Source organism: Sapajus apella, unplaced genomic scaffold, assembly GCF_009761245.1.
Source record: "Sapajus apella isolate SASKATOON/1434 unplaced genomic scaffold, GSC_monkey_1.0 scaffold1, whole genome shotgun sequence".
Lineage (NCBI taxonomy): Eukaryota > Metazoa > Chordata > Mammalia > Primates > Cebidae > Sapajus > Sapajus apella.
In genome coordinates, this window is record NW_022436941.1 from 25910388 (window position 1) to 25981394 (window position 71007).

Sequence of the window (71007 nt, forward strand, 5' to 3'; positions counted from 1 at the left end):
AATTGCAGTTTTATAAGGTGAGGAAGAGAGGCATATATGCCCTTGTGCTATGGTTCAGATTAATGTTTTAGTTTTTAACTGTGTGAATATCACAGTTGGAATGATTGAAGATTGTTCTGTTTTTTTATCATTCTTGCTTAGGATCATTGGTTTAGTTTCATCCTGGTAACTGTCAGAACAGTTCTTATGAAAGCTACTTTTGAAATCCTTGTGATTTGTTGGTTAGTCAATGTTTGAAAGGAAGGGAGAGAAGTAGAAAAAAAAGAGGGAGGAAAGGACGACAACAACAAAAGAAGCAAGGGTTTAGGGCAAAGAATGTAGAGTCTTGCTATCATGTTAAAAAATATCCATTTATGGGCCGGGCGCGGTGGCTCACGCCTATAATCCCAGCACTTTGGGAGGCCGAGGCGGGTGGATCACGAGGTCAAGAGATCGAGACCATCCTGGTCAACATGGTGAAACCTCGTCTCTACTAAAAATACAAAAAAATCAGCTGGGCATGGTGGCGCGTGCCTGTAATCCCAGCTACTCAGGAGGCTGAGGCAGGAGAATTGCCTGAACCCAGGAGGCGGAGGTTGCAGTGAGCCGAGATCACGCCATTGCACTCCAGCGTGGGCAACAAGAGCAAAACTCCGTCTCAAAAAAAAAAAAAAAAAATCCATTTATAAAGATAATATTCACCCCACAAAGTTTCCTCATTGTGATCCCTGCACGTGACCATCACTGATCCATTTCTGTCATTATAGATTAATTTGCATGTTCTAGATTTTTATGTACATGGAATGCTACAGTATGAACTCTTTTTTTCTGACTTTTTTCATCAGCATAATTATTCTGAGACTTATCCATGTTGTGTGTGTCAATAGTTCATTTATTCTCTTGTATGGTTATACTGCAGTTTGCTTGTCCATTCACCTCTTGACAGACTTTTGTGTATTTGTAGTTTTTGGCTATTACAAATGAAACTATAACTATAAATATTTATGTACAAGTCTTCATATGGACATGCACTTTTTTCATTTTTCATGGGTAAATACATAGTGGTAAATGAGAAGATCATATGATAGCTGTATGTTTAACTGCTAAGAAATTGTCAAACTGTTGTTGAAAGTAACTGCATCATTTAACATCCCCACTAGCAGTGTATGAGAGTTCACTCACCAGCACTTGGTATGGTCGGTCTTTTTAATTTTAGAAATTCTAATATGTATATTGTGATACCAAATTGTAGCTTGAATTCACATTTTTCTAATTACTAATTATGTCAAGTTTATTCTCAGGTGATTATTTTTCATCTGTATATTTTATTTGGTGGTATGTTTGTTTAAATTAATTGTTCATTTAAAAATTAGGTTATTTGTATTCTTAATGAGTTTTGTTTTTTTTTTTTGTATTTTGAATACAAATACTTTATCAGATATGTAATTTTCCAATATTTTCTCAGTTTATAACTTGCCTTTTTATTCTCTTTATAGTGTTATTCAAAGAGCAAAGTTCTTAATTTGATGGAGTTCAGTTTGCCATTTTTATTTAAAATAGAATTGTTACTCATTATGATATTGGCTGTGGGTTTGTAATAAATAGCTCTTATTATTTTGAGATACGTTTATCAATACCCAGTTTATTGAGAATTTTTAGCATAAAGGGCTGTTGAATTTTGTTGAAGGCCTTTTCTGAATCTTTTGAGATGATCATGTGGTTTTTGTTTTTGGTTCTGTTTATGTGATGGATTACATTTATTGATTTGTGTATGTTGAACCAGTTGGCAAGGCTCCTTTTTTTTTACCAAGACTGGCAAATACACACAAGTTAACTGTAGCTGCCATTCCTGGTTTCCAGAACTCTCATCCCTTTTGCTCCTGAAATTTTCTTATTTTCTTTCAAGCTCACTCTGCATTTCAATTGGTGCCAATTATATTTTATTCAGCATTACTGTGCATTTTGCTTTTGTGTTGTTTTGTATCACTTTTTATGATATTCAGCATATGTTATATATTGAACAAATTAAGGATCAATTAGTATTTTTCCTATATAGTATCCAAATTGACACTGGAATGCTTACCAGTTTCATATATCAGATGGCCAAATGTCATATAATCATAAAGTATTGCAAGGAATAAGTGGGAGTTTACATGGTGTGGGGAGGATTTGACAAGGGCGTTACCATTTAATATGTTGCTTTTGGTGCATTGTGGAGTATGGAGGTTTATGTGCATGCAGTTATATACACTTGTGGTTTATATTATCTGGTTTAAGTTAACCCCCATAAAATGGATAGATGTAAAACATTCCTGAAATTAAACTATGGAGCGAGACGATATGTAAGCTCATAAAAGCAGCAAGAGAATGGAAGAGATGATGTTCCTGCATTTAGAGTGAGAGCTTCATCAGTTTTCTTTTTCATCACTACGAGAAGTTAAGGTTGTTTTTCATTTTCTGTTTTGTTTTCTGAAAAGTATGGACTAGTATAACTGTGAGGTCTCTGAAATTATTTTCTATGTGGCTTTCCCATTTTCTTTCATCAGCAGTGGTGTAGTGTAACAGACACAGAGCACATGTTGGTCAGACTTGTAGGTTTGAATTCTGGTGCCACGTTTTTCTAACTCGAAGACGTTAGTAAGTTCCTTAACTCCAATGTGCCTCAGTTTTAATCACCTTTACTAAGATCCATTTCATAGGCTTCTTATGAGAATAAACTAATATCTATAGAGAGCTTAAAAAGGGCATACTTTGTCTTCCCATCACAGAAGAGTTATAAAGGTAAAGATGAGAAATTTTATGCAGAGTTGCATTGTAAAAGGAAATGCAATCTTAAAAAAGATTTTGAGGGTAATTCTTTAGGCCAGGTGACTTTCTCTGGAGGATATAAAAATGATAGAGGAGAAACTTGGTTACAAGCTTAGAGAATTTGTTTCTAGAAAATGCTCAAAACTTTTGCCCAATTGAACATCTCTAGACATTTTTGAAAAAGATATAAACAAACTTCTGAAAGTAGTTCCTGAACTTCACACAGAATTAAGACTTTCTCAGTTAGCCAATCAAAAATAAATTCTAAGTGTGGTAAAATACACAGAACATAAAATTTACCATTGTAACCTTTTTTTAAAGTGTACAGTTCAATAGTGTTAAATATATTCACATTGTCATGCTGTCACCAACCTCCAGAACTTCATCTTGCAAAATGGAAAATCTATATTCCTTAAACTCCCCATTTCTCCCTCTTTCCACCCCTGGAGACCAGCATTTTATTTTCTATTACTATGGTCTTTCAGCTCCACCCCCCCTTTTTTTTTAACTTCATAATGTCTTTGAGTAGACTCAGCGCCTAGGAAGGAAAGTGGCTTTCTGATGCATTGACTTTATAATTGTGTGGAATCACCCTGTGGGACTTCTTGGTTGTCATCAGGGATCTCAAAGGTATGGCAAGCACATTGATTTCGAGCCAAAGACAGGACTTGCATTTTCCTTTAGGATTAAATCAGCTCTTAGATAATTGTTAAAATGTTGGAATTCTCCTCTTCTGTGTTTTGTTAGTTGAGGACACTGCCAGTTGACCTCCCTTTGTAATTCTTGATGGCTACCAGCTGCTGCAGTCAAAATTCAAAACCTTTGAAGAGTGTTTTAGGTTCTTCATTTTCTCTGATAGCCATGACTGTGAGATTCTTTCTCATCTCAAAGCCAAGTTACATTACCACTGGAAATCAGTGCTAGCCATTTGGAGCTCCATAGAAATTGTAAAATTTTTAGATTCTTCAATTGTACAATTTAAGAGTAACTTTGAAGACATTTCAATTTCAAGAAATTTCAGAGCCAAGTGAGGGTAGTTTGTATCCATTCCATTTTCTGGTACATGCTTAAATACTCAGTGATTCTTTATTATGAGTAATTAAATGACAATAAGTGGGTTAATAAAACTATTTGTTTTTTTTAAAGATATTCACAAAATAGCCAAGATGGCCACTAGAAGAATCATCTGATCATAAAATAAACAACAATTTGTAATATTAATTACTAGGTAATTATTAGGCTTACCTCATGAATTAGCACCTTTAAATATATTATTCACATGGCAATCCATAGAGGGAATTTAAATATTTAATTTAATGTTTAATTTTTATACAAGCATAAAATATAGAGTTGGTGTTTGTATTATTAGAATGGAGTCTATGTCACAATCTTGTATTTTCTATTGTTAACTCACAGAAGTGAAATAGGTGGCAAGCTTCACCTTGTTATTTTCCAAACATTCCAATATTCTGGGAGCCAGAGGCACATACATTTTTATTGTCTTCCTGATACTGACTGTTATGTGGGCTTGGGACAAACATCATACTGCTTGTATGCTTCCTTTTTCTCATACATAGAAAGAAAGATCACTATATCTTTCCTGAGTGTGCCTTAGAGAAAAGAGTGAACATTTGTTTCAAATTTCGGCTTAAGGACAAACATTCTTTCTCTCTGTGGCAGTTGCCAGAATCATGCATATCATCTGAGCTTGTCTCTTTATAAAGAGGCAGGCCTTCTATGTGGTGCATTTAGCCATGCTGTGATAAAGGCCTTTTTGTACCAAGTCTTCTGCCAAGGTTAGTTACCTTCAGCTATTCATCTGATTTTTTTGCCTATTCAAGGCAAGCCCCTGAGCTCCACCTTTTTCTCTGGTGGAACTCCTCTGCCTTGCACTCAGATCAAAGAGACAAGACATTCCCTTGATCGCACACTGTACTTTGTCTGCAACTTGGGTTCTACAATCCCAGCTTTCAGGCTGATGGCAGACACACAGCTGGCTCCTTCTAAGTGTCTTTCTTTTGTATCTACCATCTATGATACAATGAAGAAAGAAACAAAAAAAAAGAGGCAAGGGAACTTTCAAATTATGTGGCTTTATTCCCAAACCCAGATTGTACCCATAAACCCAAAGAAAAATACTTGACAAAAATAAGGCCATATCATCTTTAAATATTTATTTGTCTGACTTCTGTTTTGCTTAGTGGTTAACTGTCTTTACCTTCTGAGTAGATGGTGAGGATGATTTGTGGGAAAAGGAAAGTCTCAGGCTTAGTTCTCTTTCTTTTTTGGTTGGGTCTCCTCCCTGCTCAGAAGATGCTCAGTGAGTCTCCAGTATGCAGCATGTAAATGACAATGATGGTATGGTGATGATGATGTTGTTGTTAGGGGATTATTATAGGGAACATCGCTACAAAGATGACAGTTATGCCTGTGAGGTCTGTATGAGACACCTAAATAAGCAGGTGTGTGACAGATAGGTGTTCAGCCCCATCCTGTCCTCCTATCAATGGCTTGAGGAAAATACAATGACTGCTTTCACTTCAGAGATGATAAAAGTGATGATTGGAAAGTTAAATAGTTTACTTGATTGTAGAGAGCCAGAGAAGCCCACCCACTCTGGGGGATCAGCAGCCAGGCTACTGTGAACTTTGGGTGAACTCCAGAGAAGTGAAACCATAATAGGAGAATGTGTATGTCTCGGAGAACAGCAGAAGGACCTAGAGAGATAACCAGCTTTCACTGACCCTGCTGCAAGATAATTGTTAGCTGAGGTATGTTAACTGAAGTGTGAGAATTATAACCACAGGCTGTTCTAAGTAACTGCACCCTCCCTCTGCTATGTGCTTTGTAAACATACAAAATAAAGTACTCTGAGACAGGTCGGGGCCGAAGAGACTGACACCATCAGCTCTTTGGACCGCCTGGCCAAGCTCTCTCTATGTTGTGTCTTTGTGTCTTTCTTTACTCCTCGCCATTCCCTCTTAGGTCTTTGACCAGGCCTGATGTCACACAACTGACTGCCAAGCCCCAGCAACTCTGCCAAGAGGAGAAAGAACCTTGTTCCTCCCTTCTTCTCCTGTACTGCCGGCCCATACCAGGCCTGTGATTGTTCTGGATGACTTGAAGCCAATGAGTCACCTCATAAAGCCTGATTTCTCCAATGGCCCCATGACAATAGGGCAGAAAGGAAACAAGAATGACACAAAGCATTCTCAGAGCTTTGAAAGTCAGGTGTCAGTACTGAGCTGTGTAGATGGTAACCTGCCCCTAGAACGAAATACATCTAGAATCTGTCTTCTTCACTTTCTTCATTTCGGAATTTTGTTTTCTAGGTTTAGTAAGAGTCACTGGCCTTTTGTAGGAATGTTTGAATCTTAAAATACTGAGGCAGAAGTTTTAGAAATGTGTGGTCCGGGTTTGGAGATTTGAAATTTGTGTTACAGTTTTGGTTAAAACCATTTCAAATATTGTTTGAAAAAACACTGAGTTTGTGGTGTATATACCAGTGAACAGGTTCTTCTGAAAGATATTTCGTTTTTGAAAAGTAAAACAAAATATATCTTTGTCATTTAAAAGCTGCTACTTTGGGCTGAGTGTGTAACATTTTTCACATAGTTTGCTCTATTTAATTTTTAAGACACTTCTATAAGGCTGGTATTGTCATCCCCAAATGCAAGTTCCTAGGAATACTCTTACTGCATGTGACTTGTCTTTCATTCCCCAGTGTCTTGCCTGGTACCTAGCCTGTGGTGGTACTCTATTAATTTAATGAACACATGAGTGAATTATTCCTGTTTTACAAATTAGCAAATGAAGATTCTGTCAGGAGAAATATTTTTTCTAATGCTAGGGAGCCTCTCTATTAATAAAATATCAATCAATAGAAAATGCAGATGTTTTGTAAGAGGCCCTAGAATGTCTACATAGGAGGAATTTGAAGGAGGGATTCCAGTTGAAAGGGAGGATTTTGGCTGGGTGTGGTGGCTCACGCCTGTAATCCCTGCACTTTGGGAGGCCAAGGTGGGTAGATCACAAGGTCACGAGTTCAAGACCAGCCTGGTCAAGAGGGCGAAACCCCATCTCTACTAAAAATACAAAAATTAGCTGGGCATGGTGCTAGGTGCCTGCAATCCCAGCCACCCGGGAGGCTGAGGCAGAGAATTGCTTGAACCTGGGAGGCAGACGTCGCAGTGAGCTAAGATCGCACCGCTGCACTCCAGCCTGGGCAACAGAATAAGACTCTGTCTCAAAAAAAAGGAAAGAAAAGAAAGGGAGGGTTTCAGGACAGATCTTAAAATTCTCCAGGGAAAACAAGAACATTGTTTTTGCTTTTATTGTGTGTTTATCTGGGGAGACTTTGGTGGTACTGATGGAGATAATGAGGAGAGGTGATAAAGTTCTTCATACTGCTCTTTGGTACCATGATTATATATAAGCTTCTGGAGAAGTACCTTTAGAGGCAGGTAGATCTGATGTGGAAATGCATTTAATTTGACTGCTGTAACCAACCATGCATGAGTCAGCAGCAAGTGGAAAAGACAAACCAGTCATCAAAAGCAGCATTATAGCAGAGAGCCTGCAAAAGGGATGAGTTATTCCCTGCTCCTTGACTGGGTTGGTTAATGAGAGTTAAGCTTCTTTTGGTCAAGAAGTTAAAGGTTCTGTCTATGGCAACAGAAGGACTGACTGTTGAATAACTGTTGACAGCAGAATGACTGTTGACCTTTGGCAAAAAGGACTTCTGAGCTGCAAGTTGAGAGGACTATCAGTGACAATAAGAGTAGGTATATAAAGTAGCTATAAGAACTTTCTAAACAATGTCTCATTTAATTCTATTAACAACGTATTGTTATTAACTCTATAAATGGGAAACTGAGACTGATACATATTATATCACTTCTCAAGAGTTGCAAAGCAATAATCATGAAGCCAGGATTTGATGGGGGCCTGTCGAGCTTTTGGATCGCCACATCAAAAAGGAGCAGGTTCCTTAGGGGATGGAACTAGAGGCTGGATTGTGTACAAGATTGAGAGCAAGTCCAGAGGATTTTGTTTTTCACATTTTGATATGTTCTCTTGGACTATCTGTTTTATTTTTCTACTTTTTAAAATTAGAAGATAGATCTTTAAAAGGGCAACCAAAGGAAAGCTAATATGAGCCTCAGATAACCATATCAGTGACGGAATATAAAGTTTGAATAAGTGGTTCCAAAACTTTAAAGTGCAAAAAAAAAATCCTTTGGAGCCACGTCAAAAATGCAGATTCTCATTTTCTTCCTCCAGAGATTAAGATTCAGTAGGTATGTAGGCGCAGGACTCAGCATTTTTAGCAAGATTTTCCCCAGTTGATTCTGATACCTGTGAACCATACTTTAAGAGTCTTAAAAACACCACCTACTGGCAGTGTCCTCTAATTGCAGGCTGGAGGAAATTGCCTAGAGAAATTAAATGACTTCCTAAATGCAGAACTGACAATCCTGACTTCCAAAAGGATAACAATGTCTCAGCAACAAACTAATGAGTTTTGGGGATGAGTATGATATAACGTCTCTTCTGAACTCATGATTCTACAAGCCAGACAGAATGATTTTTGATTACTAAGTTTTCGCCTAGGTTTTTAAAAAAATTAAAGTGCCCAAAGATAGATTTCTTTTTGCCTCTCAGCCAAAAATACAGATACAAATAAAAATTCTTCTAAATAACCTGAGATTGCTTTGCTTAGTGTGATGAATATCAGGATATGCTCAAGTGTTCTGTCTCCAGCTATGTAAGGTTTGAATTAACTGAAGTGACTTTCCAGTCTTCTAGAAGGCTACCTCTTAAAATAAAAGTAGACTACTCTAAAGGTAGCACAACATTATGAATGCAAGAAATTTCAAAAAATAGACTCTGGCTCCAGATGACTTTTAAAAAAATTTTTGAAGTTTGCATTACAATAAAAATCTTCCTACCGCATAGGATGAGCATGCCAGCTGCCAGTTGACTGACCTGATCATTTATTTATCTTTAATGTCTGAAAGAGAAGTGTCACTGGCTTAGTGATGTGGCCCCTTGGCAAAGAACTGAGCAGAGCCCAAGGGAACACTGTCAGTAGCTGCTATTACTAATTTATCTTGATGTCTTGCCTTATATTTAAAGATCACTGCCACTCAGCAAAGTGATCTGGTATTATAAAACCCTCAGAAGGGAGGGGAGCCACTCACAGGGATGCTACAACAATTGAAGCTTTCTGTAATATTGTATTACAAGGATACAATAAATTCCTCTAGCATTTGAAAGTAGGATACAGCATAATTACATGCAATTAACTGAGAACTTCTTGGACAGCAACCCAAAGTGAGACTTTATCTGACAGAGCTACAGAGAAGGAGAGAAAAAAGGGAAGAGATCTTATTTTAGCTGTGTTAGAGAACAAAGTTTCAAAGGTCGAAGCTGATTGAAGGAGATTATGTATAATGAGAAATGAAAAGCAGTTCAAAAATGCAATGCAAGAGTCTCCACTTCTTTCACTTGAACTGTCCATATTAAGTAATCATTTTACATCTATTTTTTTCAATGCTATTAGCTCAAACAGTATTTTTTTTCCTTTTCCAGTGTTCTGTTAGAGAGCTGAAGAGAATATTAAAGGAAAAGAAGAATAAGAACTGAGTTGGGGCAAATTCCCACCAAGCAACTTTAAGGTGAAAATCCACTTTTCTTTGTAGAACAAAAAGAGACAATTTTAGACAATGATTTGGTAAAATATTTGTATGAGAGAAGTAGTTGCTAAATGTGGAAATAATTCCTAGATATGAAATCATGGATTAATGCCTTTCTAGAACTCTTTTCTTTCTAGTTCATAGTGAACATGGTCTTTATAAAAATATCAACACTTATATTTGTTACCTATGTCAATTCTAGATAAAATGCAAAAATTCATCTGAAAATCTATGATGTATTTTTCCATGTGTTTGCCTTAGATTGATCAGACTGGGTTTTGCATGACAACAGAAATATACTGTGGGTTAGGAGAAAGCATTTCTCAAGAAGACAGAATACTGATCTTTCTATAACTTTAAGGACTGAGATGTTTTTGTGTAGAATGACATCTGTTAACCATGGTAGGATTATTACAGAAAAAAAAATCTTTCAAAGAAAGACAAAAGATAGAATTACAAGGAAAGAATTACATAGGAATGAGAAAAATTACGTAGCCCCTTGGAAGACTGAGATATTAGCTGGGACATAAGAAAACTGACAGATACTTTTCTCATTATGCTTTCTAATTTTCTAAGTTGAACAATATTATGTAACTCTTGAAAATTATTTAAAGGCTAGTAGGCCAGTAATTTTTCTGGTTTCATTATGGACACATTATTTGACTTTTAAGAGGCTACTACTTCTAATCACTCCATTTTCAGGGGGCTGAGAACTATATATTTGTACCCTTTATTCCATCAAAATAAATTGAATTAATATTTCTTGATCTTCTATTTTGTGCAAAAAAGTTTATGAATGCTCAATGAAAATACTTTCCATTAGCAAGTATTACAGGAAATAGTCCTATAAGAAGTTCTGATTAAAAAAAAATTCTTCACATAAATACCAAGACACTAAGGGATCATTCTAAAAATCTGGGACATAAATGACTTTGCTGCACTACACAAGGTTTTAGATAGTGATATGATTTGGCTCTGTGTCCCCACCCGAATCTCATGTTGAATTGTAATTCCCAATTTTGGGAGAGGGACCTGGTGGGAGGTGATTGGATTCTGGAGGCAGATTTCCCACTTGCTGTTCTCATGATAGTGAATGAGTTCTCACAAGATTTGGTTGTTTAAAAGTAGGTAGCACTTTCACCTTAGTGCTCATGCTCCCTCTCTCTCTCTCTCTCTCTCTCCCTCCTCCTCCCTCTCTATTCGCCCTCCACTAGGTCAAGCAAAGAAGGTGCTTGCTTCCCCTTCACCCTTCTACCAGATTGTGAATTTCCTGAGGCTTCCTCAGTCATGTCTCTTGTACAGCAGGCAGAACTGTGAGTCAATTAAACCTCTTTTTTCTTAAATTACGCACTCTCAAGTAGTTCTTTATAGCAGTGTGGAATGGACTAATACAGATACTGTTCACTGTTATTTTATTTTTAACCAGTATATGCCACTTTCATGCATTCCTAGACTATTGAAAAATTATCTTTGAGTCAAGCCAATCGCAGGCATAAAGTTCCATCTCTGTCTTTTTTAACCATAAAGAACAGTGTTTTCCAATTGCTTAATGAAATTTGGAACTCGGGCCTATGGCTCTGCTCATGTATGTTTCTCCTCTGCTCCTCACCCTCTGAGCTGAGGTAAGACTTTTTGATCACTACAACAGTCAACATCTACTTTTGTAAATCACTGGACTCTGCAGTATTTGCCCTCTGACCCATTCTTTGCTGAAAAGGTGCTAAATGAAATTATTTAAGTATTAGGGCTTTCATCTTCCCTTTTTCCTTCCTCCCCTCTTTTCTTCCCTCCCTCCCTCCCTCCCTCCCTTCCTTCCTTCCTTCCTTCCTTCCCTCCTTCTTCTCTTCCTTCCTTCCTTCTTTTCTTCTTTCCTCCCTCCCTCCTGCCTCCCTTTCTTCCTTTCCGTTGCCTCCCTCCCTCCCTCTCCTTCCTTCCTTCCTATTGTTTCTTTTTTGAAATAGGAAGAAACACCAACTATTTAGCTTTTATTATTATAGGTCAAAATTTGTTATGGTAATACATTCCCTAAGTACAAATTCTTAGCCTAGCAGAAAGGACTACTTTCTGAGGAAATATTATTTGTATTGGATATTGCTCAAAATTAGTTCAAACACCAAGTTTTCAGTGGCAGAAAGAGGAGCTGTGCAGCAGACATCAAGCCGGGCTGGGAGCCTGGTGATGGGGCTGGTTCTCAGCTGTCCTTCTGTGGAGAGCCTCTACGTGAGCCTGGAACAAGTCACACTGCCCTTCAGAGCCTGAGCTTTCTGATCTATGACATGAGAACTCTGGATTTAAAAGAACTCCATATTCTCTCCCATTCATAATGTTCTCAGACAAAGAGGATCGAGCTGCTATTTCTCGCCACCCAGCAAGGAGATGCAGGCGAACTGGGGAGGAAGAGAGTTTTTATTTCTGTAACTGGTTACAGGAGAAGGCCTGGAAATTATCATGAGATCAACTCAAAATTACAAAGTTTTTCAGAGCTTAGATACTTTCCTAGCTATATGTCTATCCCTCCTCCTTCTCTCTATTCCTCCTTTTCTTCCTTTTCTCCAGGCATCCATCTTTATCTGCATTATATTTCTCCACTTCTTAGACACCATTATTTTACAGTAGGGAGAGAGAGGATCAGAGGATTAGGTATTTTCCTAAGGTTGCAAAATTAGTAGCTTAGTAAGAGCAAATGCGTATTTAAGATTGTGCTCTGTTACATCACGCATTTACAAATTTTCCCTTGCTTTGTCCTGGGATTATTTTTCTAGATAGTTAAAGCCCTCCAAAACAAAAGCTAAGTACTAATTAAGTACATCAGACTGTACTTTTATTCCGGACATAGGAAGGTGGCAAGGGAAGGACTGACAGTGAGAATTGGGCTGTAGGCCCTTCACCCTGGGAAACAGGGAAGGATTGGGCTTGAGCAACTTAAGAGCATGCTGGAAACACCTGCTCCCATAAGATATAGGAGTGTGTGTGAAGTGTTTTCATACTTAGAATGTAATGGGTAAAGGCAATCACCATTACTGAGAAACAGCAACAACCTCTGTCACCCAAACCTACATTTTAATCTCTCCTCCCGACATTAGCTGGGTGACTTTCAGCAAAGGACTTCACCAAGATTTTTGGGCCCAAGTTGCTTATAAGATAATGATCTGTTAAATATCAATAATAATAATAACAGTAACCATAATACAGAATCTGCCTTAAGGCAAGGAGACTGGATCTTTGAGGCTTCTCTGGGCTTTATGTTCTAAGATTTGATCTTATTAGTGAAAAGTAACCCTGGGCAGACATTGTCAAAACTGTGAAAAAGCCTGAAGCATTATATAACCCACCCAAGAATTAACAAAACAGCTGGCTGAAAACAGGATTTCATCACTCTGAGCTGAAAAATGGTAACATACTTTTGTACTCAAGAGGCAATTTCTCCTCCTCCTTTTATTGCTGTATATTTCATTGCATGGTATAATGAGAAGTGAACTAAAATAGTTTTTTAAAAAAATACACTTCTTATTGGTTTTTGCTTGAAACATATTAATGCAGAGCTGCAGTCAGTTTCTCATGGATCATGGTTTGTGTCTCCTCTCACTACGTCTGCCTGCTGCTGGATACGGCCACCTTCACCAGGCAGGAACTGTCTACTGGGCGCCCCTCCCTCGTAGATGGGAGTTGCTCTTTGAGAGGTGCTACAGCCCTTGTGGGCATTGCTGCTGTCCTTCTACACTCTCTGGTCGCGACACCATCCCCCACCCTATGACAATAAACAGCAGAATTCTTCTCTCTTTCTAATGTTACACTTCCAGAGAACCCCTAAATGATGCTGCTTGTACCTTGACAATGAAACAGTGCGCTTAATTTTTCTTCATTGTTTTCATTGTTCCCAAATAGATTCTGACTTTGTGTGTTGGGGAGAGAGTGAGGTGGCTGGGCCAGGAGATGATAAAACTGAGTTAGAAACACCTATACTCAGACCATGTTGAGGCTTTGTTACCTCGTCAAGCAGGTTAGACCCAAAGGAACAATCAACTTTCTTGTGTCTCCTGGGACTGAGAAGAGCCCAAGAATGAGAAACTTAGTGCTAAAAGCTGGCAGTCCCAGGCAAATCAGGACAGTTGGTAATCCTAACAGCTCTCTTGGACTGAGTTTCCTCCCAGTGGGTTTACTAGAGATGTGGGTGCTTAGTAAGAGCAAATTGAGCAGTTGGAACAGTTTCTGAGCACCAGCAGTACATACTGCAGAGACTCAGATTAGGACTGCTACTTTCCATGTGCATTGATTCTAGGATAAAGTAAATAAAATCTGAATTTCTTGATTTTTCCATATCGAAGGAGAATCACTATACCTGGTAGTACAAAAAGAAGCAGCCTGCTCCTGGGTACATCAGTTAGAGGTCATGGCAAAGTACTGAGAGCTAAGCAACATCAACAAATATTTATTAAATGTCTGTCAGAACTCTGTGCAGATCTGGGGCTTCTCAGAATGCCTAAGCTATCTTCTTCTAAACAGAGCAGGAAGATCCTTCACCATTTTCGCATCCTTTTTTTGAAAGACTGTCCCCTCTCTCACCCTGGGCAATTTCAGTTCTTTCTTCACTACATCACAATTTAACAATATTATGTTAAGGAATGCCACCTGGAAATGAGAACCAAATTGGTAGCTTACAGAGATCAATCAGTTTCTCGGTTTTGTTTTCTTCTTTTAAACAGTGTGAAGGTAATTTTGCCCGCTGTTAATTGCAATCTATTTAATTACAATGCATGCAGATGTAAAAGCAAGTACTAACATAGGTTGCAATTAAAACATCAAGTCAAAAAGCTGCTGCAGGGTCCTGATCATAGAATTAGAGGATGGAGGAAGCCTCAGAGGCCATCTGGCTCGTTTTCCTACTGAGAGGACCTCACTCCATGTTTATAGGATACTTTGTGTGCATCTTTTGTGAAGGATTGACCCTAATATTTATTTTTTAGCCACTAGACCCAGTCTAGGAAGATGATAGAGATAACTTCATTTAATCTGTCCAGCAGCCATACTTAGAAGGTATTTTTATTTTGATTTGTATCATAGATGAATGAATGATGCCAGAGAAATGAAATAATTTTTCTCCAATTTTCAGACCTCATAAGTGGTATAGGAATGAGTTGAACCCAGATCTACTTGGCTTGGTCAACACACCATCCTAGAATATCAATTACCCGTCTTCTCTCATGTGGGAAGAACCTGAGACCCAGAAAGTCACTTACCCAAGGCTCAATTACAGAATTTGAGATCTGCAAAAGACATTTGAGGGCATGAAGCTCAACTTGCTTATTTTATGAGTGAAGAAATAGAGGTTCAGAGAAGCTGGGCTGAGCTTGAGGCCCTCTGGCTGAGAAGTGGTGAAGCCAGTACCCAGGCCTTGGGCTCTAGTGCCAGAGCTCAGACAGCTTTAATTCTGCTGTCCCGGACATCTCACCTTTCAGAACCTAATTCTGGATGGTTAGTTGTGCTGAATAGCCTGATTCCTGGAGCTTCCGTTTTCTTGAAAATTGATAAGGGAATAAGTGATGGAGAGTTAAAGTCTCTCTCTAGGAGCTCTTAGATCATTCTGGGACTTAGGAATTTGCCTCCAAAATCTAGGCAAAATGTGGCTCTTCCCTAGCCTCAGGTCCAGCACTAGGATGACTTCCAAATGCTAAGGAAGAAGCTTGGGCTGCATTTGCGGAGAGTTGAGGTGTTTTACAAAACTGGATAGATTTCCACTTTTGTGACAGTGTAGTTTTGTTTGTGAGTAATGCCTTGTTTGCTGTTGCTTTTCAACTGGGAGGGCCTGTCAGTGCCCACAAGGGCTGTGGCACCTCTCAACAGAGCAGCACCCATCTAAGATGGAGGGATGCCCAGCAGACAGTGTCTGCCCAGTTAAGGTGGCAGTGCCCAGTAGCAGGCAGATGGAGTGAGAGGAGACACAAACCATGATCCATGAGAAACTGGATTCCTGGGCCTCACTTCCAAGGATTCTGTTTCAGGAGATGTGGGCTAAGAATTCCTGTTTTTCATAAGCCTTGGGAGTTGCTGATGATGCCTGTTTGCAAATGAGAACTCAAGGAGTGAGCATACATTAATGTACTCACTAAAGGCAATCTGAGGATTAGCAGAACATATTTCGGATTTCTACCAGTTTGGCCATGTCTTGCCAATTTACTTTTCATTGTAAATGACAAATGTAGATTCTACAATGTGTTATTAAGTCTAATTTAGATATAGAATGGTGAAATCAAGTCTTCTGAAATATGACAACTGGACAGAAGAGTAATATTTAACAATAACATCATGATTTTATACAGTGGCTGTTACTGTTTTTACCCAAACACGAGAACATGAGCATCTACAACATTTCCACGGCTTTTTGTGGACTGCTGTGTCCTTCATAGTGGGTTCAGTTATAAGCTTGCCTCCTCACTAATGTTCTCCGTCTCGTTATCTCAAGCAGCATTGTTTCTACATGGATTCATTCCCCTTTTCAGTGACCGTTCACTGGCTAGAAGGTGTACAATCCTGGAAAGATAACTAAGAAATGTCCCTAAAAGAATGAGTAATTGACTGAAGGAACCAAACACTGAAGTGAGGGATCACCTTTTAATTTGCAGCCTCTCCTTGATTTAATTTGCTGGAGCATTGCCAAGTACTTACAGCAAAAAGTCACTGAGTGGAGGGAAGCAGCATGCTGTTTTCCCTGCACCTCCAGAGATAATTGTCCATGCTGATTCATGATTTATTTCTTTAATGGAAAACCTAAAGGAAAGGAATGCATTGAATGAAACAGAAAAAGGAGAACCAAAAACATGTATTTTTAATTATTGAAATGAAATAAGTCACATATAAAGGCCTCTTGACAGCTTTCATGATTAAATTTGATGAACACTTAGGTGAATTTTGGGAAGCTTACTTGCAAAATTTGCTATTAAAAAAGCCCACTTTGAGTGCAGAAAAGATCTGATTTTTCAAGCAGCCCATCCCATGGTGCTTTGGAGTGTGAGAAGATGCTGGAGAAAGTTGTGAGGAGGGCCGGGCTGGTCCCTGGCTTTCCATCTCCCTGCCTCCCACCCTACCTCAGCCCCTTCCTCCTTGCTTTCTCTTGAGTTATTCCACTGTTTCTAATGGTACTTTTCTCTCTCCAGAAGGAGAAAAAGGGGTACATTAATGCATCTCCTTTTATAGTCTGCTATTTTGGGAGGTATTCGAGGCTGCCTTTGAAACTTACTTATATTGTTTTTTTTTTCATGCTAATTTTTTTCTCTACCTCGTTGTGGTCACTTCTTTGCAGTGCCCTTTCACAAAATGAAAACAAGTAGGTCCTAGCACACTGAGAAGGACCCTGGCTTATCAAATGCCCTAGTCATCTTGAATCTAATTCTGTTTTGTATCTGAGAACTATACCTATAGTTAGCTGTGGATATATTTATTGCCAAAGCTGTTGAGAAAGAATGTTTTTCCCTGCTTCTAACAGATTATTCTTTTAATGTAGTGACCCCAAGCTATCTAGTTATGGTTAAGTTTTCTGGAGTTATAATGCCTGAACATAAGTGACCTTTAAATGATTAGGTTTTTCTTTGACACTTCACTATTTTGTAATCTTTTCTGTGTAAAAATACTTTCCAAGTTTTAATGGCTATGCCAAAGTCCATCTAACTGATGTATCACACTCCTTTTAATCATTTCTCAGAGCTAAATATTTAAAATTTTTTCTTTATGTAGGTAATGCTTTTTCCTATTTCTGCATTGTTTTATCAGGAGACATTCCCAGGAGTGAGATTATTGGGTCAAAGGGCATGTATACTTTTATAGCTCTTAAGATAGTTTGTCAAACATATTCCAGTGAAAGAGTAGAGTATCACCTGTGATGTTGCCAGAATTTGATGTTACTATTTAATTTATTTATAACCTTAATAGATATAAAATGATACCTATTATTTTAAATTTGCATTTTTTTCACAACTGCTAAGGTAATATATTTTTTAATACACGTATTGCTATTTGTATCTATCATTTTAAAATGTTACTTTATATTAGTAAATACTAATTCAGGGATACTGAATTTATTGGTCACATTCTGGCCAAGGGCAGGATAGGAGTGAGGAATAGAGGAAGGAAGAAAGGAAGGAAGGAAGGAAGGAAGGAAGGTACAGACAGAAGAGAGAGATTGTGGCTAACAATAGTCATTGGCCGTAGTTGACCTTGCTCAAATATGGGCCCACCTTATAAAACCTGTCCTAATTTATAATTACACTACCGTAGGGGACAGTCCAAATATACAGGCTTTAGGAACCAAAGCCTTCTGTTTAACTATTCTTTGCTTCTTTGTTATGAATGTGTTTAGTGTTACCATATGCTCTTCTCCCTTTGAGATGGGCATTTTGCCACGTGTATAACACTTTGAGACTATTAATTACTCTGTATGAAATAAATTATTATATTGTAATTCTCTTCTCAAATGAATCCAGTTCTCCAAAGAACTGAGTTATAGTTTTGTTAGTTTTTAAATAGGCTGCTTCTTATTTTGAGACTTACATGCAGCGGTAGTTCACATAGCTATGGTGAACTATTGTGATAACTCAGTTCTCTGGGGTTTGTGGAGTTTGGGGAAGACATTTGTCACTGGTGACACTCCTGGAAGATGTAAACATGCTACATGACTTTTTCCCCACCTGGGGACATTCAATATCTCCAACACATTCTTTTGTGTGTGTGGCTAAAACTAAGGAGGATCCATAGACCCATAAGAGATGAACAGTCTATTTTTCTGTCTCTACCTTTAAGTAGGACAGCCAGCAGGTAGGTTTGTTCAATCATTTGTTCAATCATTCATTAGTTCATGCATGAATCCAGCTCATTTATATTAAAAAGCTGCATTGCCAGGTACCCTGCTAGGAACTCTGGTTCAGAATTGTTTAGGGAAGGAAACACAGCCATCCTCTACCTGGATCTCCTGCTGCTATTAATTATTCTCTGATATCTGTCAAGTAGTCCTTCAAAGACTAGCAAACTTTTTCTAGCAAACTAACTTTAGCTGATCCAATACTCCCTCAGCCCACACAAGCCAGTAAATTCTGGAGCAAAGAAAGGAGGTGGAGAAGGATCTGTGACTTCCAGATCTGAACATGGAGAAAATGAGGCCTTATCAGAAATAGAGTAAGAATAGGGAAGGGCAAAAATTAATATTAGCCAAATACCAGCCTCTTTATGCCATTGTGAGAATTATAGAAGATGACAAATATAAAGCAGCTGATGACTGATTTGCATTCCTCAGGGTCTACGATGACTATGTTAAGTGAATTGTAGAAGAACAAGAGAAGTTGAGGGCCCGGCAGAGGGTATTGGAAAGTTCTGGACAGTGATTGATGGTGGTGGCTTAGATCAGGCTGTGGAGATGGAGAGAGGAGGACAGAGTCCAAATGTACTCTGGAAGTTGACATCGCTGTAGTTACTGAATGACTGGGTGGGGAGGATGGGGAAAAGGGAATAATCAAGGCTGGCTTCTGGGTTCTCATTTCAGCATTTACTGAACCAGGGAAACAGGAATACAGGTATGCTGGGCAGGGGGAAAGTTTGCATTTATGTACAGAGGTAAAGAAAAAATTCTGGAACCACCATTTAAAAAATTTGTCTGTAGTTTTCTCTTAGTAAGTAGGGGAAAATAAGTCAGTTATTTAAATGTGCATTATCTTCTGCAAAGCCCTCCTGGTTGAATATGTGGGTTCAATTCTCAAAGATTTTTATCTCCTTAAAAATATGTGATTCCATTCAGGCATGAAAGAAAGCCATGAAAAAGTGAAAGAGATGTATTATCCAGTCTTACGCCCTGTGTGATTTTCTACTTAATAATTGTCATGACAAGAATTACAGCTAACCTTCATGTAGTGCTCACTATGTGCCAATCACTGTTCTAGCACCTGTTTAATCCTTACAGCAGCCACATCACATAAGTTCTTTTACTCTTCCCATTTTACAGATGGGGAAACTGTGATATTAGGAAGCCAACTACCCTTCTAAGGTCATGCAGTAGTAAGTGAAAAAGTTAAGAGGCTTAAACTCTAGCAGAATTGTTTCAAAATCAGTGCTTTCAATTGTTACGTTAAACAGCACAAAAAACATGATAGAGTTAAGATAGTCTTTTCATGTGAATGCTTAAAAGTAACTTTAATAATAGCACCCTGAATTTCTTTAGATGTAAGCATTGGTTAATCTCTATTTCTCTGGATTATGGTATTAATGTATGGTTTTATGCATATTCTCCAGAGAGAGACAGATGACAAAAAAATTAGGAAGGCATCCTATTTTTGTGTGAATATGTGTGTAAGGAGTGCAGAGACAGTTTTTTTAAAGGAAACAATTTCAAAGGGTCAGGTGATACCACATAACCCATTAGTCACAGAGATAGCACTGGAACTGAATTTCACCATTCTAGGCCACCAGTATTTTTCTTTCTTGGAATTTGTTTGTCACCTCCCTGGGCCTTCAGAAGGTGTTCTCTTTGTGATAATTCATTGTGAGAAGTTTGTAAAGGAAGTAATGACTATAGACATTCATTTAAAAATAATCACAGATCCTCTGGAATTAGCAGTGAGCACAGGGACTCATAGAAACCCTAACTTCCCTCCTAAGATTTGTCATCCTCCTGAAGACCTTAAGTTAATTATTTCTGCCACTGTCTCTAGGTGGCACTGTTTCCTCTCTAACACTGCTTTGAGTAAGCAACATACTTTTCTTGTAATACCTCATAGTACAATGGAGGTAAGTGAAAATTGTGCATAAATCTTCACTCAAAACTAGTGGAATAATCACAAGGAAAATCTATTATATAGACTACATAATTCAGTTATGTATTTTCTAAGTTATGACCCTGGCTTGATATCTGCAACCTACATACCCAGCTGCGGTTGCTGAACTAGAAAAGCAGAGATGGTGAACTATATCTATCCCTTTGGATATAAGTAGAGAAGCCATGTGTATGTGGAAGGCATCCAGAAGGAATCATGTTTAGTGGGGAACTAAAAGGCAATAAATCAAATTTATTATTTAAAATAATAAACCTCAGAGAATTAAAGAAAGGGCAACAATAGGTGATAGGTGGCAGATGACTAAGTGGGAACTTCTTGCAATAGAAACAAGAAATGGCTGGGATCAAAAAGATGTGGCTGTGAAGCTGTGGAAGGATGGAAAGATGTTGGGATAGAGAAGAGAGCGAGCCAGCTTTACAGAATAGAAGAATGTGAAGAACTAAGTGTGACTCCTCGTTTTGAGTCTGACTGTTTGTAGAGAGGGGAAGATATGAGATGGGTAGAGGTGAATACACCCTGGCAAAGGAAGACTTTTTTGGGAAAGAGCCCCCTAAAAAAATTGTCAAAGGGGCATCCTTGGAATCAGGAGAACTAAGGGAATCTGGTGCTGGAGAACATATTGACTATTGATTGAATTTTGGTAAGAAGGGAAAGAGAAACATGAATAAGGAAGACCAGTTCTTAGATTTTAGCACCACACAGATAAAGCCTTATACTCTCCTCTCCAACATTATCAATAGGTAATGCACAGAACTTCTTTCAAGCTCTGCTTCTTGAGGTGTGTTATGCACAGCACAAAGAAAATACTGGTGTGTGTTTAGCTTTCTGTTTCTATTTTCAAGCAGAAAATTATTCTTTTTATCAAAGGAAGCTTTTGATAAACGTCCTTCCTTGAGAAATGCTTGCTCGTGGGGGCTCAGAGGAAAGGCAGGGGCTGCAGCACCCCCTGGCCACACCTGGTATTTTGAAGACAGTATGGAATCAAAAACACCTTCAGAGAAGATCAGCAACTCAGTGACTGTATGCTGGGCAAATATAAGTAAAGTCCAAGACTTAGTTAAAAAGGTTTTGCAATCTTAAGGGATTTTCCTGGAGAAATTATATTTCTTTGCTGAAAAGATCCAGATAGACCAGCAGAGGGACTGTTCCCTTAGGTCAAAGGTAGGCCTGGCAGCAATTCCACAGCAAAAGGGGGCCGAACACTATAACTGGAGCTCACAATTATCTGATTTTTTAGAAAGACTTAGTAAGGAGAATTCTAATCATCTATAAGAATAGATAGACTAGTATAATATACCCACAATTCAACAATTATCACCTGGTGGTCAATTTATTTCAATTTCTGACATCCACCCTTCTTTGTTCCCACAGCATTTCTAGAGCATGTCCCAGATATCATATTATTTTATCTGTAAATATTTTAATACCTGTCTATGGAACATCTAGTTAGCGCTCAATCTTCTAAATATGTCATAAATGTTATATTTTTAATTTTGTTTTGTTTAAACCAGGATCTAAATAAGATACATCCATTATGGGTTCACATGTCTTAAGTCTATAGATCCCTTCACTATCTTTTTTGTTTATTCCTTGAAGCGAACTTGGGGAAGGCCATCATATTCTCTAAGTTATTTAAATGTAAGCATCTCTATGGCAGAGACTGTCTAGACAGTTACCAAAACTATTTCCTTTTCCTCCTACACACACAAGTAAACCAAATTCCCAACCTTTTTTCTAGTTAGGCATGGCCAAGGGACTGAGTTGTGGCCAATGGAATGTGGGCAGAAGAGATGAATGTCACTCATGCCTGGCCCATAAACACCTCCCGTGTGCCATTCTCATTATTGTTTCTCTTTCATTGTTAAACTTGGAACCACGTATTAAACATGGTGGAGCCACAGGATGCGAGGATCCTGCGTTCCTGAATCAGCACTTAGGAGGCAGCTTCTAGCCACTCCAGAGCACCTTCTGCTTGTTACTGAAATTTTTGGTTTATTTGTAGCATCTGTGGCATTTCCTTAAAGAAAATTTTCCATGAAGTTATTACAGAGCACTGGCTCTCAACCCTGGCTGCATGTTACAAATATCATGAGATGTTTTAAGAAAGACTGATGCCTGGGCTTTTCCCTGGACCAATTAAATCAGAACCACTGGGAGCATTTAAACGTGGTATTTAAATAGAGCACAACATGTAATTCTAACATGTTGGCAGGATTGAGAACTACTGTAATCAACTGTGAGTTCATTTCTTCTTGGGGACTCCTTTTTTCACTTTCCTAAAGTGCTGAGCTAAAAAACCTCTGTAGATATTGTTTCATTTGTTGCTTATAGATGTTAGGCAGGAAAAGGCTAGCTGGTTATCAGTCAAGATTCTGGCATGTGATAAAATCTAGTATACAGCCTCTCACCCACCAGCTGCCATAACAGGGATTTCTTTCTTTCTGAGCCACACTGGTACACAATCTTCAAACGTTATTGTAATTCTCTATTTACATGTATTTTTCTGCCAGGAGACAAAGATGCCTCTTGAGAAGAAGAGCTCTGTGTCCGGTCCTTATGACCTGCTGAGTGCAACAGGGGTAGACATGCAGTATGCTTGTATTAAATATACTGATGAATGAACCAATGAATGAACTCATCATTGCAGAGATTATAGAAACTAGAGCACTTTTTCCAGAGAGGAGAACTAAGTGCAAGGAGAACTGAAGAAACAGCGAACTCAAAGGAAGTAAAGCAAGGCAGCTTCTGGTAAATTTGTCTTGAAGGAAAAGAACATACAGGGGAGAAAAGTAAGACCCACAGCATCATCAGAATTATGAATAATATAATAGTAAACAAATATCAAAATCATAAAACGTTAGAATTGAAAGGGAGTCAAACAGTGATCTAGTCCAATGATTCCCAAAGTGTTGTCTGTGGCCCCATGGGAGTTCTTAGGACTCTTTCAGGGAGTCTGTGAGGTCAAAACTATTTTCATAATAATAATACATATTATTTACCTTTTTAGTTGGGTTAACATTGGCATCAGTGGCACGAAAACAATGATGGATAAGTACTTCAGCACGTGTCAAGGCGGTGGCACTAAACTGTACCAGTAGCCTTTGATCATACTCTTAACGGCCACACATTCACAGGAGAAAAAAAGCCAGTTTTACTTAAGAATATTCTTTATAAAATGGTGCAAATGGTTAATTTTGTTAAATATTTACCCTTGAGTACATGGCATTTGTTATTACGTATCTACTGCATACTGAAGTGGGATGGTTGCCTCTACGAAAAGCACTTCCATGGTTATTTGATTTGCTAACTGAGCTAGCTACATTTTTCAGAGTACAATATTCTTACTTGAACAAATAATTGAAAAACTATAGTTATTCAGACTTGGGAAGCAGGCATACATTTTTTTGAGAATAAAAGAAGTAAGCCTGCTTACTCAAAAACATCTGAAAGTATTTGTTGGTAATGATAAAATTTGAGCTTTCAAGCAGAAATTAGAATTTTGGACAACATGTATCCATGTTAAGATAGATGCAGCCCACATAAACAAAAGCTTTTTAGGCTCCTTGATGACTCTGAAGAGTGTAAAGGGGTCCTGAGATCAAAAAACCCTGAAAACAATTACTCTAGCTCATTGCCTCATTGTTCTGATGAGGAAACAGAGGTGAGATATTAAGCATCAGTGGAATAAGTTGTCAAAACAGAAGTGATATTGTTTCTTTTGCAGAAGAAAGCATTTTCAGACAGAAAACAAACAACTCCTTACTAGAAGTGTCTCTGTTGAGTGTTTTTATGACCCGTAAATGCAGTTGCCATTCGTGCAGATTCTAAGCTTGAATAATACATTGCATGGTGTAACTTACCAAAAAAAAGTGATTTACTTTATTATTCTAAATTTTAAAACCTTTGGTATGAATGTCAATAACTTATCTCTTTGGAAAAGTACAAAAGAAAAAACAATAAAAGGAGCAGTAGCCATAAAAAAATGGACAACTTATGCTGATTAGGGCTGGTGAGTTTCTAACCTGGGGACTGAAGTCCGGGGTCCTGGTTCTCAGCCCAAGTGTCTACAGGAAACAGGGTAGAGATGAGGCCTTCTGCAATAATGTTCTGCTGGGAGAGATGTGATGGTGGGGGACACAGCGTCCATTGAAATGTCTTCCTTTCAAGCCACATCAGTGTCTCTGTCAGAGACAGAAGAAGGCCCAGCCAATAACAATCTATCAAGGACCTGTAAAGCTGAATTTCAGGTAATGAAGTATCATTTGGAGTTATTGCAGAAAGGCTCAGAGTCTGAGGAAGTGGTACAGAAGAGAGTGAGGTAGGTAGACAGTGAGATCTGGTAGACAGTGTGGTGATGGAGTATACTCTTCACCCAGAGTCACTGAACATTTTTTTTTTCCCATTTATTTATTTTATTGCATTTTAGGTTTTGGGGTACATGTGAAGAACATGCAAGATTGTTGCATAGGTACACACGTGGCAGTGTGATTTGCTGCCTTCTTCCATTTTAAATGACAGTGATTGAGGTGTTAGACACAGATCTGAGCAAAGGGGCCTTGAACCTGAGAAGCACCCAGTGTAGCTTCAGGCAGCCACATATCCTTATCACAGCAAAGGGTCTGCAGGCTGAGAGTATTCTCCCTCACTCCAGCTCACACTGCCCACTTCTAGACCATACTGTGGGTTCGGGGTTCCTGGAATTCTCTGCATAAACAACCCCTATCCTGTATCAAGGCTGGGTCCATCCTCTGAGAATGGTCCAGGCATCAGAGTGTGGCCTCTAAATCTGAGAGGTAGCTGAGGGTTGGGTATTTGAAGGGAGTGTGAATAGAGCCTGATACATGGTCTGAGGTGTCCATGCTCAAACCCATGGGTTCCTGGTGCTACAGATGAGCCAAGCGTCACAGAATAGCTCTCGTCAGGCCACATTATTCCTGCACAAAACTCTGAGGAGTCTACAAATTCTATGTATGAATCTGACCTTCTCTAGTTTATGACCTCATTTTGTCAAGGTAGGAGGACAGAACATATTCATTTCACTGTGGGACTCCATCTGTACTCTTGTCTGGGGTCCCAGAAATGTTAGGGGCAAGTCTGTTCAAAACCTTGTTTGCAGACACACTGGCTGACCTTTAGCACTGGAATGTTTTGGGCCAGCCATGGCCTCTATCCCTAATCATTTCTTATCCAGAAACTCAAACTGCAGGATCATGACCTATTTATTCATGCATTGTGAATTCTTAGCAAAAAAACATGCTTGTGTGGAGGCGTTATCTCAGAGAATTTTACAAGTCATTAAAAGTGTTAGGGGGTCAGTTCGCTTCTCTCTGAGGGGGCACCAACTTGGCTTTAAGCAGAGCCAGCAGACTGTGTTCAGAGCCAGTGGGCACATAGTGGACTTCCTCTGGGGTATCTAGAGTGCTTGCCTGCTGTTAGTGCTGGAATTTTCCCAATGCATCAGTCCAGAGAGATGATTGCCCCAGGGCAGAGTCCCTGACTTATCTGCAGCCTGTGGGAAAGCAAGACCTGCTAATTCAGTATCAGACCTAAAGGAGCGGTGCAGGGAACCAGAGCTCCTCAATCATCATACAGTCTAGGTGCATGCCATGCATTGGAGAAACACCTGTTGACTCACCATCCTAAAGGCAGATGGCTCAATTAAAAATCAGAATAGTGGGCCTGGCGCGGTGGCTCACGCCTGTAATCCCAGCACTTTGGGAGGCCGAGGCGGGTGGATCACAAGGTCAAGAGATCGAGACCATCCTGGTCAACATGGTGAAACCCCGTCTCCACTAAAAATACAAAAAAATTAGCTGGGCATGGTGGTGTGTGCCTGTAATCCCAGCTACTCGGGAGACTGAGGCAGGAGAATTGCCTGAACTCAGGAGGCGGAGGTTGCAATGAGCCAAGATTGCGCCATTGCACTCCAGCCTGGGTAACGAGTGAAACTCCGTCTCAAAAAAAAAAAAAAAATCAGAACAGTGGCTACTGTTGAGAGTTAAAGATATGACATTCTAAATCTCTGCAAGTCACTCATGAATGGGATTGCCATTGTAGGGTACTTCCTATGTACCACCAAGCACTTTATGTCTATTGTTTACTTATTTTAATTTAAATTCACACAGTACTACCCTGAACCAGCACTGTTCTAAGCTCTTTAAAATGTTAATTCATATGGTCTTCATAAAAACCTTATATTGTAAGTACAATGACTAATTCCATCTTATAGTGGAGGAAGCTGAGGCACAGAGTGGTTAAGTATTGTGCCTAAGGTTGTACGACTACTAGGCAGTGGATTGGGGCAGGAACTGAGATGGTCTATCTTCAGGGTCCCGCTCGTATTTTGTTAATCTTCCTGACAACCTTTTAGGGCAGTCACTACTCTCCCATTTTCATGGAGGATGTGAAGCCAAGTCCTTTAGGTTCTCAAGCTCCTCTAGGAAGGTATCTTGGTTAAGGTCAGACAGACGGTAAGAGGTTTTAGGGCTTAAAGCCTGTCTACCAAATCAGCTGGTCTGCAGAGCACCCTCTACTCCTTTTCTGAGAGTTCTGGATAAATAGGAGTTTGCTACATGTTGAAAGGCTTTGACACTTGTGAGGTCAGTCTTGTCACTGTTGTCATTTCTGTTCTTGCTAACTACGGATTTGGGGTAAGGTAAGGGTCTGCAGGTGAAATGAGAGAGGCTCTGTGATCACTTACCAAAACACGTGAGATCTGTGAGGAGGAAAGATGGGCGTTTGCAGGGAACTGATTCATCCTTGTTGCCTAACAATCTTGGGGACTTTTGGTTCTTGAGTGCTCAGTTGACATATGTCATGACCGTAACCAAGGTATAGGAAATAAAGGAAATGCCTTCTTGTAAAGCAGAAAGAGTACAGGTTTGGAGACTGGCAAACCTGGTTTTGCTTTTCGTCTCCACTGTTTACTTGAATACCTGGAGTCTTGCTGTTTCCTCTAGTTGTACACAGAGATGAGAGTGCTGACCACACTGGGATGCAGGAAGATGGGGCACAGAGCAGGCAGCCCAGACAAATGCTGGTTTCCTTACTTTTTCTTGTTCAGTGTCTGATGTAAGCCCTGAAAGGTCCCGTCAAAAGCTCCCTCTGCAGGATATTTGGCTAGTGAGGAGAGGGCCATGCCAGCTTCTCTGTCCCCTGGACTCCGGAAAGCAGAGACCTCCCTGGCCAGCAGTGTGGCCTGCTGAGCCCACTGACGCAATGGCTCAGGCAGAAGGCCCAGCTCTGCCTGGCCCTTTGCCGGGGCTGGCTTGAGCCAAAATGCAGGGGGCAGGAGGCCTGGCTGGGGAGGTCCAGAGGCCTATGGCCAGCTCTCCTCTTCAGCCCAGGGCTTCCCTCTCCATGCTCAAAGGGATACTGAGACTTTTGCAGAAGAAAAATGGGAGAATTGGTGCCAAATATTTGTTCCTTATTCTTCCTGGATGATTTAATTTTGTGTTGTAGTATAAAGACATGACAGCAATAAAGCCATTGCTGAGACACCATCAAAACTGGTAATTTGTCTCCTGGGCCAGGGCTGCAAAAGAGCAAGGAAGCTACAATTTCAGATTTTGGTATTCTTTAAGGGAGAGTAAAAAGTCCTAGTCTCGAAATATTTCCAAAGCCTTTCCTCCTCTCTCTGCCTGGCTCTGAGCTAACAGAGGAACCTGGAGCATATGTTCTGTATTGATTTGGATTTGCACACTTTCCTGCATCCATTATCTCACCTCATTACGGCTTGGAAGGGGAAGCGGAGCCGAGTGTGGCAGCAGCATGCGCTTTCCTGAGCCCTGCGGAGAATTGTCCCAAGCAGTAAATGAAACAGTTGCAAGGGCCGGCCAGGAGCCTGTGGGTGGGCGGGCATCTCCGGGCTTGGACTCAGCAGTGCCCAGCCAGTTTCGAAGGGTCCAGCTCTGCCAAGTCACATGTCTCAGTGAGGGAGCATCCCAGGCCAGGCAGCTCCATGATTGATGATCCCACCTGAGCTCCAAGTCTACACTAAGGCCCTGTAGACCCTATGTGCCTCCTCTCTTTGAGCAGTGACACTAACGATTAAGGTAAAGCAGCTCTCCTCCTTTCACTAATGGGAAAGACTACAGCTGACCACCTTTTAAAAGAGAGAGTGGACAGAATCTATTGTAATATCTTTAATGAAAATGACTTAAGGAAATTCCCAAGGTCAGGGCTGATCAAGAAGCAGGAGGAGTGGCATTGTCAACTTGCCTGTGTCACTTTCAACTTTCATGTACCTTTCGAAGGTATAACCCAATGAGATTTTAGTTTCATTTGTATTCTGTAAGTGTATTTAAAAAAATGTGTGTGGGAGAGGGTATAAAGCAACCAGATCATTAAAATGCAGATATGTCTATGTATATGCCCAGGCCTCACTAGACCTCCCATCACCCCTGCCTAGGGCTATGTTCAAGTGTCCATGAAAACTTCAACTTTGCTTCTTTGATGTCTTATGTTTTACTTCTGAGACTTCTCTCTTTCTCTCCTTGAGTGGAGACCTGGTTTCTATACATGGCTCTATTACTCATCAGCTGTGTGAACATGATCAACTATTTACCGTTCCTGTGCCTCAATTTCCTTATCTGTTGAGTAGATGGCACCATATCGACCCAGTTATGTTGTTGAGGTTTTGTAAAAGCAAAATGAGACAACAATGTCTGCCAAAGTGCTTTATGGTGATAAAGTGTCATGCAAAAGTAGAGTGGTTATTATTTGGGCATGAATAGAGCCATATATTTTGCCTGTGAAAAATTATCTTTATTGATTATTTATTAAATTTTTTCCTGAAAGAAATTTGGATTAGCTCTGGCATACTGCAGGCAAAGCATGCTGAAACCAAAAGTTATTCTTTGGGACAGAAAGCCTTTTATAACCATCTCAAAGGTACAAGAAGTAAGCAAATTCAGGGTTTACTGAAGAAGTGCTATAAAACAAGTGTGTGGTTATCTTCCCTGCATCCAGAATGAAAAGTGGGCAATGGAACATTTGCTGATCTACCCAGTGGTCCCAGCGAGAACAGAGGGAAAGGTCCAAACTGAAGAGATGTAAAGAAGATGCACAGAGAATCTATGGTAAGAGGTGAGGTCCAACCAGCTGCAGGGTCATGGCGTGACCCAGGCTCAGGGTGGCAAAACATTGTTTCATAGATCCTGATTTCCACTTAACTAATCAGGAGTTGTCAGGACTGCTTTTCACCCTATATCCCTCCAAGGAAGGTTTCTCATGGGTGTGTGTTTTATCAGCTTTAAATTAATTGGTTCACAGTGCCATTTGCTTTAAGATAAGTTGAAAAGAAATAACTAGTCCCTAGAACACACAGTACAGAAAAGTGTGGTGGATTAGAAAGTAAAATCAGGCATCAGGATGACAACAGTTTACCCTCATGGAGAGAAATACTCACCAGCTGTTCTCATATACTTTTCTTTCGAACATCCCCTCATTACCATTTTAAAATGTGTGCTTTTTCAGCTGCTCTCTGTTTCTGCAATTTGGCAAGTAAAGCTGATAGTGTTAGCCCCTATGTCCTAGTTCAGGTGCAAGACATGCTAGATCTTTGACAATTCAGGACTTGAGAGGGTGTACAGGAGGAAGAGGGGAAGGACAAGACAGTTATAGAATCTGGAAACCATCAATACCAGATCCTCAATGGGGAATGGGCATGGCAGTGAGGAATATAGGGAAATGCTTGAAAATCTGCAGGCTAGGCTGGCTGTGGTTGCTGTCCCTTGAACGAGGATTACCCTGTCTTCAGTTTGGAGGGTGGGATTTTATCCTAGAAGAGGATTCTGGAAAACAGTACAGAGGCAGAGTATCCAGACCCAATCAAAGGACTGGGTTCTGGGTTGGACTTGGATATCAGAACAGCAGGCTGCACAAAAGAGACAACTGTTGCTTGTGGCCTTCTGGAACACAGACACTAAAGTGGCACTTGGCTTAGGGGTCACATATAAGCTTTGGCTTTGCCCTGCTGAGACCAGGCTGGGGTTGAGGGAGTGGGGTCCACTGGCAGGCAGAACAAATACCAGCTGTCTTGTTGAGGCTTCAGTAATAATTTAAACCCCTATTGGCTGGCCTTGACTATTTACTGATTGAATTAGGAACTGGGGCCACCTGAATCTGAAGGATAGCGACTTCAAGCAATGCCCCTACAGAGACTTAGAGAAGACAGAGGCTGAGCTTTGTTGAGAATGTGACTCCCTTAAATATTATCTGCTGGACAGAATTATAAAGCAGAGGAACTTTCCTCTTTGGAGTCATCATCTCTTATACTTTGAACACTGCCTTAGACGAAGAGCGGATAGGGATTGGCTCTGAGAGCACCTTACCTTTTCACCCAGTCCACCCATGATCATTTTCATGGGTTTGCTAAGTAGGTGGCTGGATTCAAGAGTAGTCACTTAACATGGCATATAGAAAAACTAATGGGTTCAAATGGGACATTTGGACTTGGCCTCATTAACTTCAGGCATCAATCAGTTGAGCCAAACTCCCTCCCCTTGGTGGGAGGTAGTTTTGACAGCTGCTGGTGATTTAAGGAGACAGAAACAATGTGCACAGGAGTTCTGTCATAATTGGGGAAGGGTGTTGCTGAGGAAGGGAGTTGAGGGCAGGGTATGGAAGGGGCCATTGGTCAGCATTGTGTAAATACCAGGGCTTTGTTTGGAAGTAATAGTGAATGTGAAGCCACAAAACTTTACTTTTGAATTTCTGAAGGAGAGAAATCAGTCTTGTTTGAAAAGGATTTTTGGGTTCTAAACAGCATCCTACTTTTGAAAATGACAAAAATACCAGGACCAACTGAATTCAATAGTCATTTTTCTTAAGTCCTATGTTTTTTGGCCAGTACTACCTAAGGACCACACTTACACTTGGAACAGTGTTTGTGTCCTGCGAAACTCCCCACCAGTAATTAACATGATCTATAAATAATAAATAATGAGATTGTGATGATGATAATAAGCACCGAGGTACATTTCCGGGGCCTAAACTAATATGTTATTATCTGACTGAGAGAGCAGCTTCCTGTTGGGTTACTAAATTATTCTTTTTATTATATTTAAGGCACAATGTTTAGTAATTTACACCTCTTGTAATTAGGCTGGATGATTAGAGAAATCTTTCAGTGGTTCTGTTGTTTCCCACTAATAACACATTCACAGGGAGTATGAAGGTGATGCACTGCTTACTGAGTAGAGGAACATTTAGAGTTAGGTCATAACATTTTTACAAAGTGAAAAGAAATTGAAATCTTCTCCAGAGATTATCAGCAATTATGTCTGTATAAATATGCCACAACATTGTAAAGGCTTGTCCGTCTGCATGTTTGGGAAAATAGCAGCTCTTCAACATGTAACAACCTAGAGGGAGGTCAGACATCTCAAACTTCTGAAGCTTAGCTCTAAAATAGGCTTCAGGAGGGCAGAATCTGGCATTAGAGTGGTACCATTTTGGCTTTACCTATAGAGATTTTATTTTCAGAAGGAATATATACATATAATGTAAATATATATTAATATATTTATATCATATATTCATGTAATATATAATACATAGTATATATAACAGTAGACGCTCTATATACACAGTAAGTCTATACATAGATCCTACTGTTATATATATAGACCCTACTCTTTATATATATATATATATATATAGAGAGAGAGAGAGAGAGAGAGAGAGAGAGAGAGAGAGAGAGCGCGCATGAGAGAGACAGAGAGAAAAAGAGAGAGTCTGGATATAGTCTCTACTGTTACATAGCATTCCTTTCAGAGTTGACTCTAACATGCAGGCTGTTTTTGCATGGCCAAAGGTCATCCAGTATTCGATTATTTGCTAAGAGTCAAGGTTCTGATTGAAACCTTCAGCAGGTATCTATATCTGCAGATTTTTCCATGTAGAAAGTTTGGAAGAGGGGGAAGGGCAGACAAACACTATTTTTTAAAATCATACTTTGTGTGTGAGTGTACATGTCTATTCATCTGTGTGTATTTGGGAAAGATTATGGTAAGGGAAAGTAGAAAGCAGAAGGATACTGCACAAATAAACTTCCTACCCCAATTCCTAGCTCCTTCTTTAGTGAAGCTGAGACAAATATAGAACCAATTAAATTTCATTCACACATTAGGTTTTGGTAATTGAAGAGGGCGAAAGCATTGGAGTTGCTCTTTATTCTAACCTAGTAGTATTTGACTGCTATACTTTGGATGTTTGTGCCTACAAACCTCATGTTGAAATTTGACTTCCATGTTGGAGGTGGACCCTAGAGGGAGGTGTATGGGTCATAGAGGTGGATCCATCATGAATGGCTTGGTGCTGTCCTTGTGGTAATGAGTGGGTTATTGCTCTGTCAGTTCTGATGAGAGAACTGGTTGTTAAAAGGAGCCTGCCACCTCCCCCAACTTGTTTGCTCTCTTGCCATGTGATCTCTGCACATGCCAACTCCATTTTACTTTCTGCTGTGAGTGGAAGCAATCAGAGGCCCTCACCAGAAGCAGATGCTGGCACTTTGCACCATGTACAGCCTGCAGAACTGTGAGCCAAACAAACTTCTTCCTTATAAATTACCCAGTTTCATATATTTCTTTAAAGCAACACTGAAGGAACTAAGACAAAAATTGATACCAAGGAGTTGGGTGTTGTTACAAAAATGCCTGAAAATGTGGAAGTGACTTTGGAATTGGGGGTAATGAACAGAGAGAGAAGTTGGAGGGTTCAGAGGAAGATAGGAGGATGAGGAAAAGTTTAAAATTTATTAGATATTGGTTAAGGGGTTATGATTAAAATGCTGATAAAAATATAGACAGTGAAGGCTGTGCTGACAAGGTCTCACATAAAAGCAAGGAAGTTATTGGAAGCTGTAGAAAAAGTCACCCTTGTTATGCTCTAGCAAGACTTGTCTGCATTATGCCAATGCCCTAGGACTTTGTGGAAGGCTAAACTTAAGAGTGATGACCACGCCTGTAATCCCAGCACTTTGGGAGGCTGAGGTGGGTGGATCATGAGGTCAAGAGATCGAGACCATCCTGGCCAACATGATGAAACCCCGTCTCTACTAAAAATACAAAAAAAATTAGCTGGGCGTGGTGGCACATACCTGTAGTCCCAGCTACTTGGGAGGCTGAGGCAGGAGAATTGCTTGAACCCAGGAGGGGGAAGTTGCAGTGAGCCCAGGTCGCGCCACTGCACTCCAGCCTGCTGCCTGGTGACGGAGTGAAACTATGTCTCAAAAAAAAGAGTGATGACCTAAGGCTATCTGGCAGAAGGTATGTCTTAGCAGCATAGACTTCAAGAAGTGGCATGACTGCTTTTAATAGCTTACGATCAGGTATGGCAGCAAGGGAATTACCTAAAGGTGGAATTTTTAATTAAAAAGGAAGCAGAGCATAAAAATTTGGAAAATTTGCAGCCTGACCATGTGATAGAGAAAGGAGGAGTATTTTCAGGAGAGAAATACAAGGGTCCTTGGAGCAATCACTTGCTAGGGAGATTGGCATGGCAAAGGGGAGCCAGGTGCTAATAGTCAAGACAACAGTGATAAGGCCCTGAAGGCATTTTAGAAATATTTAATGCTGCCTGTCCCATTACAGGCCCAGAGACCTGAGAAAATAGAATGGTTTCAGGGTACAGGCCAGGGTGCTGCTACGTGGTGTCACCTCAAGATGCTGCTTCTCATATCCTCACTGCTCTGCCTCTAGACACAACTCAATGGTCTACAGGTACTGTTCTGGCCACCACTTTGGAGGACACAAGCCATAGATATTGGAAGCTTCCACATAATGTTAAATTGGTAGGCTTCTAGAATGCAGGAGTAATGGAAGTTTGGCAGCTTTCACCTAGTATTTTAGAGAATGTATGAGAATGGCTGAGTGCCCAGGCAGAGATCTGGTGCAGGGTGGCACCATCACAGATTGCTTCTACTAGGGAAGTGCCTAGTGGAACTCTGAGAATAGGGCCTCAATGTAATAAAGGCCATATATGACAAGCCTATAGCTAGCATCACACTAAATGTCACCATTGGTAGGAAAGCTTTTCCTGTAAGATTAAAAAAAGGAGGATGCCTACTCTTGCTACTTCTATTTGGTATAGTACTGGAAGTCCTAGCCACAGCAATTTGGCAGTTAGGCAAGAAAAGTAGCAAAAAGGCAACTAAATTAAAAATGAAGAAGTAAAATTGTCTCTGTTTTCAGATGGCATGATCTTATGTAATTAAGCCTTGAACAACATGAGTTTGAACTGTGCAGGTCCACTTCATATGTGAGTTTTCTTCTGCCTGTCACCACTGAGATAGCAAGATCAACCTCTTCTTCTTCTTCTTCTAAACCTACTTGACATGAAGATACAAGAAAGAAGATCCTTAATATGATCCATACCCACTTAATGAATAGTAAATAAATATTGCCTTCCCTATGATTTCTTAATATTTTTTCTAACTTACTCTATTTTAGTAATATATAATAATATACAAAATATGTATTGCTCAACTGTTTATGTTATCAGTAAGGCTTTCAGTCAATAGTTCACTATAAGAGAAAGCCTATAGAATGAGAGAAAATATTTGCAAACTACACCTTTGATAAGAGGTTAATGACCAAAATGTATAAGGAACTCAAATAATTCAATAGCAAGACATCGAAAAGCTTTATTAAAAATGGACAAAGGACCTGAATAGATATTTCTGTCAAGAAGATACAAACAGGTACATGAAATATGTTAAACATTAAAAATGGCCAACAGGTACATGAAAAAATGTTAAACATTATTAGTTAACAAAACCACAATGAAAGATCACCTTATACCTGTTACAATGGTCATTATTAAAAAGACAAAAGATAAATATTGAGGAGGTTGTAAAGAAAAGGGAATCCTTGTACACTGTTGATGGGAATGTGAATTGGTATAGCTATTATGGAAAAGAGTATGGAGGTTCTAAAAAAAGTTTAAAATAGAATTGTCATATAATTCATTAATCCCACTTCTGGGTATATATCCCAAGGGTATGAAATCGGTATCTTTAAGAGGTATCTGCATTCCCAAGTTCACTGCAGCATTATTCACAATAGCTAAGATATGGAGTCAAGTTAAGTTTTCACTGATGGATGAATGCATAAAGAAAATGTGAGATACACACACTCACTGACATACAATGGAATATTATTCTGCCTTAAAAAGTAAGGGAATTCTGACAGATGCTACAACATGGAGGAACCAAAGGACATTATGCTAAGTGAAATAAGCCAGACCCAGAAACATAAATACTTACATGAGGAATCTAGAAAAGTTAAACTCATAGAAGCAGAAAGTAGAATGGTGGCTAGTAGGGCCTAGGACTGGGAGAAATAAGAAGATATTGGCCAAAAGATACCAAGTTTCAGTTGTATAAGATGAATAAGTTCTAGAGATCTTATGTAGAGTGTAGTGACTATAGTTAATGATCGCACATTGTATATTTGAAATTTGCAAAAGGAGTAGACATTAAATGCTCTCATTCTCTCCACAAAAAAACATGGTAACTACGTGAAGTGATAGATATCTTAATTAGCTTGATATGGGTAACTATTTCATAACATACATACATAATATATATCAAAATATCACATTGTATACTTTAAATATATACAATTAAATAATATATATATGCAATTTTTATTTGTCAATTATACTTCAAAACAACTGGAAAAAATAAATCAAGGCTATTGTGTCCTAATGCCAGAACTCAAATTAATAACAAGCGGGGCTTCAGTTGAATATTGTGTTTTAAAATGTTTCTTGTGATTCATCATGTGTTATAGCACAGACGAGTCTCAACCTACAAGACACTTGGCATATATCAGCTTTTGGGAAGTCTATTTTCTTAGTGGTTATATTTAGCAACTTTGAGAACCTAGTGATTTTAGTTTTGAGAATTTGCTTTTGTATAATTTGGGTAGTTTTTCTCCTAGTATTAGAAAAAAGAATATTTTATTTTGTCTTGACAAAATTACATAAACTCATAAACATGAAGTTTCTTATAAAAATTTAATGGGTGTTGGCACCATGATTGTTCATGAAAAATATAGGAAATATAGTATAGTAAACTGAAATGACATAGTACTCCCATTTTAATGTTCACAGAGACATAACTCCAATAATTTTTATTTTATGCTGTTCATAGATTTTACTTTTCCTTGGTGTAACTCCAGCATTCTAAGAAAAGCCACTTATGTTAAAGGTGACATTGCTTTCTCTTTTGGAACATGCACTTGGCAACGAATTCATTAGCCAGACAGGTGTTTATGTCACTGTCAAATTGAAATTGCTAATTTTTTTGATTCTTCCTATGGGAATAACACAAGCTATTAGATGTTAATAAGCAGCAACTAACTTTCTATGACCTTTTGTAAGTTTGGGGGTCTGAAAGAAACAGCAAATATTATTTCAAGAGTTGGTTGCTATTGTTGTGTTCTCTCTACAAACTTAAAATGTCATGAGACCACAGGTAGCCTGAGATGAGTATGCTTAGGATACTCGTTGAAAACACTTTATTAAAAGTTTAACTAATGCAAGAGGCACTTGGGAGCCTCTCATGGGAAGGAAGACATCAAATAACACTTGAAGGAGTTGATTGTTTTTATATAAGTATATATAAGTGTTGGGAAGAAAAAAAAGTAAGAGGACTAAATTAGCAAGAAAATTGGAGAAGTTTGTATACAGGTAAAAATGATATGGATGGAGGCTGAAATAAAGGAGGTGGAGGGATACGTTTAAGTACTGTCATTCGACAGAACTTGGCATTGCTAGGCTAGTTATGCAGGGAAAACAAAAACAAAATCAAAGACGTCTCCAGGGTAAAGACATTAGGGAACAAACTGGAAATACCAGCCACTATAGGGAAGATAAGAAAAGGAATAATTAGGGAGGAAGCTATGTCTCACTTTAAATGGCAGCAAAACATTGGAGCGGAAAACCTGAACAGCTGGAGCTGGCAAGAAGCTTAGTAATCATTCAGACTGCTCATCCTAGAGATGAGGAGACTGAAGCATATACATTTCAATGACTTGCCTAGTTAGTGACACTTCTGGGACCACTACCTATGTCTGTTGGGTTGTGTTTTATAGCAAGTTGCCTTGTCAATGCCTTGTAGATAATGAAACAGAAGGGATATACTAGTGTTGTCGGTACCCATAGAGCTAGAAGTAAGAATTACACTTACAGGGTGGAGACCCAAGGTTTGAGTATGAAGCATGATTCTGGAACTGCTCCTGTGCAACCAGGCATCTAACTAGGGCGACATAATGGAAAGAACATTCAGGAAAGAACACTTAGCCAAAAACTACAGCAGTATTGTGCAACTGCAGGATCTTAGATGTGTGGGAGTTCCTGGGGAGCTCAAGCCAGAGGGGGAGTGCACAGGTTCTGGGGCTAATATTGAGGGTGTTTCATGTAGTTTTAATATACCTAAAAATTTTAAAGTAATCCTCTGGGAAGCCCAAGTATGGCCAATATGGGCCATTCTTATGATTGGGCCAGAAGTTTCAGTTGCCTTTGTCATCCTGACTAGAAATTTAGAAATTCGCTTGATGAGCTTGGCAACTTCCACTGAACCCTCAGGTAATAGTAGCAAAGACTCTGGGGTCTTAGTTCTGTGAGCTTGGCAGAAGCCAAGCTTGGCTATTTTGACAGTTTAATGGCCTTTCAGGGAGAAGTAGGGATGATGACTGTCATTATAGTCAATGACTCCAAGGGTTGATCTTGACTCTTTAGGGACTATGTTGGATGATCTCTCTCTGTTCTGAGTTTCAGAGAATCTCTGATATGGTTTGGCTGTGTCTCCATGCAAATCTCATCTCAAATTGTAGTTCCCATAATTCCCTCATATTGTGGGAGAGAACCAGTGGAAGATAATTGAATCATGGGAGACAATTGAATCTTGGGGGAGGTTTCACCCATACTGTTCTTGTGGTAGTAAATAAGTCTCACAAGATCTGATGGTTTTGTAAGGTGAAACCCCTTTCACTTGGCTCTTATTCTTCTCTTATCTGCCACCATGTAAGATATGCCTCCCACCTTCTGCCATGATTATAAGGCCTCCCTAGCCATGTGGAGGTGTAAGTACATTAAACCTCTTTCTTTTGTAAATTGCCCAGTCTTGGGTATGTTGTTATCAGCAGTGGGAAAAGAGATTAAAACCATCTCCTTCAGCCTCATAGAAAACTTTCTCTGTGAGCTATGTCTGAGGGCAAACTTCCAGCTCTCTTTAGCAGTTCTCAAAAAGCTTTTCTGGGCTGAACCATCATGTCACCTGCCAGTCTTTTAAGTAGAGAAGGCATCTGAAACTGACTTATAAATGCATGGATTATTAACATGATAGGACTGGTTTTGGAGAGCTTGTTAAAGAAATAATTTCAGTGCAGTATGCCTAGTAGTAAAGTGCATTCAGACTTGACTTTGGCACCTGCTAGTTTTGTGATCTTGGGCACATTGTCTAGCCCTTTTGAATTTGAATTTCTTCATCTGTAAAAGGGATATAATAAAAATACTTTTCTCAGTAAGATTTGAGAATAATTAAATATGATCATGCATATGAGGTGCTTAACATTGTGGAGAAACTCACAGGGAAGAATTTATTCAATTAAATGTTATTATTTTTGTGACTTCTGGTAAGTAAAGGTCCTGGGCTATATTTGAAGAATCCCTCAAGATTTTCAGTCCTGGAGTGCTGTGCATCTTCAACCAGCAACCTGGTTAAAATGTCATGAAACCATAGGTGGCCTCAGATGAGGCACTCAAAATATATCAGAAAAAATGTTCCCAGGCCTAAAGGAAATCCACTGATTCCAGTCTTTGTGAATTCAGAAGGAAGGAAGAACAGAAAAGCAAGAGGTGAACTGAGCACCACTTCCAGGGAAATAGGATCCGTGAGTTGCTGTAAGGCTCTAAATGCTGGAATTAACTGGTTCCAAACATTGCATTACCGGGAATCCCAAGGATGAGATCATTGGTTCTGGACACTAATAGGAACAAAAGTATTTGGATATCTAGGGAGAGAGAGGTTTAGAAAATAGCCAAGCTTCAGCGGCCCAGAGGTAAGAGGAAGGGACTATGCCAAGTGTTTATAGGCAGTGAAACCAGTGGGCTTCAATAAAGGATAGGAAGAAGCAGCTTTGCTTACTGGGGAGACCCAGGGGCCAGGGTCCTGACATCATAAGAAATCACTGAAAACCAATTTCCAATATGGTCTGAGTAGTGTTTCTGGAGACGTGGACCAATGTGGGATAAAGGCTGGGGTATTATTCCAAACTGCCAGGCCTGGTTGGTTGAACTGGTGTAGCAGCACAGGGAAGACTGGCCTGTTCTAGGAGATTCTGAACACAGAAAGAATTCCTGCTGACCATGGAGGTATTAAGAATAACAGCAGTGTCATCAACAAAATACTAGCAAACTGAATTCAACAATACATTAAAAAGATCATTCATTATGACCAAGTGGGATTTATCCCAAGGATGCAAGGATGACTCAACATATACAAAGAAATCAATGTGATACATCATATCAACAGAATGAAGGACAAAAACCATATGATCATTTCAATTGATTCTGAAAAAGCATTTAATGAAATTCAACATTACTTCATAATATAAAACCCTCAAAGAACTGGGTATAGAAGGAACAAACCTCCACATAATAAAAGGTGTATAAAACAGACTCACAGCTACTACCACACAAAGTTGGGGAAAACTGAAATCCTTTCTCTAAAACCTGGAACAAGACAAGGATGCCCACTTTCACCATTGCTAATCAAAATAGTACTGGAAGTCCTTGCTAGAGCAACAAGACAAGAGAAAGATATAAAGGGCATCCAATTTGGAAAAGAAGAAATCAAATTATCCTGGCTTTCAGATGACATAATCTTATATTTGAAGAAACCTGTATACTCCACCAAAAAGCTATTAGAACTGATGAACACATTCAGGAAAGTTGCAGGATGCAAAATCAAAATGCAAAAATCAGTAGCATTTCTATATGCCAGCACTGAACACTCTGAAAAAATTTTTTTTAAATCTCTTTTACAATACCCACAAATAAAATTAAATGCCAAAGATTTAACTTAATCAAAGAAGTCAAAGATTTCTACAATGAAAACTATAAAACACTGAAGAAAGAAATTTAAGAGGATATAAAAAAATGGAAGCATATTTCATGTTCATGGTTTGGAAGAATCAATATTGTTAAAATGTCTATACTAACCAAAGTAATGTACAGAATCAATGCAATCCCTACTAAAATGCCAATGAAATTCTTCACAGAAATAGAAAAAACAATCCAAAAATTTATTTGGAACCATGAAAATATTTAGAATGACCAAAGTTATCCTGAGAAAAAAGAACAAACCTGGAGGAATCACATTATCTGACATCAAATTATACTATAGAGCAATAGTAACCAAAACAGCATGGTACTGGCATACAAAAAGACACATAGACCAATGAAGCAGAGTAGAGAACCCACAAACAAATCCATACATCTACAGTGAAGTCATTTTCAACAAGGATGACAAGGACATACATTGGAAAAAAGATAGTCTCTTCAATAAAGTGTGGTGGGAAAACTGGATATTCTTTTGCAGAAGAAAGTAGACCCCTATCTCTTGCCATATACAAAAATCAATTCAAAGTGGATTAAAGACATACATCTGAGACCTCAAACTATGAAACTCCTAAAAAAAAACTGAGGAAAATATCCAGGACTTTTGTCCTGGCAAAGATTTCTTGAGTAATACCACACAGGCACAGGCAGCCAAAGCAAATGTAGACAAATAGGATCATATCAAGTTAAAAAGCTTCTGCACATTAAAAAAAAATCAACAAAATGAAGAGATAACATACAGAATGGGAGACAATATTTGCAAACTACCCATCTGACAAGGGATTAATAACCAGACTATATAAGCGGCTCAAACAACTCTATAGCAAAAATAACAATAATCTGATTAAAAATTAGCAAAGTATCTGAATAGACAACTCTCAAAAGAAGAAATACAAATGACAAACAGACATAATGAAAAGGTGCTCAGTGTCGCCGATCATCAGAGAAATGAAAATCAAAACTACAAGGAGATATTATCTCACCTCAGCTAAAATGGCTTATATCCAGAAGACAGGCAATAAATGCTGGCGAGGATATGGAGAAAAGGGAACCTTTGTACATGATTGGAGGGAATGTAAATTAGTACAAGCACTATGGAGAACAGTTTGGAGGTTCCTCAAAAAACTAAAAATTGAGGTACCATATGATCCAGCAATCCCACTGCTAGGTATATGCCCCAAAGAAAGGAAATCAGTATATTGAAGAGATGTCTGCACTCCTGTGTTTACTGCAGCACTATTCGCAATAGCCAAGATTTGGAACCAACATAAGTGTTCATCAACAGATGAATGGATAAAGAAAATGTGGCACATATACACAATGAAGTACAATTCAGCCATAAAAAGAATGAGATCCTGTCATTTGATAAGTGAAATAAGCCAGACACAGAAAGACAAATTCCACATGTTCTCATTTATTTGTGGGAGCTAAAAATTAAAATGATTGAACTCATGGAGATGGGGGTAGAAAGATGGTTACCAGAGGCTGGGAAGGGAAGGGAGGGGTTGGTAAGGAGAAAGGGGGGATGGTTAGTGGGTATGGAAATAGAAAAAATGAATAAGCCCTAGTACTTCATAGCACAATAGGGTGACTATAATCAATAATAATTTAATTGTACATTTAAAATTAACTAAAATAATACAATTGGATTATTTTTATAACACAAAGGATAAATGCTTGAGAGAATAGATATCACATTTTCTATGATGTGATTATTATGCATTGCATGCCTATATTGAAGTATCTCATGTACCCCATAAATATATAGACCTATGTACCCACAAAATTAAAATATTTTTTAAAAAAGCAGTAACAACAATGATCAATAGTGTCTTCCCTTTGCCCAGAACTTTGCAAAATGCTTATTTTGAGGTTTAAAAAATGTAATTATTTTACTTAACCAGAGTTAGGTTTCCCCCCCAAAAGGAATTGAAGTGTACTAAATGCTTTTGCTAATGGCTTGAGGAGTGCAAGACTAGGCCTCAAGTATATTAGTTTTGAAAAGATAACATAGAACTGAGGTATTTTACATCAACAGACATAAATTTTGGGTGGTGGGAAAGATGAACAGTGAGCTATACTAGGGAGAGAGGACACCAATAAGGTCAAACACCATATTGTAGGAGCCTAATGCCTGCCTTGGTAAATATGGCCCAGAAAATATTAAACTGTGAAAGCTAATATTTAGCCTTAATTTTTTTTTCTGTGTTGTAATACCTATTCTTTTCTTTAAACTTTTAATGATGTTTGGTAATCACTCAGCGGCCTTGATGAATGTGACTGAGTGTATGTGCAAGTTGGTGGGGGGCATGATCTGAGTCATGTGGCTTGGGTTATTCGGTGACAAATCACCCCTTCAGCCAGCTTTCTGTACTATGTGGAGAATGAGTAGGGGAAAGAGAAAAGGAGCTCAGAATGGTTTGTCTCTTAGATGTTTCATTTCTTCAACAAGTTAAGGTAGAAAAAATACATATATATATTTTAAATGTTGAATATTTCTTTCAATAAAAATTTATTTTACAGAATTTTTTACAATAGCCAGTTTTCCTAGATACTTAATAATTGCTTCCTATTATAAAAGAGAAACTCAATTGAGGGAGACCTTCAGCAGTCACTGTCAACAGATGAGACAGGCTGACATCTGCGTCTTCTGTTAGGGATCTTAGAGCCCATTAACAGCTCTGCCCATAGACCACAATTACCCACATTCTATTATCATTTCTGTAGTCCAGAAATAAATTATTTTACATCTTTAATTCTCCAGAGATTGTTATACAAAGTGGTACCAAATCATTGTAAAATGGTTTCAGATCTTTTTATTTTATTGTATTTTATTTTTTTGCAGGGGTAGGGGAAGCTTGGCATTCTAATTAGTCATTTCTTTTTATCTTCCAACGTATATTGTCTTAACCTTCCTTGGGTTCCAAATACCACTTTCAAATGGCAACCTTTCCAAATCTCTGTGTGGTCAAACAAGGCCTTCCCCTCCTCCTCGTTTGCAGTCCGTTTGTGATCCACCCCTGTTTTCTGCTTAAAATGAGATTGTTAATGATGTTTACACCACTGCTGCTTTGAAAAATAGTGAGAGCTTCCGCATCTGCTCTTGCATCCTTATGAATATTTTTTTCCAGTTAAAAAAGCTTTTTATGCCAGTGGACAAATAAATTTACCTTAAAAATCTAAACTATATAAAGTTTTAATATATAATTTCCTTTTTCAATCTTCTTTCATTTGTAGCTATAACACATTTTTCTTTCACTGGCTACTTATACTTTTATTTCTTAAACATCAAATTCCAAATACAATACTTAAAGAACAATGTGCCCATAAATTATTAGCTTTTCTTTTCCTTAGAACTCTTTGTTCTAATTTTCTTTTCATTAAAATTCTATCTGACAATTTTCAGTGATGTCAGACTATTTGGCCTTTAATATGAATGATCTTTGAATATAAGAGACATTCAAAGCAACTCTGACTGATAAATTTGCTTCCTTAAAAATGTTTTTGGGGTGGAGCCAAGATGGCTAACCAGAAACAGCAATGTTCGGAGGCTCCCATTGAAAAAAAAACATAATAAGTGTGTGAATCCTTCACTGGCAACCAAGGTATCCAGGTTCTCTCCTCAGAGCTGACTAGGAGGCTGATATGACCCATGGAGAGAAGGAAGAACAATGTGGTGTGGCGGCCCACCTGAGAGCCACACAGGAAAGGGGAGCCTCATCCCTCCAGCCAAGGGAGGTGGTGAATGAGTGTGCTACCCAACCAAGGAAACCATGCTTTCTCCACAGAATGGTGCAATCCACAAATTGGAAGATCCCATTTGCGAACCCATGCCACCAGAGCCTAGGGTCCCAATCCTGGAATGTGCAGACTCTTAACAGCCTCTCAACTGGAATCTGCTTAAGCCTACCAAACTCCTGAGGAAAAGGGGCACCAGCACCACAGCTGCAGCTGCCTGCTGTCAAAGTTGTTTGAGCTCCTTGGGGGAGGAGCAGCAGCCAGCACTGGGACTGTCTAATAAGCTAAGCTCCCTGGGTACAGGGAGTGCAGCACCCATCTCTAAAGCCACAGGCTTTGCTTTCCCCCTGCTGGAACCAGGAAGGCTGGATGGCTTGGTCCCAAGCCTTGTTCTCCATGGCCCAACACACCAGCTGTGGCAGTCTGTAGCCAAGTTCCTCTTCAGGCCTGACCCTGACCCATCCTTTCTCACTGGGCAGAGCTTCCCTGTAGGAACTCCAATACCTCCAGCCACAGGCTTAGGGGCAGAACCTGGATCTCCCTGGGCTTGAGGCTCTTGGTGAGAAGTGGCCACAGTCTCTGTGGACCAGCAGACTTAGCCTTCTCTCCTGACAGTTCTGAGGAATCTGGGCAGCCCAGATGAGTGGGTTTCCCCCTGGTTGGGCACACCCCTTCCACCAGTGGATAAAGTGCTTCATTTAATGGGTCCTGTTCCCCATGCCACCCAACTGGGTGAGACCTCCAACAGGGCTTGTAGACACCCTATACAGAAGTGATCCTACTGGTATCAGTTTGGTGACTTTTGAGGTCAGAGGTCCCAGAAGAAGGAGCCCGCCTCCATTTTGGCTGTTCTCCAGCCTCTTTGAGTGACATCTCCAGGTAGAAGTGAATCAGATGAATAGGAGCTGAAGTGAACTAGAAAGCTGCAGCAGCCCTACAGAAGAGAGACCTGACCGTTTAAAGAAAAACAGACAAGCAGAAAGCAATAACAGCATCAAACAACAACAACAATTGAGCGTCATCAACAACAACAACAACAACAACAACAACAAAGCCCCCACAAAAATCCCATCCAAGGGTCAGCAGCCTCAAAGACTGAAACTAGAGAAACTCATGAAGATGAGAAAGAATTGACAAAAAATGCTGAAAACAAAAAAGGCCAGAGTGCCTCTTCTCCAAATGATCACAATGTCTCTCCATTAAGGGCACAGAACTGGACAGGGAATCAGATGGATGAATTGACAGAAGTAGGCTTCAGAAGATGAGTAATAAAAAACAATGCTAAGCTAAAGAAGTGTGTCCTAACCCAATGCAAAGAAGATACGAATCTTGACAAAAGGTTAGAGCAATTGCTAACTAGAATAACCAGTTTCGAGAGGAACATAAATGACCTGATGGAGCTGAAAAACACAGCATAAGAACTTCATGAAGCATACACAAGTATTAATAGCCGAATAGACCAAGCAGAAGAAAATATATCAGAGTTTGAAGACAACCTCACTGAAATAAGACATGTAGACAAGAATAGAGAAAAAAGAATGAAAAGCAACTAACAAAGCCTCTAGGAAGTATGGGACTTCATAAAAAGACTGAGCCTATGATTGATTGGAGTACCAGAAGATGGGGAGAATGGAAGCAAGCTGAAAACACACTTCGAGCTATTATCCAGGAGAATTTCCCCAACCTAGCAAGATGCAAATTCAAGAAATACAGAGAACACCATTAAGATACCCAATGAGAAGATCAACCCCAAGGCACATAAGCATCAGATTCTCCACAGGAAAAATGAAGAAAAACCTGTTACAGGCAGCCAGAGAGAAAGGCAAGTTCACCTACAAAGGGAAGCCCATCAGACTAAGAGTGGACTTCTCAACAGACACTCTAAAAGGCATAAGAGATTGTGGATTAATATTCAACATTCTTAGAGAAAAAAGTTTTCAACCTGTGAAATTCATATCCAACCAAACTAAAAATTTTATATCCAGCCAAACTAAGTTTCATAAGTGAAGGAGAAATAAAACCTGATAAGCAAATGCTGAGGGATTTCATTACCACCAGGCCTGCCCTGCCAGAGCTCCTGAAAGAATCACTAAACATGGAAAGGAAAAACTTGTACCAGCCATTACAAAAACACACCCAAATATAAAGACCAATGGCACTACAAAGAAACTACATCAACTAGTGTGCTAAACAACCAAAGAGCATTATGATGACAAGATCAAATTCACATATAACAATACTAACATTAAATGTAAATGGGCTAAATACTGCAGTTAGAAAACATAGACTGGCAAATTGGATAAGGAGTTAAGACCCATCGGTGTGCTGTATTCAGGGGACCCACCTCATATGCAAAAACACACACAGACTCAAAATAAAGGGATGAAGAAAAATTTACCGAGCAAAGGGAAAACAGAAAAAAGCAGGAGTTGCAATCCTAGTCTCTGACAAAATAGACTTTAAACCAACAAAGATCAAAAGAGACAAAGAAGGGCATTAAATAATGGTAAAGTTAACAATTCAACAAGAAGTGCTAACTATTCTAAATATATATGAACCCAATACAGAAGTACCCAGATTCATAAAACAAGATCTTAGAGACTTACAAAGAGATGTAGACTCCCATACAATAATTGTGGGAGACTTTAACACCCCACTGTCAGTATTAGATCAATGAGACAGAAAAATAACAAGGATGTCAGGACTTGAACTCAGCTCTGGAGCAAGTGGACCTAATAGACATCTACAGAGGTACAAACAGGAGCTGGTACCGTTTCTCCTAAAACTATTACAAATAATAGGAAAAGAGGGAATCCTCCCTAACCCATTTTATTAGACCAACATCATTCTGATTCCACAACCTGTCAGAGACACAACTTAAAAGGAAAATTTCAGGCCAATATCCCTGATGAGCAGTGATGTGAAAATCCTCAATAAAATACTGGCAAACTGAATCTAACAGCTTATCAAAAAGCTTATCCATCACAACCAAGTCGGCTTCAACCCTGGGATGCAAGGCTGGTTCAACATACACAAATCAATAAACATAACCCATCATATAAACAGAACCAAAAATAACCACATGATTATGTCAATAGATGCAGAGGAGGCCTTTGACAAAATTCAATAGCCCTTTATGCTAAAAACTCTCAATAAACTAGGTATTGATGGAATGTATCTCAAAATAATAAGAGCTATTTATGACAAATCCACAGCCAATATCATACTGAATAGGCAAAAACTGGAAGCATTCCCTTTGAAAATCCGCACAAGACAAGGATACCTTCTCTCACAACTCCTATTAACATAGTTTTGGAAGATATGGCCAGGGCAATTAGGGAAGAAAAAGAAATAAAGGGTATTCAATTAGGAAAGAGGAAGTCATATTGTCTTTATTTGCAGACCATGTGATTGTATATTTAGAAGACCCCATTGTCTGAGTCCAAAAACCTCCTTAAGATGATAAGCAACTTCAGCAAAGTCTCAGTAAACAAAATCAATGTGCAAAAACAAAACAAACAAACAAAAAAAAACCAAGCATTCCTATACACCAATAACAGACAAACAGAGAGCCAAATAATGAGTGAATTCCCATTCACAATTGCTACAAAGAGAATGAAATATCTAGAAATACAATTAACAAGAGATGTGAAGGACCTCTTCAAGGAGAACTACAAACCACTGCTCAAGGAAATAAGAGAGGACACAAACAGATGGGAAAATTTTCCATGCTCATGATTAGGAAAAATCAATATTATGACAATGACCATACTGCCCAAAGTAATTTATAGATTGAATGCTATCCCCATCATGTTACCATTGACTTTCTTCAAAAAATTGGAAAAAAACACCTCAAATTTCATATGGAACCAAAAAAGAGCCTGCATAGCCAAAAGAATTCTAAGCAAAACAAAAATAAAGCTGGAGGCCTCATGCTATCTGACTTCAAACTATACTACAAGGCTACAGTAATCAAAACAGCATGGTACTGGTACCAAAACAGAGATGTAGATCAATGGAACAGAACAGAGACCTTGGAAGTAACACCACACATCTACAACCATCTGATCTTTGACAAAACTGACAAAAACAAGCAATGGAGAAAGGATTTCCTATTTAATTAATGATGTTGGTAAAACTGGCTAGTCATATGCAGAAGGCTGAAACTGGATCCCTTCCTTACACCTTATACAAAAATTAATGCCAGATGGATTAAAGCCTTAAACATAAGGCCTAATACCAAAAGAACTCTGGGAGAAAACCTAGACAGTCCCATTCAGATAGAACATGGGCAAGGACTTCATGACTGAAACACCAAAAGCAATGGCAACAAAAGCCAAAATATGCAAGTGGGATCTAATTAAACTTAAGAGCTTCTGCACAGCAAAATAAATTATCATTAGAGTTAAACTGGCAACCAACAGAATGGGAAAAAATTGCAATCTACCCATCTGACAAAAGGCTAATATCCAGAATCTATAAAGAACTTAAATATATTTATAAGAAAAAAAACCAACCCCATCAAAAAGTGGGTGAAGGATATGAACAGACACTTCTCAGAAGGAAACATTTATGCAGCCAACAAAAATGAAAAAAAGCTCATCATCACTGGTCATTAGAGAAATGCAAATCAAAACCACATTGACATACCATCTCACGGCAGTTAGAATGGCAATCATTAAAAAATCAGGGACAACAGATGCTGGAGAGGATGTGGAGCAATAGGAACACTTTTACACTATTGGTGGAAATGTAAATTAGTTCAACCATTGTGGAAGACAGTGTGGTGATTCCTCAGGAATCTAGAACTAGAAATTCCATTTGACCCAGCAATCCTATTACTGGGTATATACCCAAAGGATTGTAAATCATTCTATTATAAAGACATATGCACACGTATGTTTACTGAGGCACTGTTCACAATAGCTAAGACTTGGAGCCAACCTAAATGCCCATCAGTGATAGAATAAATGAAGAAAATGTGACACATATACATCATGGAATACTATGCAGCCATAAAAAGGATGAGTTCAAGTCCTTTGCAGGTACATGGATAAAGCTAGAAACCATCATTCTCAGCAAACTTATACAAGAACAGAAAACTAAACACCACATGTTCTTACTCAGAAGTGAGTGTTGAACAATGAGAACACATGGACAAAGGGCAAGGGAACATTATGTACTGTGGTCTGTCAGTGGAGGGGCTAGGGGAGGGAAGGCAGGGGGTGGGAGAATAAGGGAGGAATAGCATTAGGTGAAATACCTCATGTAGATGACAAGGTGATGGATGCAGCAAACCACCGTGGCACATGTAAACCAATGTAAAAAACATGCATGTTCTGCACATGTACCCCAGAACTTAGAATATAATAATAAAATGATAATGGGGATCACCACTGATCCCACAGAAATACAAACTACCATCAGAGAATACTATAAATACCTCTATGCAAATAAACTAGAAAAAATCTAGAAGAAATGGATAAATTCCTCCCAAGGGGTGAAAACCCTGAATAGACCAATGACAAATTCTGAAATTGAGGCTGGAATTAATAGCCTACCAACCAAAAGAAGCACAGGACCAGAGGGATTCACAGCTGAATTCTACCAGAATTATGAAGAGGAGCTGGTAACATTCCTTCTGAAACTATTCCAAACAATAGAAAAAGAGGGCGTCCTCCCTAACTCATTTTATGAGGCCAGCAGCATCCTAATGCCAAAATTGGGGAGAGACACAACAAAAAAAGCAAACTTCATGGCAATATCCCTAATAAACATTGATGCAAAATCCTCAATAAAATACTGGCAAACCAAATCCAGCAGAACAGCAAAAAAACGTATCCACCATGATCAAGCTGGCTTCATCCCTGGGATACAAGCCTGGTTCAACATATGTAAATCAATAAACATAATTCATCACATAAACAGAACAAATGACAAAAACCACATGATTATCTCAACAGATGCAGAAAAAGCCTTTGATAAAATTCAACCTTCCTTCACGTTAAAAACTCACTACAAACTAGGTATTGGTGAAACATATCTCAACAGAATAGGAGCTTTTTATGACAAACTTACAGCCAATATCATATTGAGTGGGCAAAAACTGAAATCATTCCCCTTGAAAACTGGGCAAGACCAGGATGCCCTCTCTCATCACTCCTATTCAACATAGTATTGGAAGTTCTGGCCATGGCAATCAGGCGAGAGAAAAAAACAGTGTATTCAAATAGGAAGAGAGAGAGTCAAGTTGTCTCCACAGGCAAAATGATTTTATAGTTGGAAAATCCCATCGTCTGAGCCCCAAAACTCCTTTAACTGATAAGCAATTTCATCAGAGAAGGTATAAATCAATGTGCAAAAATCACAAACATTCTTTTAACCAACAGTAGGCAAGCAGAGATCCAAATCATGAATGAACTCCCATTCACAATTGCCACAAAGAGAATAAAATACCTAGGAATAGGGCTAACAAGGGATGTGAAGGACCCCTTAAAGAAGAACTACAGGCCAGGCATGGTGGCTCACGCCTGTGATTCCAGCACTTTGGGAGGCCGAGGCAGGTGGATCATGAGGTCAAGAGATCGAGACCATCCTGGTCAACATGGTGAAACTCCGTCTCTACTAAAAATACAAAAAAATAGCTGGGCATGGTGGCACATGCCTGTAATCCCAGCTACTCAGGAGGCTGAGGCAGGAGAATTGCCTGAACCCAGGAGGCGGAGGTTGCGGTGAGCCGAGATCTTGCCATTGCACTCCAGCCTGGGTAATGAGCGAAACTCCGTCTTAAAAAAAATAAAAATAAAAAATAAAAAAATAACTACAGATCACTGCTCAAGGAAATAAGAGAGGACACAAACAAATAGAAAGAGCATTCCATGCTCATGGATAGGAAGAATCAATATTGTGAAAATGGCCATACTGCCCAAAGCAATTTATAGATTCAAGGCTATTCCCATCATACTACCACATTAACATTCTTCCTAGAATTAGAAAAAAAACTATTTTAAATTTTATATGGAATTAGAGAAGACCCCATATAGCCAAGACAATCCTAAGCAAAAACAACAAAGCTGGAGGCATCACACTACCTGACTTCACACTACACTGCAAGGCTAAAGTAACCAAAACCATATGGTACTTGTACCAAAACAGACATATAGACCAATGGAGTAGAGCAGAGATCTCAGGAATAACACCATACATATACATCCATCTGATCTTCAACAAACAAGAAAAACAAGCATGGGGAAAGGATATCTATTCAGTAAATGGTGCTGAGAAAACTGGCTAACCATATGCAGAAAACAGAAACTAGATCCCTTCCTTACACCATCTACGACAATTAACTCAACATGGATTAAAGACTTAAATTTAAAACCCCAAAACATAAAAAGGCAGTAACATTCAAGACATAGGAATGGGCAAAGACTTCATGACAAAAATGCCAAAAGTAATTGCAACAAAAGCCAAAATTGACAAATGGGATCTAATTAAAGAACTTCTGCACAGCAAAAGAAACCATCATTGGAATGAAAAGGCAACCTACAGAATGGGGGAAAATTTTTGCAATCTACCCATCTGACAAAGGTCTAATACCCAGAATTTATAAGAAACTTAAACAAATTTACAAGAAAAAAGCAACCCCATCAAAAAGTGGGCAAACTATATGAACAGATACTTCTCAAAGAAGACATAGGCACATGTACACCTATGTAAAAAATCTGCACTTTCTGCACATGCATCCCATTTTTTTTAGAAAAAAAAAACCATTTATTGTCTCATCAACATCAAATGATATTAGGGAGGTTCATAATGCCTGTGACAATAAATGGCTTAGAAAGTAAAATATATTTTTTAATTTGCTTCTTATGTAATATGTTCACATAATTTTGGAGAAGTTATTAAAATCTTATACAATATTAACTTTTTTCTAAGTTTAAGCTGAATATTCTGTTTTCATAAATAGAATATGCAGGAGAACAATACAAAAGTCATTGTTATTGTTGTGTCTTTAGAGGACAGGGTTGCTGTCTTTAAAAAAATATGTATATATCTCCTAGCATATTTTAATACAAAAACAGAAATTAAATGCTTATAAACCTGAAAGCTACATACATATTTACATTATGATTTAGGTATCTTCTGTAATGAGGAAATGGATAATGCTGTCACCTGATCTTTTGTTGACAAAGTGATAGAGTTTAGAGTAAGTTTCTTTTTGTCATTAGACTGTTACTGGTTTTATTCATGCAATGAATATTCATTTAGTAATTACCTTGTGACAGACACTATTCTGGGCACTTGGCATACATCAGTGAACAAAATACACTAAAATTCTTACTCTCATGGGACTTACGTTCTGGTGTGTATGTGTATGGGAGGACGTAGTAAGAGAACAGCAAGGAATAAACTTGATAAATGTGTATTTATACTAGTTTGAAAGGTGAGAGTGTTAAAAATAGAGCATGGTAGAGTAAGGACTGGGATACAGGCAAAGAAGGAACTTCCTCAGGGTTATATAGAGCCTAAAGTGAAAAAACAAACAAACAGGTCATGGAGCTTTTAAATCCAAAGTCTGTGGTGTTTGTGAAGTAAAGCCTTAATTTTGTTTAAGAGCTGGTGTATGATGGTTCCAGCTCTTTAAAAATTCTCACATTATTGAATGTACCACATTGTTGGAAGTGCATTTATTCTAAGTCAATACAGACAGAGCAACAATACATTAAGATTCAGGGATTTTAAAAAATAGCTTTCAAATGCTATGTGCAACTGCTTCCTTGCTCTGCCAGGGACAAAAGGTCAAAGCAGACCTTCATCTTGACCACTGCCTGGTCTATTTGGGCTAGCAAGAAGTTGGAGAATGAGTGTCAGAATTGAGGGGTGTTGAGCTGGCCTATGCCTAATATTTTGGAGGCTTTTTCCTTAAACACTGGGGCAGGAGCACAAATGGAGGCTGCAACCCACACCCCTTTCTTCTCATTCTCCTCTCTCCTTTCTGCACTGTGAATGGTTTCATGTGTATGTGTGTAGACTGCTCAGACTACTTGTCAAGTTCTGTCCATTTCCTTCCCCTTTAAACAGCTGACCCTTGGCCACCTCTCAACAGATAGACATAAGACGGTGGTCTGTGCACAAGTGGGTTGAAGTCATGGGGTAAAAAATTCTCCACAGATATATCCTGAGTTTGATCTAGAAAGGACCTGTGGGCTCTGAGTAGACACATCTCTTGGCTGTAGGCTCTTTAGTGAGTGTGATAGGAAGGGCCAGAGAAGCGTCAGAGCAGGAATCTCCAAGCATGGGCCCCAGGCAAGTGTCCCAGTTGTATAGAATTTAACGGCTATGTTCTGTCAAAGGTAGAGGATGGACAGGAACAACTGAGATCCAATAAGAAATGAGGATGGAGCTATTAACTCTGTTGGCTAGATTTTAATCTATCAGGATCACTAGTTCTGAAGAATATCAAAACTGCTAAACCTAAGAAGAAAAGATAATTAACTGCAACCAATAATGATATAATTCATGTTTTAGAATGATTTTCAAGAGATCTTTAAAGTGAAATATATTTTTAAAACGTTTTGTTTATCACCTTTTTGAAGTATTATGTGATCCCAGTACAAAATTCGAAGGATGTAAAAAATCCTGATATGGTTAGGCTTTGTATCCCCACCTAAATCTCATCTTGAATTGTAGTCCCCAGGTGTGAAGGGAGAGACCTGGTGGGAAGTGATTGGATTATGGGGGCAGTTTCCCTCACGCTGTTCTTGTGACACTGAGTAAATTCCCATAAGATCTGATGGTTTTGTAAATGGTAATTTTTCCCGCACTGACACACATGCTCTCTCTTGCCTGTCATCATTTGTAAGTTTCCTGAGGCTTCCTTAGCCATGTGGAACTGGGAGTCAATTAATTCTCTCTCCTTTATAAATTACTCAGTGTTGGGTATGTTTTTATAGCTGTGTGACAATGGGCTAATACAGATGCTCAGTGAAAAATAAGTCATCTTTTCTTATTTTAAAATAGGAAAATTTATTCATTTAAAAATAACTCCTATCCCAGTCATACAATTCTCATTTCTAGAGACAACCACCATTCCAGTTTTTTGTGTCTGTACAGAGGTAGCTTTATGTATTTACCACTTAAAAATACAGCATTGTTATATCCCCTAATTTTAAACTTGGTATTACTTGGAGGTTATCCCATATTGTATCAGTATATTTAGTTTATATAGAAAATGTATTTTTGGCTTCTGTTCTTCCTAAGGAGAAGTAGAGAACAGAAGCCAAAATAGCTGAACTGTATGTAAAGATTTAAAAGAGAAGAGTTCACAATCTGTCTTGAAAAAATCTATGAAACTTTGGTATTGGATTTTTAGAATGTATTTTTCAAGTACTGCCTTTTGATGATCTAATATAAAATTTAAGGGTTAAACATACAAGATCATCTCATTTAGGACCATTTTTAGGTTCAGTTTCCAGTTCAGCTCATTGGCTTCCTGATGACAGTCAGCACTACCTTGCCAGCCATGTGAATGAACCACATCGGAAGTAGATTCTCTACCCCAAAACTAGTCTTCTAATGACTACAGCCCCAGTGGATGTCTCATTACAACCCCTTGAGAGACTGAGCCAGACCTGCCAGCCATGCTACTTCTGAATTATGTTCCCTGAAGTCACTAAATTTTGAGATGACTTATTTCACAGCATTTGAAAACTAATATATAGCTCTCCAGGTAATTCTCATTGTATTAATTATGTAGATAGAATTCCCAGCAGGGCAAGGAGGTACAAAAGAGCCTTGTTGGTGGGAACACCTTTCATTATTATAAACAATCTTGTTAGAGGTAAACTGTGACCACCAAAAATGGGAAGCACTGATTCTGCTTCTCGATTTTGAGATAGAGCACAGGATAGAATGGAGGTTTACCCCAGAAATAAATAGGGAAGCTTTAGCTACATTTTTAAGTGTTGTCAAAAGAACAATTCTGAACCCCAGGTCTTTCAAGAAGAAAACTCCACAAGGGGTGAATTTATTATCAGATTTTGATTTGCATTTGCATGCTTCTTGGCATTTGAGTTTGTATGCTTCTTTTAGCCTTTAGTCTGTCTAGTTATCTAGATATTATTAATTTCTATCACATTTAAAAAATAAAATGGGAATGATATTATACATATTTGATTGTTTTTTAATGTAAAGTGCATATTTCTTCATTACTAAATATCTTTTTATAACATTTTAAAACCTTGGCAGGTGTTAGCCCTGGGTCCCTTCAAGAATAGAACCATAGAACACCATGTTTACTCTGTTACTCCTAAGATTAGGTTCCCTTGTAAATAATAGTTTCCACCCTCATAGATTTTTTTCTGCAGGCTGCATGCCAGTTAGTAATTATTCTCCTGGTAGAAAGTCTACTTGGCTGACTCAGCTTTTTATGTCCGTACAATCTGCCAGGCAGCAGGGTTCTAAGTATGTTTTTGAAGGAATAGAAGCAATATTCCAGTGAGAGAATTTATAGTGATATTCACCACAGAATATCTTGCTGAAATTGTAGGTTACAAAGGTTTTAAAATATCAAACAATCTTTAAATATTCAATGATTTCTTTCCTTTGGAAAAAGAAAACTGAGATGTTGGATATTATATTTTCCTATTGTGGACTTGTGGAATAAATATAAAAACTTTAGAGGTAATGGGAAAACTGAAGAGGAGGGACTGAAAACTGAAGAGTAAACTAAATATACCTCTTGCATTTATCAATAGCCATTGTCTTCTTTTTAATCTGCAGCGTTTGTGCTCCTATCTACAGCCTAAATTTCATTCCTCTAGTGATAACTTAGTGAGTATTCAGCTGTGTGAGATACTGCGGGGCCCAAGGCCCTTTGAAACACACTCTGCTAGCAAGTAGCTGAGGGGTTTGAAGAAGAGATAGAGACAAATAGAAGGCTATGATACAAGCTTCTAGGTGATGTGACAAATGAGCACTTAAGTAGCCAAAGAAGAGACTGCTTAAGAGCTGTTTTTTAAATAGCAGCTAACAGTTTTTCAAGTTGTGAAGATAATACATATTAGCTATAGAAAAGTAAACCAACACTGGTAAATAGAAGAAAATTTGTTATTTCACCACACAGAAATAACCATTGTTAAAAGTTTAGTGTATATTCTTTTAGTCTTTAGTCTATCTGTCTAGTTATCTAGATATAATCAATCTATCACAGTTAAAAAATAAAATGGGGATTACATAATACATAGCATATTATTTTTGACATAAAGAGTATATTTCTTCATTAGTAAATATCCCTCTATAACATTAGTGATTGCATATTTTATTATTAAATATCCCATCACTGAGCATTTATACTATTTCCAGTTTTCCTGTTATACATTGTGGTCATATAAACATCCCTTTCACCAACTTTTTGTGCACATCCATTATTTTTCCTTAGTGTAAGATTCTAAATGTAAAATATTTGAATGAAAGGACATGTAAAATTTATGCTTGTTGATTATTGCTTTCGAAAAATGTGTACCAATTACATTTTCATTAAGAATGTATATAATTTTGTTAGCAGTGGGAGGGAAGACAGTCCAGCCACAGAGAGTGGCATGAGAAATGAATTGAAAGAAGAGTCCAGGAAGTTTGGCTGGAGCACATTCTGAACAGTGGGAGGAGACATAAAAGGGAAGTTTGCTGAAGGCTAGACTGTCAAAGTTGGGCTTTTTAAAATTTTTTCAGCAGGCAATTGATAATCACTGAAGTTTTAGAAGAGGATACTGGCAGGATTAAAATAAAGCTTTCAAGACATTATTTTTTAAACATGTAAAGTGACATTGTCAGAAAGACCATTTGGGAGGTCAAACTTCAGTAGTGGCAGAGAATAGAACATTTTATAAGAATAGAAAATAGGGGGAGGATCCAAGATGGCCGTTTAGGAACAGCTCAGGATTGCAGCTCCCAGTGAAAGCGCAGAGGGTGAGTGGACGCCGCGTTTTTATTGCCCACAGACTAGGAAATTCCCGGGCAGAGGTGCTCCACGGTCGCCAGCGCGGCTTGTGGCCAGCGCTGCTGTGCCGGCCAGCGCCGGCCGGCGCCGACCAGCGCCGCTGCTCTGCCCCGCGCGGCTGCTTTGTCGGCGCCCCGGAGCCGCGGTTCTCCGTACAAAATACACCGGTACGGGTGCCCTTTTGGCTGGCGATTGGAGCCACGGGAAGTCGCCCATATGCTGGTTCAAAAAGGGGACTGAGCAGAGAACCAGGACAGTAGATTCCAGGGCAAAAAAAAAAAGAAAAAAAAGCGCCACAAACCTCAGTGCCGCTGTTTATGCCAGCGCAGTGAGTGGCCGCAGGGGAAAACAAACAGACCCCGGCGCCTCTTCAACAGGCGACTGGAACACCAACTTAAAAAAGGCTCTGAGGCAGGGAGCCAGGCGATCAGGCTCGGCTGGCCCCAACCCCATAAAAGAACAGCAACCAGAAACTCTGGATTGAGAATTTCACAGCAAGCGCAGCTGAACCCGGGACAGTCCAGCTCTGTGGGGGAGGGGCGTCCGCCATTACCGAGGCAGCCCGCCGTTGCCAAGGCAACCCGCCATTGCTGAGGCAACCCGCCGTTGCCAAGGCAACACGCCACAGCAGAGACTCCGCCCCAACAGAGGCGGGCCACCATTGCCAAAGCAGTTCTAACTACACCCATATAAACAGGACTGCAGGGAAGTTCACTCGGCAGCGGGGCGCAGCCCACAGCAGCTCAGCAAAGCTGCTATAGGCCAACAGTGACTAGGCTGCCTCCTTGCCGGGCTGGGCAGGTCTGAAGGAAAAAAAGAAAAAAAAAAAAAAAAAAGAAGGCAGCAGCATAACGGAAACTCATAAATAAAGCCCTAAATCCCTGGGACAGAGCACCTGGGAACAAAAAGCAGTTTATGAGTTCTGCTGCAGCAGACCTAAAAGTACCTGCCCAGCAGCTCTGAATGAACAACAACAGAGCTCACAGCTCACCATTTGAGCTCCTATAAAGAAAAGACCGTCTCCTCAAGCAGTTCCCTGACCCCTATATATCCAAAAAGACACCTCATAGAGGAGAGATCAGATTGACACTAGGCGGGTATCCTTCTGGGACAAAGATAGAAGAAGAAGAAAACTGGTAACAACCCTTGCTGTTCAACAGCTGCTGCAGGTGAACCCCAGGCAAGCAGGGCCTGGAGTGAACCTCAGCAGACCTACAGCAGAGGGGCCAGACTGTCAGAAGGAAAACCAAGAAGCAGAAATAACCTCATCATCAACAAACAGAACGTCAATCTGAAAGATTTGAGACCCAATCTGAAAGCCAGCAACTACAAAGTCGACAGGTGGATAAATCCTTAAGGATGGGAAGAAACCGGCGCAAAAAGGATGAAAACACCCGAAACCAGAACACCTCTCCTCCTAAAAGGGATCACAACTCCTCGCCAGCAAGGGAACAAGGTTGGATGGAGAATGAATGTGATGAAATGACAGAATCAGAATTCAGAAGGTGGGTAGTAAGAAACTTCTGTGAACTTAAAGAACATGTTCTAACCAAATGCAAAGAAACTAAGAACCTTGAAAAAAGATTTGACGAAATGCTAACAAGAATGGACAAAATAGAAAGGAATATAAGTGAATTGATGGAGCTGAAAACTGCAACACGAGAACTTCGTGAAGCATGCACAAGTATCAACAGCCGACTTGACCAAGCAGAAGAAAGGATATCAGAGGTCGAAGATCAACTCAATGAAATAAAACGGGAAGGCAAGACTGGAGAAAAAAGGGTAAAAAGGAACGAACAAAGTCTCCAAGAAATGTGGGACTATGTGAAAAGACCTAATCTACGTTTGATAGGTGTACCCGAATGCGACGAAGAGAATGAATCCAAGCTGGAAAATACTCTGCAGGATATTATCCAGGAAAACATCCCCAACCTAGCAAGGCAGGCAAACATTCAAGTCCAGGAAATACAGAGAACACCACAAAGATATTCATCAAGAAGAGCAACCCCAAGGCACATAATCGTCAGATTCACCAGGGTCGAAATGAAGGAGAAAATACTAAGGGCAGCCAGAGAGAAAGGTAGGGTTACCCACAAAGGGAAGCCCATCAGACTCACAGCACATCTCTCAGCAGAAACCCTACAAGCCAGAAGAGAATGGGGGCCAATATTCAACATCCTTAAAGAAAAGAACTTTCAACCCAGAATCTCCTATCCAGCCAAACTAAGCTTCATAAGTGAAGGAAAAATAAAATCCTTTGGGAACATGCAAGTACTCAGAGATTTTGTCACCACCAGGCCAGCTCTACAAGAGCTCCTGAAAGAGGCTCTACACATATAAAGGAACAACAAGTACCAGCTCAACTAAAGGGCAAAACAGCCAGCTAGCACCAAAATGGCAGTATCAAATTCACACATAACAATATTAACCCTAAATGTAAATGGACTAAATGCCCCAATCAAAAGACACAGACTGACAAATTGGATAAAAAGACAAAACCCATCGGTGTGCTGTATCCAGGAAACCCATCTCACATGCAAGGATACACAAAGGCTCAAAATAAAGGGATGGAGGAAGATTTACCAAGCAAATGGAGAGCAAAAAAAAGCAGGAGTTGCAATTCTCATCTCTGATAAATTAGACTTTAAAGCAACAAAGATCATAAGAGACAAAGAGGGACATTACATAATGGTAAAAGGATCAATGCAACAAGAAGAGCTAACAATCCTAAATATATACGCACCCAATACAGAAGCACCCAGATACATAAGGCAAGTTCTTAATGACTTACAAAGGGACTTAGACTCCCACACAATAATAGTGGGAGACTTTAACACCCCATTGTCAACATTAGACAGATCAACCAGACAGAAAATTAACAAGGATATCCAGGACTTGAACTCAGACCTGGAACAAGCAAACCTAATAGACATTTACAGAACTCTCCACCCCAAATCCACAGAATATACATTCTTCTCAGCACCACATCACACCTACTCTAAAATTGACCACATAATTGGGAGTAAATCACTCCTCAGCAAATGCAAAAGAACGGAAATCGTAACAAACAGTCTCTCAGACCACAGTGCAATCAAGTTAGAACTCAGAAGTCAAAAACTAACTCAGAACCGCACAGCTTCATGGAAACTGAACAACTTGCTCTTGAATGTTGACTGGATAAACAATGAAATGAAGGCAGAAATAAAGATGTTCTTCGAAACCAACGAGAATGAAGACACAACATACCAAAATCTCTGGGACACATTTAAAGCAGTATCTAGAGGAAAATATATAGCAATAAGTGCCCACATGAGAAGCAAGGAGAGATCAAAAATTGACACCCTATCGTCAAAACTGAAAGAGCTAGAGGAGCAAGATCAAAAAAACTCAAAATCTAGCAGAAGACAAGAAATAGCTAAGATCAGAGCAGAACTGAAGGAGATAGAGACACAAAAAACCCTTCAAAAAATCAATAAATCCAGGAGCTGGTTTTTTGAAAAGATCAACAAAATAGACAGACCACTAGCCAGATTAATAAAAAAGAAAAGAGAGAATAACCAAATTGATGCAATAAAAAACGATAAAGGGGATATCACCACAGATTCCACAGAAATTCAAACCATCATCAGAGATTATTACAAACAACTCTATGCACACAAACTAATAAACCTGGAAGAAATGGATAAATTCCTGGACACTTGCCTCCTGCCAAGCCTAAACCAGGAAGAAGCCGAAACCCTGAACAGACCCATAACAAGGTCTGAAGTTGAGGCAGCAATCAAGAGCTTACCACCCAAAAGAAGCCCAGGTCCAGATGGGTTCACAGCTGAATTCTACCAGACATACAAAGAGGAGCTGGTACCATTTCTTCTGAAACTATTCCAAACAATACAAAAAGAGGGAATTCTTCCCAAATCATTTTATGAGACCAACATCATCCTGATTCCAAAACCCGGCAGAGACTCAACAAGAAAAGAAAACTTCAGGCCAATATCCATGATGAACATAGATGCAAAAATCTTCAATAAAATACTGACAAGCCGATTGCAACAGCACATCAAAAAGCTTATCCACCATGATCAAGTAGGCTTCATCCCGGGGATGCAAGGCTGGTTCAACATACGCAAGTCTATAAACGTAATTCACCACATAAACAGAACCAAAGACAAAAACCACATGATTATCTCAATTGATGCAGAGAAGGCCTTTGACAAAATTCAACAGCCCTTTATGCTAAAAACACTCAGTAAGCTAGGTATCAATGGAACGTATCTCAAAATAATAAAAGCTATTTATGACAAACCAACAGCCAATATCATACTGAATGGGCAAAAACTGGAAGCATTCCCCTTGAAATGTGGCACCAGACAAGGATGCCCTCTCTCACCACTGCTATTCAATATAGTATTAGAAGTTCTAGCCAGAGCAATCAGGCAAGAAAAAGAAATAAAGGGCATTCAAATAGGAAAGGAGGAAGTCAAATTGTCTCTATTTGCAGACGACATGATTGTATATCTAGAAGACCCCATCGTCTCAGCCCCAAACCTCCTGAAACTCATAAGCAAGTTCAGCAACGTCTCAGGATACAAAATCAATGTGCAAAAATCACATGCATTCCTATACACCAGTAACAGACTTAAAGAGAGCCTAATCAAGAACAAACTTCCATTCACAATTGCCACAAAGAGAATAAAATACCTAGGAATACAACTAACAAGGAATGTAAAGGACCTCTTCAAGGAGAACTACAAGCCACTGCTCAATGAAATAAGAGAGGACACAAACAGATGGAGAAACATCCCATGTTCATGGTTAGGAAGCATCAATATCGTGAAAATGGCCATACTGCCCAAAGTAATTTACAGATTCAATGCTATCCCCATCAAGCTACCAATGACCTTCTTTGCAGAACTGGAAAAAACCACCTTAAACTTCATATGGAACCAAAAGAGAGCCCGCATAGCCAAGTCAATTCTAAGCAAAAAGAACAAAGCGGGGGGCATCACACTACCAGACTTCAAACTATACTACAAGGCTACAGTAATCAAAACAGCATGGTACTGGTACCAAAACAGAGATATAGACCAATGGAACAGAACAGAGGTCTCGGAGGCAACACAACATATCTACAACCATCTGATCTTTGACAAACCAGACAAAAACAAGCAATGGGGAAAGGATTCCCTGTTCAATAAATGGTGTTGGGAAAGCTGGCTAGCCATGTGCAGAACGCAGAAACTGGACCCCTTCCTGACACCTTACACTAAAATTAACTCCAGATGGATTAAAGACTTAAACATAAGACCTAACACCATAAAAACCCTAGAAGAAAATCTAGGCAAAACCATTCAGGACGTAGGTGTAGGCAAGGACTTCATGACCAAAACGCCAAACGCATTGACAACAAAAGCCAAAATAGACAAATGGGACCTAATCAAACTCCACAGCTTCTGCACAGCAAAAGAAACAATCATTAGAGTGAATCGGCAACCAACAGATTGGGAAAAAATTTTTGCAGTTTACCCATCTGACAAAGGGCTGATATCTGTAATTTACAAAGAACTAAAGCAGATTTACAAGAAAAAAACTAACAAGCCCATTCAAAACTGGGCAAAGGATATGAACAGACACTTCTCAAAAGAAGACATACGTGAGGCCAACAAACATATGAAAAAATGCTCATCATCACTGGTCATCAGAGAAATGCAAATCAAAACTACACTGAGATACCATCTCACGCCGGTTAGAATGGCGATCATTAAAAAATCTGGAGACAACAGATGCTGGAGAGGATGTGGAGAAATAGGAACACTTTTGCACTGTTGGTGGGAGTGTAAATTAGTGCAACCATTGTGGAAGACAGTGTGGCGATTCCTCAAGGACCTAGAAATAGAAATTCCATTTGACCCAGCAATCCCATTACTGGGTATATATCCAAAGGATTACAAATCGTTCTACTATAAGGACACGTGTACACGAATGTTCATTGCAGCACTGTTTACAATAGCAAAGACCTGGAACCAACCCAAATGCCCATCGACGATAGACTGGATAGGGAAAATGTGGCACATATACACCATGGAATATTATGCAGCCATCAGAAACGATGAGTTTGGGTCCTTTGTAGGGACATGGATGAACCTGGAAACCATCATTCTCAGCAAACTGACAAAAGAGCAGAAGATCAAACACCGCATGTTCTCACTCATAGGCGGGTGTTGAACAATGAGAACACATGGACACAGGGAGGGGAGCACTACACACTGGGGTCAGTTGGGGGGAAATAGGGGAGGGAGGGTGGGGGGTGGGAAGCTGGGGAGAGACAGCAAGGGGAGAAATGCCAGATGTAGGTGATGGGGAGGAAGGCAGCAAATCACACTGCCACGTGTGTTCCTATGCAACAATTTTGCATGTTCTTCACATGTACCCCAAAATGTAAAATGCAATAAAATAAATAAATGGGGGAAAAAAAAAGAATAGAAAATAATTGATGGATATGTGAGACTTTTGCAGTTTGAGAAAGGAGGTAGTATGAAAGATTACCATTGGTTTTGGAACCTAATTGAAATTATACTAACATTAAGTACATTAGAAGGAGCCACTGGGTTATGAAGATTAGAATAAAAAGTTACTTGAGGAAGAAAAAGTTGGTAATTTCTGTTTTGGATATATTGTATTTAGCATGTTGGTAGTCAATCCACTTAGAGATATCTAGCAGACCACTGGAAAATGCTGGATTTTAACTCAGAAGAAAGTTCCAAACCCGAGAATTAGATACTTTAGGCATAATCTTCTTAGAGGTTTTGTTGCTGTTGAGGCTGTTAGATTGATGATATCTGAGGAAGAGAAGGTAACAAAGAATATTCAGCTCAGTAGTAATTATTAAATACATGTAAAGAAATTCCCAGAGGTTGAGGTTGAGGGGAAAAACCACCTGTTAGAGCTATTAATGTGCAGTGTCCACATGCGGATGGGGTAGTACCTGTTTCTACCAATCAAATTGAAAAACTTCACAATTCACTGGATAAAGTATAGAGAAGGGTCTAGCCACATTGTAGGAATGAATTAGCCCTTACAGTTAGCATTGCTCTTTTTCTGCCTAATAAATCTTAAAAGCAAAAATCTGAAAAGATCAAACCTTATCCTTGTAGCTTAGCTGCTTTCAGTTCAAGCACATTTATAAAAGTACAAAAATATCTAGCACCTAATAAGGTAAAATTTACAATGTCTAGAATCAAAAGTTGAGTCATGCAAAGAAGTGAGAAATACAACCCATAATGAGGAGAGATGAACTCATTATTGTAATTGTCCCCAAACTGATATAGATGTTAGAGTTATCATACAAGGACATTAAAATAGTTTTTACTTAAAACATTAGTTAGAGGCATGGATGGCATAATAAAGATTCAAACTGAACTTCCAAAGGTGAAAACTACAGTGAGGAATAAAAATACTTTTCTTGGGAATAATTTCAGACTAGATATTGCAGAAGAAAAAATTAATGAACTTGAAGATAAGAAAATAGAAACTATCTAAAATGGAACAAAAAAGGGAAAGAGAAGAAACGAAAATGAACAGAATGTCGGTAAATAGTGAAATAATAACAACTTCAAGCTGCTTAATATAGATAAAGTCTCCAAAGAAGATAAGAAAGGGATGGCTGTATAAAAAATATTTAAAGAAATAATGGCCAACATTTTCCCAAATATTATGACAACTGAGTTCTAAGAAACTCAATAAACTTCAAGCCAATAAACATAAAGAAATAACAAGAGAAATCATAATCTTTAAGATTTATATTACTAAAAGAATAATACCAGAGTAAAATAAAACCTTATTTTACCTTTATCATTCTTAGAGGTCAATTTATCAAGAAGAGATAATTATCCTATTATTATACAAATAGGTAAAAGCCAGTGATAAAGAGAAAAATTTAATACCATCCAGAAGAAAGAAGACATTACATACGGAGGGACAAAGATAAGATTATAGCAGATTTCTTATAGGAAGCAATGCAAGCAAGAAAATATGAAGGAACTTTTTTTTAAAGTTCATGGGGAAAGCTAGTGATGAAGAATTCTATACTCAGTGAAAATATCTTATAAAACTGAAGGTAAAATAGTTTTTAAAATATGCAGAAGCTCATAGGATTTATCCAGAAGACCTGTAATGTGAATGCAGTCTTTAAACAGAAGGAAAAAACAAACAAACAGACAACAACAACAACAACAACAATAAAAATGCTACTTGGAAATAAGACTCTATACAAAGAAATAAATAGCCCAGAAATGGTGACCACATGGTAAATATGTAAGATTTTTTTTAACTACTTGAATCTTTTAAAATAATAGGCTATGGAATTGTTAACATATATAAAATAAAATGTATAACAAAAATAGCAAAATGTAAGGGGAAAAATGAAAGTATACTGATGAAGTATATGAAGTAGTATAAGATAACTTGTAGGTGTATTCTATAAACCCTAAAGCAACCACTAAACTTAGCCATGAAAGGAATAACTATAGGATTATAACACTACTCAATTAATTTAAAAGAAACAGAAAAGTGGAAAAAGAAAACAAAGCAAAAATGAAACAAATGAAAACCAAACAGCAAAATGATGGATTTAAACTGTATCAATAATTACATTAAGTATAAATGATCTAAATAACCTTATGAAAAGGTAAATATTGCCAGACTTGACAAAAATCAAGACCCAAGCTGTATCTTCTGTATAAAAAACACATTTGAAATGAAAAGAAACTAATAGGTTGAAAGTAAAGGATGGAGAAAACTTTTCATACACTAATCAAAAGAAAGCTGGAGTGGTTATACTAATATCAGATAAAGTAGATCTTAGAGCAAAGAATATTACCAGGTTAACAAGGTTATTTCTTAAAGATCAAGATGATATTACTCTAAGATTAACACCAGGGTAAAAAAAAAATCTCCTTTTTTAAGGATAAAGAGGTCAGTTTGAGATAATTATCCTAACTTATCTGGTTTAAACAATGAGGACACATTATCTTACATGACAGAAAATGCGTAATCTCTGGTCCCAGGGTTAGCTGGCTCAACAGCTCAAAGATGTCATCAAGGACACAGGTTATTTCCACATTTCTGCTCTGCCATAGACAGGATGTCAACTTGGTCTTCAGACTAGCATTCCTCATGAATACAAGATGAAATCACAACCACATATACACTGGAAGAAAAGAAATCTCTTTTCTTTTTTTCTCCAGTTGTCCTCCAGCAGACTTTTCTTTAAATATCATTTATTAATACTGGGTTACTTGTCCACCTGTAAAAAAAAAACACACACACACACACTGGCAAGGGGAATTGTATTGTTATGATTGGCATAGGTCAGAAGTCATCAAATATTTTCTGTGAGGATCCAGATGGTCTCTGTTGTAATCACAGTGAGTCCTCACTTCACGTCATTGATGGAATCTTGGAAATTGCAACTTTAGAACAAAGTATAAGGAAGCCAATTTTATCTTGGGTTAATTGATACAAACAAGAGAGAAGTGCCTATGGCCTGCAGTATGTTGCTTCACTTAAAGTCAATCAGCAACGATGTTTAGTGAGGACGTACTATACTCAATTCTGGTACTGTGGCGTGAAAACATACATAGTACATAAATGAATGATGAGGTTTTTATTTACGAAAATAGGCATGGACTGTCTTTGATGTATGAACCATACATAGTTTGCTGACCCATGACTCAGACTTATCAGCTGAAGTGGAGACAGGGCCACCTTCCCTAAGGGTTGTACAGACACTTCAACAAAATTTGAATTCTCTAAGCAAGAAGGTTGGAAGGAATGGCTGTTAGGTAAGCAACCATTAGCATCTGTCACATACTGTTTCTCTGTATTCCCCATAGTACCTAGCAGTTATTAAATATTGGTTGAAGGAATAGTGAATTACATATGCAGTAATATGGTGAATTAGCACCTTTGCAAGACAGTCCTAAGCTTTGGTAGTTTGAAGCTCAGGGAACTGTTTTCACTAGTTCTTGACTTTTCACCTTAGGGCTTTGCAACCCCTTGAGATAAGATTTATTCTCCAAGTTCTTGCAGTGTACAGTTTGGGTAAGCTTGAAAGGAAGGGAGTGAGAGAGAGAGCTCACAGTGCCAAAGGGACATCCCTGCTTCCCCAGAACGAAATCCTTGCCTCCCTCAGGTCCCTTACATCAAAGTTTCCCAGCGGCAGCAGCAACACAAATAATACATTAAAAGGGAAAAGATGAAGCATGGAAGTACATGGCTGAAAGGCTGAATTATGATGTTAGGAAGAAAGAGAAAGAGAAGTGCCTCCTCCCTTTTTAAACTTAGAGTTATTTTTCGCCTTCCCTTGGTTAGTGAACATAGTTCTGTTATTTCTGCAAATGCCATGCTGTGAAAATATGTGGGTACACCAGCTACGATGATTCATTTCCCAAAAGTATCCAGCAACTGGGGGAATAATATCACCACATTACATGTTTGGGGCACCCCCTTAATGTAGTGAGCCAGAATTTATCATATTCATGACTCTTTTGTTGTTCAACCAGCCAGGATCTTAGGAAATCCTGAGGCAGGAGGATACCTCTCTCAAGAAATGTCAAATCATTGGTTTTCAAATAATTTATGACTAGGATGAATTCTAGGAAAGAAAGCCTCAGGGTTGATTGTAAAAATTGTAAAGTAGGCCTTTTTAGGAGTGTTGCCTTTGCCTTTACTTTTAGCAGAAACAGAGAATGGCAAATTTTAAACATCAAAGGTGTTTATGCCATTCTATGCCACTTTACCCTCAGTGTAAAGATATCTGTAGCGAGATGAAGTTAAGAAGTGGCCTCTGAGCTCAGATCATCTCGGGGTTCAAATCTTGACTCTTATTGAATAGCTGAATGACCTTGATCAAGTTGATTAAACTCTTTAAGCCTCTGTTTATTTATAAAATGGGTATGATAATAACTTCTTAGAATTGTTAGGATTAAAAAATTTTGTCTATGTAAAATGCTTAACACAGTTTATTCATCATTGCAAAGGATGGGGCAGTGATTGAAATGCTAGAAAGAGGTATGGGACCCTCATTCCTTTGTAAATAGGGTATGGAGAGCTGGAAATGGTGCTCTAGTGGTTATATCTTCTTGTTCTTGTTCTGCGCCCACACCACCCCAACTCTTTTTAGTTGTCTTCCAGGGAACATATTCTCTATACAGAGAAAAAAAATCACAGGAGAGTATTTTCTGGGAAGCCTAGCTCAGAAAGTAAACAAAGGTGTAAGCCACTTGCTGCCGTTTGACCCACTTCTTGATGAGGTCAGTTAAACTAGGATTCCAAGGACAGCAAAGATAGGGTCCGACTTCTGGCCTTCTCAACTGAGGCTCTTTGTGTTAGGCTGGAAAAGATTTTGTTTACTTTTCCATTCTCTCTTCTCAAAGTTACATCAGTTCAGGAAAAGCAGATATTTCTGAATGTTTTAACCTTGTAAATGTTGTTTTTTTCTCAGACAATAATAGGAAATAGCCATTCTGGGAGAATTTCAGAAGAACAGTAAAAACACTATTGTGAAATATTTTATAGAACATTAACTCCTATGAATATGATAAATAATAAGTATCCCTATTCTACTTTACTGTCTTCTCATTCTAACATACCTACTCAGATATTCACATAAACATGTATTTCCTTTCTTGTATACATGATTTTCTTCAGGCCAGTATGACTATTTTGGTTACTTTTTCCTATATTAGATTGATATATTAATATTTATCACAACCCATGCTATAAGGCTATGTGGTTTTCTTTCTGAAATTTTGCTCTCATAGCTTCTTCAGTACACAGCAGCCAGGGTGGGTGAATTCACTGTTACCAAAGCTGCTGAGATATTGTTGTTCTCTGTTATCTTATCTGAGTCCTTTCCTGCTTTTATAATAAGATTCCGCAACTGGGTAAGTTACAAATAATAAAAATTATTTTTCACAGTTCTGGTTGCTGGGAAATCCAAGATCAAGGCACTGGCAGATTCAGTGTCTGGTGAACACTTGGTGTCTTCTTCCAAGATTATGTCTTGTTGCTACATCCTTACACAGAATGTGGAAGGACAAAAGGGGGCTAGGGCACTCCCTTCAACCTCTTTCATAAAAGCGCTAGTCATATTCATGATGGAGAAGTGCTTCCCATTCATGATGGTGGAGTGCTCATGACAATCACTTCCTAAAAGACCCTATGTCTTGCTATTATTATTATCACATGGATTGTTAGATTCCAACATATGAATTTTGGAGGGACACATATATTCAAACCATAGTGCCTGTCATTCTAGAAAAGAATATTAATTAAGGAATTTAGTGTAGTTCCTGATGTCAACAGATATTCTCCATGTCATATCCCATGAGTTACCTTTAGTTCCTTTTTTTCCTTTTGTAGTTACTGATGGAATATTGAAGTAAATTTCATATATGAATATCTATCACTGTACATATGGCTTAAATAGGAGAATGACATGCAGGAGACCTGATAGAGAGGTGTGAATGAATCTTTAGGGTAAAATGTCTGAGTGTCAAAGCCAAACCCACTGTTTACTGATGACTTAATCTTGAGACAGTCACTTGGTGACTCTCAGTTTTATCTCTAAAATAAGAATAATTTCAACACCTATGTGGCAAATTAGTTAAGAGGATCGACTGAAAACTTTTATGTAATACCTCTTGTTAGAGTGTCTAGAGTTTGTCTAGCTACATTGGCCTCAATGTTAGTGATTCTTCCTAGTGAGCTACTTAGTAACCCAAAGCATCTGTTACTTAATCTTCCTCACGACAGTAAAAAAAAGCAGTTTTTTGTTTTTTTTTATGGACTTGGATTTTCTGCCCCCAAGACCATGGACTCTAATTTCCGAGTCAATGTTCAGATATTAATTTAAACTTTAGGAATTGTTTTTAGATTGTCTCTGTACTCTCCTTTATTTATCTGGTTTTACAATTATAATTTTTTTCTTACTTGTGATCAGAACATCAGAATGGCTTTTGCAGTATCATTAAATATCAGAATTAAAAATAGCAGTTCCCCTGTTTCAAAGACTATTTTTCTTTGAGGAATATCTTTAGTTAAAAGTTAACCACATCCAAATTAGGGCTTTATTTTTATCAATTTCCATGTCATGGTTTGCTCCTGATGTATCAGTGGCATTTTGTGCGATCTGCATAAGCTGCTGTGTAGAACAGGAAATTGCAAAAGGAACACGAGTCACTGACTATCATCCCTGTCACTAATTTATCCATGTGGGGTTCATTTCCTCTGGCAAAGCCCAGGATTGGAAATGATGGATGCTTTCCAGGGGCCCTCATCCATCATCAGATGAATATGCTGCCACCTCCCTGAGGAAGCGCCTGGCTCTTTGAGGTGCTTAATTCTCCCCTTATTTTCATTACTGTTTCTTGTTTGTATGGATTATCTTTCATCAATATCTGGGCTTTACAAGATTGAATCAGAAAATCATTTGTACGTAGATGCGTTTAGCCATTCATTCATTTAATAAATAAAAATGCATTGAGAGTCTACTTTGTTCTAGACCCACTATAATGCACTGAAAATAGAAATGTGAACATAAATTCGTTCTAGCCCTCAGGATGGCAGTGCTTACAATGAACTACATACTTGAAGAAAGGACTGTTTCAGTGCTATTGTTATGTATTGTTTTTTTTTTTTTTATTGTTACTTGTGTGGCAGGCACTATTTTAAGCACATAGAATGTATTAATGCATTAAATCTACATAATTCTATGAGGCAGATGCAACATTATCCACTTTTATAGTTGAGAAAGTTAGGCACTGAGTGTTTAAGAAACATGCCC

General features: G+C 38.8%; 1 long non-coding RNA gene across 1 annotated transcript; it reads right to left on the reverse strand.

Moving 5' to 3' along the window:
* Positions 1 to 34646: 34646 nt before the first annotated feature.
* On the reverse strand, positions 34647 to 45801 carry LOC116560616. Its single transcript, XR_004273056.1, has 3 exons — positions 45666 to 45801; positions 37339 to 37342; positions 34647 to 34657 (listed from the first exon to the last, which is right to left on the reverse strand). It is a non-coding gene; the product is annotated as an uncharacterized LOC116560616 (long non-coding RNA).
* Positions 45802 to 71007: the final 25206 nt, after the last annotated feature.